We start from the raw sequence: 72,089 nt of genomic DNA on the forward strand, positions 1-72,089 counted from the left end.
ATCAAAACATCAGGTAAACAACCTCAGAATGGAATTCTAACGAATCTATCAGTTTTGGAATGGTCATTTTAGGCTAGTAACATGGTCGGCACGAGTCCCCCAGACTTTTGGTGTGAGTTTGGACCATTGTCATTTTAGCTTTTAAGATTTGGTATAAATTTGACGTTGATCAACATTCTAGGAAAATGCGCTCAGATAAAAATTTCATCATCACAATTAGCTCTAAAATGTTGAGTTTGTTCTAGAATAGCCTTTCATGTGCTTCTTGAGGCTTTTGGTATAATCTCGAGGCCCCTTATAGAATTGGCTAAAAATGGCACTTAAGTATGGGACCCACTTTTTATCAAGATGAGATCAAATGGAAATTTAACTGTGATATTGAGCCTGAAACGTTGAATTTTATTGGATAGCATAATTTGTTTGTGCACACGGGGTTTCAAATGAATTTTGAGCACCCCGTTGGAGACTTGATCATGCCAAAACTCAGCTGATGCAGCTGTTGCTGGTACGTCACTTTTGCTACACTAGTTTCACTTTAGTGACCCCTTCTTAAGAAACTAGGGTATCTTTTAAGCGAGGCAGGCCAACTAGGAGTGTGTCGCTTTAGGGCCTTGGCATCGCTAAAGTGGCCCTTGCTTTAGCGGCCAGGGTCTCTCTTTAGGGAGGTCCATCTCTTAGGGGGTAGTGCTTTAGAGACATCTTTGGTCATTTTTACAACGCCTGGGGTTTCTTTTTAGAACTATATTTCAGCTCGAAGCTCATAACTTTAAAGAGCAATTTCTCCCTCATTTTAAGTTTGAATTAGATGATTCAAAGGATGGAGTGTTGGGCATTATTGTGGGAACGTATTGGAGTGCTTGGAAAGTGTCGATGGATCTTTATTTAAGGTAATTATCACATTTATCTTCTTTCCCAATGGTTCTTTTAGGTTTGATAGTGATTTTATTGCATGTTGTGTTGTAGGTTGTTCCAAGCTCCGCATTATGTTCCATTTTGGGACAAAAGTTTGGGGAACTAATTAGGACATGTTCGCGAAGTCAATTCTGAATTTTCTGGCCCATTTTTTATTATTGTAATTTTAATGTCTAAATGACCGTATTGACGTTGTAAAACTACTTTTGATAGGGTGACAGCATTCAGAGATCATTTGAAAAAGGGAAAATCTTTGGCAACTTGATTTGGAGCGAGCGCGATCGGCTTAAAGGTAGGCTACGGGTTCCTTCTCATTAGATTGAGCATGAATATGTAAATATATTTTGAATTGTGTGAATTTGGGGATGACTTAGTAGTTAATCATGCTTAGTTCATAGAATTTATGTGTTAGATCTTTTTTGGGTATTTCGGGCAGTGAAAGCATGTTGATTGTGTTAATTGATCATCTTTACCTTGTGGTGTGCTTTAATTGTGGCTTGTATTTATTATTGGAAACATGTTTGACCTTAGTCTAGGCTTAGACTAGTGATTGCCATAGACTTGCGTATGTTTTTGGAGCCGTTATGTCACGACCCAACTCTATAGGCCATGACTGGTGCCCAATTTAGGCCCCCATACGTACCCTTAGCCCCACTGAGTATGTTAGCAGAATAAACAAATTAGGAAATCAAAATAGATCGCAAGAGAGTGCACGAAAATAAATGTGGCACACGAAGGCTATTAAGGCTGTCACTGAACATAAGCCCAAAACATATATACATACCCCACATCACAAGTCTACAGACCTCTACAGAATGATACCTAGTCATATGACGGGACAGGGCCTCGTCGTACCATTAACCAACATGTACAAATGTACAACAGAAAAGTTAGTACCAAAATAGGGATCTAGACAAAGGACCACTGCCAACCAACAGGGTGGATCTCCTAGGCGAGCGGATCACCAAACCAAGCATCTGTACTTGCGGGCATGAAACGCAGCCCCCCGAAGAAAGAGGGTCAGTACGGAAAATGTACCGAGTATGTAAAACATGGACTGTAATAAGTAAAGTCATTACTAGAGTAGAATGTGCAAAAATGAGCAAAGTATCTAGAAATATCAAAATGCTTATCATAACCAAAGATAATGTATGCACAAAAATATATGCTATATCCGGCCCCATTATGGGATTCGGTGAACAAATCGTGGTCGCCGCCGAGTTACTGGCACCACAACACATCATAACTCCAGAGTAGGGAATATCTCTGTAACAGATCATATCATATCAGATGGTCATATCAGATCATATCATATCATATATGTAAATGACACATCATAACTCCACAAATCCCATGTACAGGTCGTAGCTGCCGCCACACGCTGGGGCATGGCGGACAACGCAAAGAAGTACGCATGATAACAAATCTTAGCCCGGGCTCAGTGAAGGAAGCATTGAGGCATCCACGGGTGGAGTAGTGAGAAACTATATGCAATTTAAAATACAAGACATTTCCATAGACTCGAGAGCATAACTCCGATGACAAGTCATATAAGAGAAATTGAGCGATAATCATAGTGCATGTCTTTCAGATGTCATGACGGTCTATGTCAAAATAGTCTTCCTGAAATGGTTCCCATATTTCAAAATATATTATAGGGCTCAGTGGAATAATTAAAATAACAGTCATTTAATATTTGGAAGTGTAGAAAAAAGTTTCTTTTGCATTCTACTCAACATAAGTCCAATGGAATAATTAAAATGAGCTATAATTCAAAATCAAGACGAGAGTCATATCAAGTACCTTTTGAAAGTCACTATGGATTACATCAAAATAGAACTTCTGGGATTATATACTCGTATCAAAGCGTAATAAAATGTCTTTTGGGAAATCAGGAAATTAGCCATCCTAGTGGCTCTAGGAATAGGAACTTCCTTGGAACCATATAAAATTCATATATTTGTTTCCATGCCAAAAGAAAGATTAGCTTTTCATATTTATGTCAAAACATGGCAAGAGAAGGAATAAGATTTACATAATTATGCCAAAAACATGCCAAAAGAAGGAAACGTTAGCTTTACATACCTCTTACGGATTACTCTTAATATGTTCGCCTCGTCCTCTCTTGAACCTATTTAACATTAAAGTAATTATAAGGTTAGTGACATTCGACTTCCCAGCTTGTAATTCTACCACCCCTTACCTATAGGAACCAATTCCTTATCCATTTCCTTAGACTAGTTCATTACTAGTTCCTTGGTTAGTTAAGGAGTTAACAGAAATTAGGCAGCACCTCCCCTATAACATGCCCTATTCGAACTTACAATTACATCCCTAATTACTACAGACAACCAAAAACAACAACCTTCAGCACATATATAAGTAATTCACTTCAACTTACAAGATACAAACTCCAAACAACTCGCTCAAAACTACGATACCAAAATAAGGTGTTTAGTCTCTATTTCGTAAAATCTTTAACCCTACAAAATGGAGGGTCGTCTGGCTGCAACCAGTAGAATCTACACCCCTTTTAGAACAATTTTCATCCCTGAAACCCACAATCAAACCACCTTCAAGCACAGCTCAACAACCACAACACACTATTCGACTACGGTTTAACTATAACGACCTTAATTTAGTTTGTTTCTAATGTAAAGCATACTTATACAATTGTTATACTTCCAGCCACATATAAGATGTGTAATACACCCCATAAATACACCATAAACTCCAAATGGAAAGGAAAACCCTTACCAAAATTTGCCTCAGAAGTTCTTCTAGCGCGGCTGAAACGTCGTGGCTGTTTGTTGTCCGCTTGGTGCTGATTAAAAACTTAAATTTAAATTATTAATACCATAATAACATGTCCAAAACCTTACCAAAACATGGGAATAGAGAACCAACCCATACCTTAACAAACGGCTTCCCAAACTTGCTGAAAATTAACTTCGGAAACTCCTTTAAGAGGCTGAGCTTTGGTGGCTGTTTGCAGCCCTATCTTTCTGCCCCAAATAGTTAATTAACACTTCCACTTAGTCAAAAAATACCTTAGATAATTAATTGATGGAATGAAATTGGGGCTTACCTTTCACTTTGGCCAAAGTCGTCGCCCCTCCCTCTTAACCTCTTAGGGTTTCTCTTTTTGTTTCTTTTGTTCTAAGTGCTGAAATAAGATATGTACAACATGTAGTACATATATACACCTCCTTAAGAGGTGACACATGGCATCCCCATAGGGGTGACATGTGGCATCCCCTAGGACGCCACTTCAATTTTCCATCCAATCCAAAGTTGCCACATGGCAGCGTAGGGCCCACCTTAAGTAGGTGTGTCACCTACTTGGTCCATGTAGGTGCATCACCTATTTAGTACAAGTAGGTGCATCACCTGCTTGCTTTCGAGTAGGTGCTACACCTTCTTCTGTCTCTTCTGTGGGTTTGCAATCTCATCTCATTTTAAGAGCCTATGTATTCCCTGCTACTTAAGCTCGACGTGTACTCAAGTAGCTTAAGTACGTAAGACATCCAAGTTGGTAGCTTATGCAAGTAAGTCGAGTCCCACAACTAGTTATTTTGCCCCCCTCCCCCAACTCGTTTCAAATCCTTATAGCCCTATTTCCAATCTTCTCTCTCATGGAGTATCTCCTTCTCCTTTACTTAGGATTATTTGATAGTGTTATAGATTATCCGACTCACATGACGACTTCTAAGAAACTTAAGAGCCTTCTCAGAAACTTAAGAAGCTTAAGAAGCATTCTAAGGTACCAAGTACAGGGTGTAACATCCTTCCCCTCTTTAGAACTTTCGTCCTCAAATGTGAACCCAAACCTTCCTTCGAATCTTATATCGACTTTATGGAGTGTTCCTCTATCCCGTTGCCATAACATATACTTTCATCGAGCAATCAATATCAAAGTTCCAAAGGTTAGGATTACTTGTAGACGTAGGGAATAGGTACGGATACTTGTGTTTCATTTCCTCTTTTACTTCTCAGGGGGGCACCCATCCTAGTACTACTCTCACCCAAGAACGCTTAACTTTGGAGTTTTGATGAGATTCGGTGCGTTAGTGCTGGTATGATCGCATCTATCCCTTAAGGTCTCCACCAATGGTTCCTCACACGGTCTCAGATACCACGGCTTCTATCTAGTTATTTCTAGTCGTTCCTTATACGGTCTCAGATACCGTGGCTTCTATCTATTTATTGATGCCTCGAGATCCATTCATTCCTTATGGGATCTTATTTGAAGTTTAAGCGTTCCTATTTACATATGATAGCGTCAGTTGATTTTCCCTTATGCTTGTACTTCTTTTATCCACTTCCCCCCTTTTAGGGTGTACCCATGTCATCCTCTATTTATTTTCAACTATTCATGCGCAAATGATTTTATTCCAACATATTTAACATGCTGCACTATGTCTACACCCTCTGTTAGATCATCCATACTTTAAGTTGCCCCTATAAGAAACCCTAGTACAACTATAGGGTGCTTAGTATTCTCGATAGATAGTACATAATTTAGTCCAAAGTACTGGTACTTGTGTCATACAACTTAATGTAGTAGTTTAGCCAAAGCCACATTTTATTCATCCCAATTAGTACGTCACTAGTGCTTATAATCGTGTCTGATTCTCCATTCGGGGCACTTATACTCTGATGACACGTGTTTCACGTTTTGTTATCACCTTTTTTTCCCAAAGGATACCACTTGTGCCTTTGATAATTTCCTAGTGCCTCAGTTGTTTCGCAATTTCTATTCCCTATTCTCGAGGGATCCACTATTTTCTAAGGTGGAGGTACATATACACAATACCCCTTTCTATTTCATGAGCTTCCATATTTATCGTTACCGTGGATACGATCTTTCAAGATATATTATAACTTTATATCTCATTCTCTTTCTATTTCCAAAAAACAAAATCGGCAGAGTTTCCTCTATATTCCTTACTATCCCAAACCTGCACTCAGGAAATACCAATAATGCCTCACAGGCCAACATATATTCATTCATATCATAGCCACATAGGGCTTTCAATATCAATAACCGTATGAAAATAATGGACTTACCTCATATGTCCAACTCAAACTGCATTTGTTACACTTTCCTGTCTACTTTCCTTTCACCTTTCAACCTTACATGTCAATCGTATTTCCATACCTCACCTGATATATCTCCTTCGTGCTTTTGCTTATTTGCATGCCCTGTAACCTCCAATATCATCAATTACTTTCTTCTATCGATGTTGTCCTTCAGCTGAAATCACAAGTTAGTATGAGGAATTTCATTCCCTATGACTTGGCTCTATCGCACAATCTTAGATATGAAAGAAAGGTAACATTCTAAATATCCTGTAGCCTCCTGTTTATAGGTGTGGTGCACAATACACCGATAAATAAGACTCTACTAGACACGGTTTGTAGACACTCCAAGGATGAACTACTCTGATACCACTTTTGTCATAACCCAACTCCGTAGACCATGACTGGTGCCCAATTTGGGCCCCCATACGTACCCTTAGCCCTACTGAGTATGTTAGCAGAATAAACAAATGAGGAAATCAAAATAGATCGCTAGAGAGCGCACAAAAATAAATGTGGCACACGAAGGCTGTTAAGGTCGTCACTGAACACAAGCCTAAAACATATATATATATATATATATATATATATATATACCCCATATCACAAGTCTAAAGACCTCTACAGAATGATAGACTAGTCATATGAAGGGATAGGGCCCTGTTGTACCCTTAACCAACATGTATAAATGTTCAACAGAAAAGTTAGTACCAAAATAGAGCTCTGAACAAAGGACCACTGCCAACCAACAGGGTGGATGTCCTAGACAAGTGGATCCGCAAACCGAGCATTTGTACCTACGGGCATGAAATGCATCCCCCCTAAGAAAGGGAGTCAGTACGGAAAATGTACCGAGTATGTAAAACATGGACTGTAATAACTAAAGTCATTACTAGAGCAGAATGTGCAAAAATGAGCAAAGTATCCAAAAATATCAAAAATTTTATCATAACCACAGATAATGTATGCAGAAAAACATATGCCATATCTGGCCCCATTATGGGACTCGGTGAACAAATCGTGGTCGCCGCCCCATCACTAGCGCCACAGCACATCATAACTCCAAAGTAGGAAATATCTGCGTAACATATCATATCATATCAGATGGTCATATCATATCATATCATATCATATGTGTATATGGAATATTATAACTCCACAAATCCCATGTATAGGTCATACCTGCCCCCACATGCCAGGGCACGGCGGACAATGCAGAGAAGTACACATGATAACAAATCTTGGTCTGGGCTCAGTGAAGGAAGCATTGAGGCATCCACGAGTGGAGTAGTGAGAAACTATATGCAATTTAAAATACAAGACATTTCCAGAGACTAAAGAGCATAACTCCGATGACAAGTCATATAAGAGAAATTGAGCGATAATCATAGTGCATGTCTTTCAGATGTCACGACGGTCTATGTCAAAATAGTCTTCCTGAAATCATTCTCATATTTCAAAATATATTATAGAGCTCAGTGGAATAATTAAAATAACAGTCGTTTAATATTTGGAAGCGTAGAAAAAAGTTTCCTTTGCATTCTACTCAACATAAGTCCAATGGAATAATTAAAATGAGCTATCGTTCAAAATCAAGACGAAAGTCATATCAAGTATCTTTTGAAAGTCACTATGGATTACATCAAAATAGAACTTCTGGGATTATATACTCGTATCAAAGCATAATAAAATGTCTTTTGTGAAATCAGGAAATTGGCCATCCTAGTGGCTCTAAGTATAGGAACTTCTTTGGAACCATATAAAATTCATATATTTGTTTCCATGCCAAAAGAAAGATTATCTTTTCATACTTATGTCAAAACATGCCAAGAGAAGGAATAAGATTTACATACTTATGCCAAAAATATGCCAAAAGAAGGAAACGTTAGCTTTACATACCTCTTACGGATTACTCTTAATACGTTCGCCTTGTTGTCTCTTGAACCTATTTAACATGAAAGTAATTCTAAGGTTAGTGACATTCGATTCCCAGCTTGTAATTCTACCACCCCTTACCTATAGGAACCAATCCCTTATCCATTTCCTGAGACTAGTTCATTACTAGTTCCTTGGTTAGTTAAGGAGTTAACGGAAATTAGGTAGCACCTCCCCTATAAAATGCCCTATCCGAACTTCCAATTACATCCCTAATTAACACAGCCAACCAACAACAACAACCTGCAGCACATATATAAGTAATTCACTTCAACATTACAAGATACAAACTCCAAATAACTCATTCAAAACTACGATACCAAAATAGGGTGTTTAGTCTCTATTTCATAAAACCTTTAACCCTACGAAATAGAGGGTCATGTGGATGAAACAAGAAGAATCTACACCCATTTTAGAACACTTTCCATCCCTGCAACCCACAATCAAACCACCTGCAAGCACAGCATAACAACCACAACACACTATTCGACTACGGTTTAACTATAACGACCTTAATTTAGTTTGTTTCTAATGTCAAACATCCTTGTGCAATTGTTATACTTACAACCACATATAATACGTGTAATACACCCCATAACCATACCATAAACTCCAAATTGAAACTAAAACCCTTACCTTACCTGAAATTGGTCAAAGCTTGCCAAAACTTGCCTCGGAAGTTCTTCTAGCGCGGCTGAAACATTGTGTCTGTTTGTTATCCGCTTGGTGATGATTAAAACCTTAATTTAAAATTATTAACACCATAATAACATGTCCAAACCCTTACCAAAATGTGGTATAAGATAACCAAGTCATACCTTAACAAACGGCTTCCCAAACTTGCTGAAAATTAACTTTGGAAACTCCTTTACGCGGCTGAGCTTTGGTGGCTGTTTGAAGCCCTATATTGCTTCCCCAAATAGTTAATTTACGTCATTAACACCTCCACTTATTCGAGGAATACCTTAGATAATTAATTGATAGAACAAAATCGAGGCTTACCTTTCACTTTGGCCAAAGTCGTCGCTCCTCCCTCTTAACCTCTTAGGGTTTCTCTTTTTATTTCTTTTGTTCTAAGTGCTGAAATAAGATATGTACAGCATGTAGTACATATATACACCTCCTTAAGAGGTGACACGAGGCATCCCCATAGGGGTGACATGTGGCAGCCCCTAGGGCGCCACCTCAATCATGCATCCAATCTAAAGCTGCCATGTGGCAGCGTGGGCCCCACCTTAAGTAGGTGTATCACCTTCTTTCTTCCGAGTAGGTGCTACACCTTCTTTCATCTCTTCCGTGGGTTTGCAATCTCATCTCATTTTAAGAGCCTATGTATTCCTTGATACTTAAGCTCGACGTGTACTCAAGTAGCTTAAGTACGTAAGAAATCCAAGTTGGTAGCTTATGCAAATAAGTCTAGTCCCACGACTTGTTATTTTGCCCCCTCAACTCATTCCAAATCCTTATAACCCTATTTCTAATCTTCTCTCTCATGGAGTATCTCCTTCTCCTTTCCTTAGGATTATTTGATAGCATTATAGATTACCTAACTCACATGACGACTTTTAAGAAACTTAAGAGCCTTCTCAGAAACTTAAGAAGCTTAAGAAACATTCCAAGGTACTAAAGTATGGGGTGTAACATGTTAGGCCTTTGAATATCTTAGACGTTGCTTCGAACGGCTTAGCTCCCTGTAGACTTCTATAGAAGACTTGAGTCTAACAGTTTGAGCCTTAGTTAGGTAGTAACTAATCTCTTGGAACCTTATATCCATAATTCCCTCATTTTGTTGGTTCTGATGTACTTGGTTCTTTGTTCGGAAGCCACTCATCGATTTTGGTTGGATTTGGTTTGGACTTGGAGTGATTTATTGATGGCAGTCAATTTGGGGTTCTTCCTTTGATGCTTGTTTGGTTACTAATCCTAAATCTAACTGACTCACCTCTATTTGTGGTTCAAGTCCCTGATTTACTCCACCGGGTGTGATTCAAGTCTATGCCTCGGTATCTTCAGCCTTGGTTAGAGTCCTTAGCTATCCTTAGTCATGGTAGAATCTACTATTATTGGTAGTTGTGGTAGAGTCCATTGTTATCTGGATCTTTGGTTCGATTCCATCGATACCTTTAGCCTTTGGTAGAGTTCTTGGACACTTATAGACTTGATTCGAGTCCATGACAATCCTTAGCCATGGTTTGAGTTTGTGCCTATTCCAATCTTAGTTAAAGTCCTCTGCTCCTCCTTCACTTTGGTTTAAGTCCATAACTTCTTTCCATATGGTTGAAGTTTTGGGTACTCAGTTGGTTCGGTTCAAGTCTATAAAAGGTCGTGTAATCATGGAAGTATTTTCAGATTCTCTTTGTGGATCTTAACTCTTTTGTGCACCACTTAGGCTTATGTAGGTCTATTTGGGTTTTTTTAAACTTGCGTACGAGTGTACCCTCCAGGCTTATGGGGTCCGGTTGGATTTAATTATTTGTTTTCTCTTTATACATGTTTTAGTACTCTTGTGTGTATTTCCTGATAGATTTCCGCCCTTTGTTTCCTGTTGTGTTTAAATTCTAACACTTCATGTTACTTTTACTCTTCTTACTCAGTCGATTTATGATGCCAACTGGGTATCTATTATCTTGGTACACATACTACACTCTGCATCTATTTTTATGATGCAGATTCGAGTATCAGCTATCGATATTTATATCGAGCCTACAACAGACTGATCTAGAGACTAGGGTGAGCACATGCCGTCCTGGATTTACCCATCTCCTTTTGTTTATATTATGCTAGTCTTTTTCTTTTTAAGACAAGTCTTATTTCTATGGATTAAAGTATTATGCCCTCTGTTTTTAATTTATATAGGTATGTTGTTTAGTCTAACGGACCAAGTTTAAAAAGAAATAATGAGTTTTGACATTTATAATTTTAATATCCATTACTTTTATGTGGTTATAATTTTTTTAAATCTTATGACTTTTAATATATTAATATATATAATATTGTTTTGACTATAAAACTTGTTATTATAAAATAGGATGTTTAGGTCAACACAATTTTAGATTTAAAAATGTACTATTCCTTTAAGTCGAAGTATTAAGGAAATAGTATAATATAAGAAAAAATTACTTATCTACACATCCTTATTTATCTTATTTTCTATTATTCCTGTAATGACCCTCCAGGTCATTTCTTTCATTTTCTGACCTTTTCAGCTTTTAGATCTTTCCTGTAGTGATCCCAAGTTATTTATGACTTGCTGGCATTGACTATTCGGTCGCCTAGTCGTTTATTTGGGTTTTAGGCCTATTTCCCTGATTTGGAGAATTTATAACTTGAAAAGTTGTCTTCGAGCATAACTTCAGGTAAAATACCTTAGAATGGAATTCTGATAGTTCCATCAGCTCCGAAATGGCAAAATTAGGTTGGTGGCATACTCAGCGCGAGTATTGAGGTGATTAGTGCAAGGTTGAGGACATTTGGCGATTTAGACTTTGAAATTTGTCTTAAGGTTGACTCAACATTCTTGGTAAACACACTCAAATTGAAATTTCGTCAGTGCAGTTAGCTCTAAAATATCGAGTTTGGTCTAGAATGACCCTTCGTTTGCTCCCCGAGGCTTCTGGTCTAATCTTAAGGCTCGTTGGAGAATTAGGCTCAAAATGGCACTTGAATGTTGGACCCACTTTCAGTCATAACAACCTCGTATAGAAATTTTGACTGCGCCATTGAGCTCGAAACTTAGAATTTTGTGGGGTAGCATATCTTGTTTATGTGCACGGGATTTCAAATGAATTCTGAGCACCTTGTTGGGATTTTGAACTTGCCAAAACATGATGCATCACCTTGCAGGTGCAGGGGTATTTTACCCTTCGCGTTCGTGAGCATAGGGCAGCGTTCGTGGGTGCTAGGTGAACTGGTCAACACATTCGTAAACCCTGCTACATTTGCAGGTTTCAACGAAGCAAGTATCTGAGTTCATAGGGTAAGGTCCACATTCGCGGATTTTTATTTCCTTTCCCTCCGCGTTCATGTGAGACTTCCCACATCCGCAGAGGTCTTTCCCTTTTCCTTCTGCGATCGCAGGCCACTAAGGCCGCATTCGCGAAGGTTGGATCCTTGATCTTTTAATGAGAGACCAAGAATAGACCCAGCCATAGTTGGCATTTTAAAACCTTGATTTCTCCTTTGATTCTCAATCAAATTTGGCTATTCAAGAGAATTTTGTGGGGAATCTATTAAGCTTAGAGTCTTGAGGGAAGGCTTTATGTGTGGTTAAATCTTAAATTTAGTTATTCTTCTTAACATTTTCGAGTTAAGATTTCAATACAATTTGGTGTTCGATTTTGTGATTGCTTTAACTCCCTTTTCAGCGATTCTTAGGGATAAGTTGTGAGGTTTTTCACAAGGAACGCTGTGGTGTGATTAGTTTCATCCAATGAAGTGTCGTTTGAGGTAAATTCAGTCCCTATGGGACTGCCCTCCTTGAATTATCCTCTAATAGTGAGATTATGCATAGGCTAATTTTTGTACTTTTTGAGCATCGAATTGTGCTATAAGTTTGACCACAAGTTTATTAAGAACAAATGTACCTTTTCATGGCGATGAATTTGGGATTCCCATTCATGGTCCCACAACCCTATTTTAGACTCGATTTTGGATCCATCTATAAAAAAATATAAATTTGATGTCAAAACGTTCGTATTTATGAGGTGATTACTATTTTTTAGGCATTTGGAGGAGATTCAGAGGTCAAGATCTTCATTTTGGTAGATTCATAGCGCACGCATTTGGCTTTGAGGTAGGCTACGGTCTCCTCTTTTGACTAAGTTCTATTATATATCACTTAGTTTATGTGATTTAGGTTGGTATTTTCTGGGTTTAGGGATTTTCTCCTTTTATCTGATTACCTTGACTCCGATTGAACCATGAACTAGTGTAGTCTCTCGAGACCCTTATTCTAGGTTTGTGGTTTTCGATTACATTATCGTTTGGGTGAAATTATACTTCTTAGGATCAGTATTGATGACCTTAGGCTAGGTTTGAGCCTTAGATGCTTTAGTTTGTATTCCAGTGCCTTTATACCTAGGCGTAGCTTTTAGTAGGGCGTGTGATGGTTGGTGTAAATTGGTACTAGTGTCGAGGACCTCTAGGGATCGTTGTTGCCATAGGTTAGGCTTAGTTGTGCTCGTTGGGAGAGGAGATAGTATATTTTGGGGTGAGACATCATTTCTAGAGATATTTTTCCCCTATCTGATTCTAAGCCATGTCTATATTGTTTCACTTTTGTTTAGCAATAGGCTTATGAGGCCTGTTTATCTATTATTCATTATTGGACCCGAGATCATATTATTCATTATTGGCCCCGAGATCGTATTCGAGGAGCGATTGGACCCCAGGTTAGTTCTTTTGCCTTGTTAGTATGGTATGAATTGATATACTATTCAGACTGCATGTACCTTATTTGAATACTAGTGATTCCATGCTTACATTGATTGAGCATATTCACTTATTTTGTGGTATGATCCCAGATTCTTTATGGATTTTCACTATTATTTTGAGAGGACATTATCACACTTTTAGTACTTTTAAACTAGGCTTTACTGAGAGCCGTACCACATGGGTTACTTGATCACTGGTTTTAAAAATTACGAGGCATAAGGGATATACTCCATTTTCTACTTGAGGCATCTGGATGTTCTCAATTTTACTTGGATATTGGGTGTGTTGATGCCATTTCTTGAATCACTGATACCCCGTGTTTACTTTTTCTAGCTGGGCCATGCCCCTAAGAGTTTACTTACTAGCTAGGTGGCCTTTTTTAAGGGTGCTCACAGTTAGAGGGTACTGGTTTACTGATATCTGGCGTGTCTTCTCCCTTTCTACATCGATGTGGATGCTCCTTTTTGGTACCAATACGGGGATACTTTATGTCTATGTAATACCTGGTTCAGGCCCACGTAGAATATACTAACTTCCTGCATCCTCTATAGGCCCCTCTGGACAGTGCACTACTGAACTGGATGAGGGAGCCGAATGGGTCCCAACTACCAGGCCGGAGGCCAGGGTGGGTCTATACACCTATTGTTATTGATTGCTGAGAGCCACTGATAAGGTCACTGGTTTTTACTACAGACTTACATTCATCAGCATCGTTAGTAAACTTGTATGTTGTTTGTTCCCCCAATTTTATAGGGGTCGGGGGTATGTTTGTCATTGTTTATACCTTTAAGGGGTATAAGCATTCTATTGAATATAATTTGATCTTACTTGTACTTATCTTTGGTTGTATTGGTAATTGGTCTACGTGGAATTTGAGTTTGATTATGGTTGGTACTTCTTGCTAGGTTCAGTCAAAATAGTTCATAGCTGATTACGTGATTTGCATTGCTTGTTAGCACTATATTTTCATTAGTAGACTCGTATGATGCATTATTCCTGTTAATAGGTTGTTGAATTGTGTCTCAGATAAGTTCTTTGACTCTGCTCCTTTATCTATATCTCCAATTTCCTTGTCTTATTTCATGTTATTATTGTGATAATTCATTATTAGTTACTTATGTAGTATTTATCTGATTATATGTTATTTATACTTGCTTTATCTGTGAAGCTCAGCCGACCTATGCCTACTTGCTATCATTTGTTTAGTACTCATACTATAGTTCTCCCACTGCAGATAATTATACGGGTTATCGCGGTTGATTTGGACCGGTGTAAAACAACTTCTGATTTGAAGATTTGGTGAGCTCCTGGAGTTTGCAGTTTTCAATTTCCATTCATGCTGGATCAAGACTAGTCTTTACTTTCTTTTGAAGATTGTTTGTACTTATATTATATTTGTAAAATCCTTGTACTCGTATTTTGATTTAGATGCTCGATTACTGACTGATGTCAGGTCTTGGGGTGGTTTCTTATAGTTGTTTTAACTGTTCTCTTTCTTCTATTATTATTTACCTTCTACTTTATTGTTCATCTTTCGCTTGATAGCCCACTGCCTCTGGTTCTAGGCTAAGGGTTAAGAGTTAGACTTACCTACAGGTGGGTATTAGCAAGTGCCATCACGGCCTGTGAAACTGGATCGTGATAAGATGGTATTAGAGTTTTAGATTGACCGACATTGTTAGTATGAGGGCAATGTCTTGTAGAGTCCTGCGTATCGGTGCGAAGACGTCCATATCCTATCTTTGGGAGGCTATAGGGCAATTTTAGGGAATTATGTTCTTGACTCCTTATCGTGTTTCTATGCTTTGATTCACCTCTAAACTGATCATTTGGAATGCATTCTTTCTTAGATGGATAGCATAAGGTTTTTGGTAGACATGGTCGAAGCATCAGCAGGTTCTACCAGAGCTTCGACAAATGGTTCTCAGGCTAGAGATAGGTTGGTGGTTCCCCAGTAGGGTTCATCCTCAGTATTAGCGTATGTTATGGAATTTCTTGAGTGGGATAGGAATAACCCCACATCATCCCCTATGGATCTGGATATGATTCAGGAATTCATTAAGGGATTGTCTTTGCCACTCCGATTGGCTTCAGAGTGGTTGATAGAGGCTAGGTCTACCTTTTCTCAGGTGTTCGATCATGCGAGAACCATGGAGAAGGCATGTCTTGGGGCATACATTGACAGTGGAAAAGGCATCTCCATCAGCACCGTGGTGACATGCATCGAGGTGGTTCTCTGGGCATTAGAGATGGACCATATTTTGTTAGTGGTCGCCAGAATATTTAACCATGTTCTTCACGCCGGGCTGCAGACTTTAGAGGTTGCTATGATTGTTGTGTCGTTCCATGTTAGATAAGTGGCTAGACCAGTTTTGTTTAGTTTTGGGAGTTGTGGTGCTAGTGGATTTTGTTGGATTAGAAGATTGCATTAGTTTCTGGTTGTTCCGATGGGTTAGTTGTTGGTTGGCATTTTTTTCCATTGTTCATAAATAGCTTTGTTTTGATTAGTAATCCTTATCTTCTCTTTGGGATTTTCTTGGCTTAGATGGTTGTCCCCATTGCTTTGCATCATTGGTTCGTAGATGAAAGCTTGGTTGTTGAAGTAGTATTTAATGGAGGTGTCGCATCTTTGGAGTTATGGTAGCTTCTACACGTCGATTCTTCCTTATGATTTATTGGTATTTTCATTCTTTAGGTGGTGCAGCTGAGGTTTTCTCATTTTTGCATACCTGGTTGGCTTCTTTATGGAATTCTTAGTGCTTGGGTTTATCGGTATGTAGGAGAAGTGTGGCTGTTGGAGTTGTGAGAAAGGTTATATTGCCTTCAGTAGTATTATGATAATCTTAGTTACCCATCCTTTCCCTTCCACCTCTGTTTTACTCTCGGATGTGTTATGGTGCTTTATTCATTCAATCTTTAGAGATCCTCTCAGTTGGGATTTTTGGTGCCAGTTTTGACTAGTTGGGATTTGGAAAGTGATATCTTGTTGCACTCTCTATAAACCTTGATGACCATCTTGATGGTCCTGACTTTGGCCTCCGCCTCTAGCTGGAGGTGCTTTTATTGGGGTTCGTCGTGTTGCCTATGGAACTGATGCATCCACCCTACACAAGGGGAACTTTTTAGACTAGTAATGAAGCTCACAAAAATCATAACATCCTTATGAAGGTCTGCTCGCAAGATAAGAATGTCCACCATGGCCTAAAGTACCCGATTGTGAACTACCTCTACCCTAACTCGAGTCACCACTAGAACCACTCTATGTGTACTCATCACCCTCTAAGGCAAGAAGTGTCTCCTAAATAAGCTGGCTAGACTGAACCTACTGCAACTGTTAGCAAGGCCTATCATAAGAGTCCCTATCCCTTAACTAGGGCCCACTATTATAGCCCTAGTGTAAAGCCCTATTATCGCTTCCCCCTTGGGAGTTGGGACAGAGATGCTTCAAAGAACAGGCATAGCCAATAACCTTTAAGAGTGAGCATCTCGCTGTAATTATAGGCTTAGTCTCCATCCTTAACTAAAACCTCAAACCATGAGAAAAATATTAGATCCTCTCCTACTCGATAGGTAATATCATTATAGCATGGTGTGAAACCTCAGGAAACTTAGTCACGTACTTAGATACAATCATGGGCCCTTCTCCAACCTAGAAAATTGATCACATCTTAATACTACATGGAATAAACCTGGATAGAAAGCATCTAAGAACTCATCCTAAGAAAATGGAGGTGACCCAACTAGTTTGGTCTCTAGGTACGAGCGCCAACACTGCTTGGCTAGCCCGCGGAACTGATGAGCGGTGAAGTCATCTATTCTTGACTTCTCACAACTAAAAGACTAAAGATGCTCACAATAGTTAGCCAAAAGCTCGTAGGCATCCTCTCTAATAGCTATAAAAAATAGTGGAGTAGATAGCCTCAAGAATATCTCGAGCTTCGTCTACTCCTCTAATGGCATAAACTCAGGCGCTGTAATTAGATGGATGGCAATACGTGCTGGTAGCGGCTGAACCTTAGGTACCTATCACAACCCAAACTAGGGCCAAGATATGAAATAGATATTAGGATGTAAGGGACCTCAACCAAGCTATCTTAGCAATATTGCATTCATAAGGTAAAGAAACATATTGAAATAAGTGGAAGTAATCAACTGAAGGGAATAGGACTAAGGGATAAAAACTCAAAGATTTCCAATCGGACTACATTATATAACGTCTAAACATGCCTCTAGTCTAGTCTTTGATGGGGTGTTAGGACAAGATCCTATCTCAACCGAACAATAAGAAGAAGTTAAATAATAGAAATAAGAAACAAAGTCATTTTTATCAATAAGATGAGGACTCACCAACTTTACCCATGAATAAGATGGTCGTAAGTGTCATTCGCCCCTACATTATTAGACAATGTAGGAAAAATATGTGTTTGTATGTTTGAATATGCTAAGTATGTGAGGTATGCATGCACAAGTAAAGGAACATAAACAATATCCCATAAGATGCATGACCAATCATAATGAACATGAGTAAGGCTTAAAACATTTGAAAACATATGAAACTCATGGTCAATGCATATCATAAAACTCATAACTTGACATTTTTTGTAACATAGGACCTTTAATCGACATCTCAGACCATGCAAGCTATAATATGGAATTCGATGGAACCCTCATTGAGAAAGAAGAGGCTATCATGCCAGGGTATACTCCGTCATGGTACTCATCTAAACTCAACTCAACTGTGCTATATGTGAATCTACTAGCTAGTCCATAAAGGCAGTCCTACGCGGGCAACATAGTTTTGGACTTTAGATTGCTACTAGTATTCCCTTTGGGTAATTAACTACGTTACCAGACCGAACCCCACCTAGAAGTCCTCTCGGTGCTTAGTCAATATCCCAATGGAAACTCATAAAACATAATCATAACATAATAGGGAAGATAGTAACTAGCTATCAATCCATCTTTATAAAACATATTAGGAAATAGCTCATTAACTTAGTGATTCATAAGAATCCATAACTTCAGTGAGAATTGTACTTATCACCATCTTTAACATGAATGTGTGAGAACTGGACTTATCACACCATAATAATCTCTTTGATCATAACATGATCATCATCATAACTTCATCACTAAAATCATAATCTCAACTTTAAATCATAGAACTTTCACTAAAAATCATTGAACTCATAATCAACTCATGAAAATTATCTTTAACTTCATAATCATAACTTGGAAATAACTTTATGCATGGGCATTCATAATTCAACTTAAAATTATACAACTCATATGAGAACATGCTAATAATTATCATTGATAACATCTAAAAATAGAATTTAATCAACCCAATTCAATTCACCAAAACTAGGGTTCATACTCAATTGAAAACTTAAAAGAAACTTTGAGAAAACTTTAGGACTTCATGGGTGAAAGGAACCCATGAATCAATTTTCATATACCTTGATTGAATTTACTAAGAATTGAAGAAGAAACCTTGAAGAAATCTGAAACCCTAGCTTGAGCTTGGAGAGAAACCTTGAGAAAATTGAGTTTCTTGCCTTAGAGAATTTTGGGAGAGTGATTTAGAATAAGAGAATTTTGAAACAAATGGGTAGAAACAGGGTTGAACTTGGCCCTAATTGTGTCTAGGTTCATTGAACTGTACTTGGGAAAAGACATAATTACCCTTCATTAAATCCAAACTTTTGATCCTATAGATCGACTTTACGAGTCATAGAAGAGAGGACAAGTCATTAAGATGACTCATCTTGTAGGTCTACAAAAGGGAATGATTTTCAAGTCACTGAAGTTTGCAAACGGGTCGTGTCTATGACTCATAAACTTGTCTACGATTCATAACATGGACTCATCCTGCAGGCCTCAAACCTTCCAAACTTGAGAGCCTTAGGACTTTGGTTATGAGTCATTTCTACTACTCATAATAGTTCTTAGGAGTTTTCCTGTCAAGTCGTGGACTTGGATTTGAGGGACCTCTAGAATATGGCCTCTGATGCTGGGTTACAACTGGTTATTACGATCCGTACATACGTCTATGACTCATTCTATTGAGTCTAGGGTGTCACCTAAGGTTGGTTCTGAATGAACCCTTGGGACTCACTCTATGACTTAATCCTATGAGTCATGGAAGTCCCTAAAATGCGTAGAGGGACTCATAAACATGAGATATTTTGAATGTTTTAATAATTTTCTCTTTGGCTCCAACTTTTCGACTTTTGGGGTCTTACACTACCGCTGATGTAGGCTGACCCTACGGTACTGGTGCCACTGGAGCTAGATCTTGATTCATACCCTAATACTGCCAATATATAAGTGAACATCAACTGAAGGTATTGAGCTTCAACTGGTATGGGTGGTGTCTATGCTAGTCCTGACCCTACTAGTTGTGGAGGCACATAAAATAGATAACGTTCTGCCAAGCTTCGGAGTCCTCACTCTATCTCAGGCTGGTGTTTTATACCTCGCACAACCTTAGGGTTGACCTTTCCCCCTATTTTTTGCTCTATATACAGGCTTGGGTGAACCACCCGTCCCCCAAGTTATTATACCACGCTTGTGAGATATTTATGAAAGAAAGTTACAAGTATGATTCCATGAAATCAATAAACCATGCATTATACAAAAGAGATACAAAAGAGAGAATCTTCCTAACGACATCATGTAGCCTCCTGAAGAGAGAATCTACGCGGTGATCTACAGGACTCTACTAGACATTAGCTATGTAAAAGTGCCCGATGAACCTAGGGTTCTAATACCAACATGTCATGACCCAAATTCTTAAATCATTATGGCACCTACTATAACCCACCAATAGGTATACCTACCCGTATCTCAAAACAACAAGTAATGGGACTATGGGTAGAAATTAAACAAGGATAAATAATTTACCAAACTAATAGAAGATTCAAGGCATAAGCAAATCAAAACATATTTTATAATAAAATATCTTACCCAAAACCTCGAAGTCACATGTAAAAAGCTACTACAAAACGAGTTCAAATCCCAAAAGTGTACCACAACAATAAAGACATGTCTTGAAATGCAAAAGACTTGCTAGAACCTTTTTCAGTCTATACCTCCATTGGTGAGTCAATTTTGGATAAAATAGTCTATAGAAATTGTCTAGTGTCAGTTTTTCACAGAGTTACTTCATGTTATCTAATAGAGCTTGATATGATTGATTTTGATGTTATCCTTGGTCTGAATTGTCTTCATGCATGTTATGCTTCCATATGTTGTAGAACCTATATGGAAAGGTTTTAGTTTTCTAATAAGCCAGTCCTAGAATGGAAGGGTAATAATTCCATGATTTAAGGTAAGTTTATCTCGTGCCTTAAAGCTAGGAAAGTTATTTCTAAAGGCTGCATTTATCATCTAGCAGGTTAGGGATACAAATTCTGAAACTCCTACTCTTGAGTCAATTTCAATTGTTAATGAGTTTCCGTAAGTATTTTCCGATAATCTTCCAAGTATCCCTCTGAAAAGAGAGATAGACTTAGGTATAGATTTTCTCCTCAATAGCCAATCTATTTCTATTTCTCCTTACCGAATGGCTCCGATAGAACTGAAGGAGTTAAAAAATTAGTTAAAAGATTTGTTGGATAAAGGCTTCACTAGATCGAGTATCTCTCCATGGTTGCTCCGATTTTCTTTGTTAGAAAGAAGGATGTTTCTCTCCATATGTGTATTGACTAATAATAATTGAACAAGGTCACAATTAAGAATAAGTACCCCATTCAAGAATTAATGACTTGTTTGATTAACTTTAAGGTGCAAGCTACTTTTCAAAGATTGATTTTCGCTCGGGTTATCATCAACTTCGAGTAAGGGAATGTGACATTCCGAAGACAGCTTTTAGACCTCAGTATAGTCACTTTGAATTTTTGGTTAGTTGTTTTGGACTAACGAATGACCCTGCAACTTTTATGGATTTGATAAATATAGTGTTCAAGCAATACTTGGATGCGTTTGTTGTTGTATTCTTTGATAATATATTGATTTATTCTAGGAGTGAGGACGAGCATGCTGATCATTTAAGGATTGTCTTGCAAATGCTCAAAGACCATCAATTATTTGCTATTAAAAAATATGAGTTTTGGTTGAGGTCGGTTGCTTTTCTTGGATATATTATGTCCGATGAAGGGATTATGGTTGATCCTAAGAAAATTAAAGTAGAAAAGAATAGGCCTAGACCTTTGTCTCCTTATGATATTCGAAGTTTCTTGGGCCTAGCTGGTTATTATAGAAGGTTTATCAAAAGATTCTCTTCCATTTCATCTCCCTTGACTACTTTGACTGAGAAAAAACTGAAATTTCAATGGTCTGAGATATATGAGAAAAGCTTCCAAGAGTTGAAAGATAGACTCATTTCCACTTCAGTGTTGACTCTGTCAAAAGGGTTCAACGAATTTGTTGTGTATTATGATGCTTCAAGGGTTGGTCTTGGTTGTGTTTTGTTGAAAAATAGTAAAGTAATAGCCTATGCTTCTAGGAAACTTAAGATGAATGAAAAGAACTATCCGACTCATGACTTGGAGTTAGCAGCAGTTGTGTTTCCTTTGAAGATTTGGAGACACCAATCATAAGGGTTTGCAATATGTGTTCAATCAAAAGGACTAGAGCCTTCGGAGATGGATTGAGTTGTTGAAGGACTATGATATGAGTGTGTTATACCATTTGGGTAAAGCAAATATGGTTGCTGATGCTTTTGGTAGATTTTCCATGAATAGTATTATCCATGTTGAGGATGAAAAGAAGGAGTTGATCTGTGCTCATTGACTAGCTCGTTTAGGTGTTCACTTGGTTGATCCATAGGATGATGGAATTGTTGTCCAAAATGGTTCTAAATTGTCTTTTGTGATAGATGTGAAGGCAAAGAAAGATAATGAAGCCAAGTCTGGTTGAGTTAAAGAAAGTGGTTTCCAAAAAAGCCATTGACACTTTCTCCCAAGAGGGAGATGATGTGCTTATATATCAAGGTCAATTGTGTGTTCTTAATGTTTATGGATTGAGGGGAATAATACTTTCCAAAGCTTATAGTTTGCGGTATTCTATTCATCCAGGTTACAAAAAAATGTATTGAGATTTGAGGGAAGTGTATTGGTGGAATGACATGAAGAAGAATATTGCGGAGTTCGTGGTTAAATGTCCTAATTGTCAACAAGTGAAGGTTGAGAATCAAAAACAAGAGGTTTATCTCAAGACATTGTGATTCCTACTTGGAAATGGAAAGACTTAAATATGAACTTTATTAGCGGTTTGCCTTGTAGTCAAAGTCAACATGATTCAATTTGGGTGGTTGTTGATTGAACGACTAAGTCAACACATTTCCTTCCCGTTAAGACTTTTTATTCGGCAGAGGATTATGATAGAATTTACATTTGTGAGTTGGTTAAGCTTCATGGTGTTCTGTTATCTATCATTTCGGACCGAGGTACTCAATTTACATCTTAGTTTTGAAGGTCATATTAAAAGGGTCTTGGTACTCAAGTTAAGTTGAGCACAACTTTTCACCCTCAAACTAACGGCCAAGCCGAGTGTACTATTCAGACTTTGTAAGATATGTTGAGAGCTTATGTAATTGACTTTAAAGTCTATTAGGATTATCACTTTGTATTGATCGAGTTTGCTTATAACAATAACTAGCATTCAAGTATTCAAATGGCTCAATTTCAGGCCTTATATGGTAGGAGATGTGGGTCTCCTATTGGTTGGTTTAAAGTTGGTGAAGTTGCCTTGATAGGATCTGAGTTGGTGCATGAGTCTATGGAGAAGGTTAGACAAATTAAGGAAGGACTAAAGACTGCCCAAAGTCGACAAATGTCCTTTTGGATGTGAGAAGAAGGGAACTTCAGTTTGAGGTCTATGATTGGGTTTACTTGAAAATCTCACACATGAATGATGTGATGCCTATTTGCAAGAAGGGGAAGCCTAGTCCCCGATACATAGGCCCATTCCAAATTTTGAGGTGGTTTGACAAGGTGACATATGAGTTGGACTTACCTTCGGTGTTGGCATCGATATATCTGGTGTTTCATATTTCATTGTGTAAGAAGTGTGTGGGTGATCCTAGATCAATTGTGCCTCTAGTGAGCATTGGTATGAAGGAGAGTTTATCCTATTATGAAGTTCCAGTTGAGATTCTAGACCGGCAAGTTTGAAAGTTAACGAACAAAGAAGTTGCATTTGTTAAAGTGTTGTGAAGGAAACTAGAAATTGAAGGTGCTACATGGGAGGCCGAAGACAATATGATATCTCGATATCCTCATCTCTTTCCTTCTATTCCATGTTGACATATTAAGTTTATTCATGACTCACTATCGCGAATTCCTAAGTATTAGCTTTTCCTTGTCTTTCATATGCTTGTAGGTTCATGAAATTGATTTCTAAGTCATGTTTTAGCTTGGGATTGAATATTCCATGTTTTTTGCATTTGACTATGTTATTGCATTCATGTTGGACTGCTATGTCTCTCTTCTTACCCTGTTCATGCTAGTTGAGTCTCATTCAAGGACAAATGTTACCAAAGGGGAGATATTGTGAGGCCCTGAAAGTTGAAAAGTTGGAATTTTGAAATTAAAGAGGGAAAAACTTAGAAAAATAAGACTGATGCTTGCCAAAATGTACTCACTGACTCACTGAGAGGGTTGGGAGATTCACCTAAGGGCTCAAGAGCTCGTCCAATTGTTCTAAACATTTGGCTCAATAGACAAGGACTTTGGCAAGAAGAGAGGAAAATTAACGTCTCACCAAGTTGGATAGAAGAGCAAGGGGACATCACCAAAAGATACTGGAAGTATTGCTCAAAAAGTAGGAAAGATGGAGAGAAGGAAATAGTTTGGTGATTCAGAAAATGTGATTGGCGAGCTGAGTATCCTCGCCAAAAGGTTCAATGTATTTGGAAGGAATGGGGAGAGTTTGGAATGGGAATTGCCACTTCGGTGAGCAAGCACGAATTTGCCAACTATTTAGAGACTTTTTTGTCAAAACTCAAGGCAAGTTGGCGAGTAATCTAGGAGATCGGCGACTCGTTGACCAGGATGGTGAGCTCGATCAATCTCGCGAAATAGACTTCGTCAGTCATTCAATGAGGGCAATTTTATCCTTTCTAACTCATTTAATTCCTAAGCTATGTCGTTTTGGACATATTTCTAAATCTATTACTATCCAAAACCTTTGAAATCCCCTTATTCCCTCTCCAATCACTTTATGCAATAATTCTCTCACTAAAAACCCCTCCCAAGAAATTTCTTCTCTTTCAAGCTAAGGATTCTCAAGGTCAAGTTCAAGTCTCCTAATTTCAATATCTAGGGATTTGATTAATCGAGTATGTAGGAATTCATCTATGGATTCTTTTCAACCACGGAGTCCCAAAGAGTTCTCCCTATTTCCCATAAATTTCAATTCAATAATTCTAGGGTTTTGATTAATTTACATTGGGTCGATTTAATTATGATTTATTTTAATGAATTAATTATGCATGATTCAAGTTTAATTGTATGTTTTCGATAGAGTTTTCATGGACCCATGCATTATGCTATTTTCAGAGTATGAATTTGTGAAAGTTGATCATGAATTGATAACAGGTTTACGAATGATTCACAAATGATTCATGAAAGTAATGAATGGTGCTTCCAAGGATGTTTCAAGTAAGTATAAATGGTTGTAAATGTATTTCTCACACATTCATGCAAGGGTGAAAGTTTGCCTCACCTACACACAGATTTATAAAGATGAATGGTTTTCTCGTACTAGTATGAATCATGATGTTAATGAGCTACTCTTGTAACTATTTTATGATGTGGATTGGTACGTATTCTTTCCTTTTCTAATATTATTAATTACTATAATTTATGAATTTTGTTTGGATATTAACTAAGTACCGAGAGAACTTTGAGGTGGAGTTGCAGTCAGGAAGCTCAAGTAGCAACCTAAGGAAACTCTAGTAGCAGCCTCTAGTCCCTAACTACGTGGCCCTATAGGTTTGCCTTAATTGGCATAACTAGTGGATCCATAAATAGTTCAATGTTAAATGATATTTTCACGGAGTCTACCTTGGCAAATAGCCCTCTCTTTTCGGTGTTGGAGTAACATTGAATTCCATTTTTTAGCTTGCATAGTCTTAAATGACGGTTAAAGGCTATATCCCATAAATGAACTTTGTTTTCTTCTTATGTGTCCTTATGATGATCTCAAATGATATATTGACACATGTTTTGACTTATGATTTCAAATCTCATGCTTTTAAATGATTATTGGTATTGCATCACATGTTTTATGCTCATCATGGTATCATGGATACATTATGCATATTTATTACATACTTAGTACATTCCACGTACTAACACATATTTTTTACCTACATTGTATCATAATGTAAGGCTCGATGATCATCACACTCACCCTACTCGTGGCTAGCTATTGAGTTACTATTTTATTGTTGGTGAGTCCTCATGTTTCGAGGATGCAACACTTATGATTTTTCCTATGTTTCCATTACTTTTATTCTTTTTATTTTGGTTAGCCAGGAATTTGTCCTAATCCCTATCTAGTCAAAGTAGAGGCATGATTATATGGTCATGAGAATGTTCTCCCCTTATTTTGAGATTTTTCTTTTTGAGACTTATCTTCCGCACTATGATCTTATCGATGTCTTTACTTATCTTATGTATGCGATGTATGCTAAGAGGATTGGTTGGAGTCCCTTGAGATTCTAATCATCATGTCACATCTAGGGCCTAGCTTTTTTCATGACACTAGAGGCACAACTGGAGCTGGGGCCTATTGCATACCCTCTAGCACTGTCAAAAGCTGCATAATGGCCGCTTGTAGCTCTGGTGCCTGATGTATCATGGGTTTATGGTACTTTTAATACTTTAAGCATGAGAGATTTCATGTCTTTTATGTATTTGTTAGTAAATTTGATGTCGTTTGTGTTTGTTTTGAAGGAAGTTAAGTCGGAGTATTAAACGAAGAAACACAGTACTGATTGTAGTTATTTTGGAGTCTATAAGGCCAACCTACGAGTCTTAGTAACTTCTACGAGTCATAGGTGGTTGTAATCAAAATATTATTGAGGAATAAAGGAAAGTTAGAGTTATGATTCAAGTCTACGACTTGTCCAAATATCTATGACTCGTAAAGACATTCGTAGAAGAGACCACAATAGTTAAAAGCCACGACTTGATCTAAGAATAAAATACATGATTCATTTTGAAGATTAAGAGTCGTAGAAGTCGTCCGTGGAGAAGAAAAGTTCATCGGTGCTAAGGGATGTGTTACAATTTGGGTCTACGACTCATCAACCTGAAGATGACCCGTAGAAACGGTCATAGAACCCAACCAACTTAAAGTTTCTTGTTTTTTTCGTGTTCATATTTAAATAGGATTAGTTGTCTATAAATACATTTCTTTGGTTTATTTTGCATTATGCGCGTTTTGAGTTTGAGAATAAAGCTTGAACTACTTTTGGACTTTAATTCTTGAATTCTCGGTTTTTGTTATGAACGATTACGTTTGGATTTTATTTGACGATTTTGGATTCTCACATTCCAAATATTATTGATTGTGATCACCTAGTTGTGAGTAGCTAATTAAACAACTAGGGTTGTGGAAACCATGAAGAATTAATGGCGTAGACTTAATAAAAAGTAATGCTTGAATAGTGTGCATACATGTATTATTTTTTTCTTTGCTTTGATTGCTTTTTAACGATGGCCGACGTTAGAACTCGCCTTATTCTTACTTTCCGGATCAAGAACAAATAGGAAAAGGGATTAAACAACAAGATTTAGGGATAATCATACTCATCTAATTAGCTTGAGCGGATCAAGGAATAGCTAAATTTGAGATCATTGGCAAGGGTTAGTAAAGCATACACCCGTAGACTGATCAAGTTGCATGGTTATATTCACTTATTTTCTAGATTAAGGACTTAAGTGAACTTAATTTACCGATTCTACATGTAACATACTATAAAAGAATTACTAATAAAAAAGGTCTACATAGTTAAGGATTCGTGGGGAACACGTACACCCTAGGTTTATTTCATATTGATTTAAAACCATATTAAATAGTTGATTTGTTACTGGATACTTGCTATTAGATTTGTTAATTACTTTTACTTAAAAAACACCTTTCTTTACATAAATAATATGATTACCAAAAAAAATAATAAGCGATTAACCTAAGTCTAAACCATATTCTTCGTGGTCGACCCTAACCTCTGTTAGGTTGTATATTTGATCAACAACCACTTTATACTTCATTAGGGAGGTGTAATTTGGACGTATCAGTGCATAACTGGTGTGGGTGGTGGATGGACTAGCCCTTGGCCAACTGGCAGAGGATGAACTAGAGCTACCTGAGGCTCCTCTACTAGCTCCGGAGTTATCTCTCTATCACAGGATGGTGCTGCAGTACTCGTGCAACCTCGAGGTTGGCCTTTACCCCTAGCTGGGGCTCTATCTGCAAGCTCGGGTGGATCACCACTCACTGTGGTACCACGCGTGGGAGACATCTTGTAAAAGATTAAACCAAGTGAGATTTCATGAAATTGATAAGACACACAGTACACGAAAGCGATACAAAAGAGGAAATCTTCCTAACGACATATTATAACCTCCTAAAGATAGGTTACAGATGTCTCCGCACAGATCCACAGGACTCTAAAAGATGTTATCTCTATATAAGTGAGCACGGTGAACCTAGGGTCTAATATCAACTTTTTTCAACCCAATTTCTCAAGCCATGATGACACCTACTATAACCCACTAGTAGGTAAGCTGACCCATATCTCAGAACTGTACATAATGGGATTAAGGGTAAAAACTAAACTAGAAATTAAACAATAACAACAATTTTAGTAGAATAAGCAGAAGGAAACCAAAAATGTACTTAACAAAAAATCCCTCATATGAAAGTCACAAGTACAAAACTGCTATAAAATAGATACAAGTTTCAAAAGTGGACCAAGAAAACACAGTGTTGTTTCAAAAAGCAAAAGACTAGTTAGCTATATATAAATGAAGACAGGTAAATTTAGAACAAAATATGCTCACCCTCACCTCCGTGTAGACTGGGATTGGCTCGAATCAGCATTGGTAACTGGTAGTCAGACTTGCATCATGAAACAGATGCAGAGTGTAGTATTAGTACCAAAACAACAAGTACACAGTAGACATCATAGACCGACTTAACTTGAAAAGTAAAAGCAATATGAAAAGAAAGAATCTAGAAACAGTAGAAACCAAAAGGAATGTAAAGGAGATGCACATGAGTATACTAAGATTTAGAAGAAAACTAAGTATAGCTAACTAAAACTAATTGAACCCCCATAAGTCAAGAAGGTACACTCATGCCCAAATTTAAATAAAAATTTGAGCAGACCCCATAAGCCCGACGGGTGCACAGAATTACTAAAACTACTAGGAATACATAACAGTGAGTCCAGAGTGGAAAGAGCATAGACCGGATATCAAACCACTAATAGCCTCCAAGTAGCCAATGAATGCCAACTAGCAAATGAGCACAGAGCCTGTACATCAAACCGCAGAAGAATCTCGAAGTAGTCAATGTTAGTCTCCAAGTAACCAACAGTAGCAGCCTAACTAAGAATTACAAAGCCTGTACCTCGAATCGGGGATGAGTTTCAAAGGGGAAACCGATCGTAGCCAAAATGTATCGACTCCGTAGAGGATAAAAGAGCATCATGACCAGACCTTGTATCTGCAACGATAATGGCTGCCAAATGATATTATGTCAACTCAGCATCGTCAATGTAACACTCCGAGTGTTTACAGTTGTCCTTTGTATAATATTAAAGGCTTAAGAATTAAAATTTGAGATTTGTTATTGTAACATTGCTTGTGTTCGAAAACAACTATTTTTAAATTTAAATTTGCTAAGAATATATTTTAAAGTTTATTTCTAAAACGTCTTTAATATTTATTAAAATTAGTTAGTTACAACATAATGGTGTATGTATTTATTTTTATAAAAGTTTTATAAGTTATTAATATTTTAACGCATATAAAATTTTCTTATGCCAAAAAAATTATTATATATTGGATAATGTTTATCCAAAATAGATTCCATTAATTCTTTCAATAAATACATAACAACTAATATATATTATTTTATATATGAGAATAAGAATTGAAAGAATAGACATAATATTATTTATATTATTTATATATATAATTATCCTTCAGTTGCATTAAATATAGTGGAGGATCTAATTAATGTGGTAGAAAATATGTAGTAACATCTCCTATTCAGTTATCATCGCCTCCACCGCCACCACATAGACCAATAAACATATATATATATATTCCTACCTCTATTGTTCATCTTCATTTTTGGAAATAAGAAAATACTAACAATATTCAAAGTAGTTATTCTTTGAGCCTCGTAGAAATTGCACGTTGGGCAATTTTTTGTGTTGTTATCTTATTTTGTAGATTTGTTCTTAGTAATACGTGAACGGATTAAAAGCGAGGTATGTTAAGGTGAAATTCTCTTTTTTATATTGCACGAATTTTAAAAATTTTAAATTATCGAATAAGTCATTTTTACTATTCTGTTGTTAGGAAGACTCTTGTGAAAGACATTGGGATATCAGCTGATCTTAATTATTGATTTTATTATATCATTATCGTGCTTATAAATTTGTCAAGTATATTTGATGGTTTAAGCTATTTTTCGTCGAGTTTCTTATTCACTATGTCTATTAGCGAGCTGTATTCCTAAGAATAAAGCTGGAATGTTCAGCTCAGGTAGTTATAGCATATTGCCGCCAGAAGCAGAACCCCGTATTTCTTCTAGAGAATCTCCTAGTTGTTCCAGAGCAAGTTTTTACATTCTTTAACTATTACAACAAGTGACAATGAATATTATTTAATGGGAAATTTACATAAATGTACTACATTAAGAAAATATTTACCATTTATAGTAATAATATTTTTTTTCACTGAACACTTATAATATCATTATAATACAATTTTAATATATATTAGCGAGAATAATTTATAAAACTCATATAATACAAATTTTATTTATGAATAATATATTTATCACATACTTTAATACACTTAGAATACATTGTGTCAATTTCTTACCAAACAAGTATAATATATTTTAAAACATTTATAATACATTTATATTGCATGCATAATTCACTTTTAATACATAGTAGATATATCATAATATTGCTATGTATTATTACAAATGGTAATAAATAAAAAGTATCTCTAAAATCAGTAATTGTTTTAAATTAAAACGTGTTTTTCCTAGTAATTTTACCCTCTAATATAATTAAATTAAACATGTAACTTTAAGAATAGGTGCTATTGGTTGATACTATCCTCTCAAGTACTATTTTGACAATTTAAGGTAAATATGGCTAAATATAAATAAAATTTGTTATTTCAATAGGACGTTTTGGTGGTGTGTGATGTTCCCATGGAATGATGCAAGGTTTCCCTTTTCACCACCATCACATTTTCTTATGATCTTACCCACTAACACTGGAAAATTGTTATGTTACAGGTAAGGGAGTTGTTAATCCTTTCTTTCTCATCAAAAACTATTTGAATCATCAATTTAAATAGTTTGATCATTTTTTGTAATTATTTTATTTTAAAGTATAAATATTTTGAAATTCATCAATTTAAAAATCATGCTTTAAATAATCCATCATGAATTTCAAAAACATTTAAAGGGCTAAGTAGAGAAAATACATGCACACTATCAATCCATACATATGAAATAATTTTGCATCAAAATAGACCTACAATCATTAGTTTAACCATGAATCATGCTATTAAGTAGAAATAAGAATTACCAATTAAAAAATCTTACTTGAAATCAAAAGATTTAGTTGAAAGAGTTTTGGACTCTATGGGTGGAAGAATCTATAGATAAACACCCACATACCTTAGAGTAAAGTTTGAAGAGAATTGGATAAATAAACGCAATTTATCATATAATCAAAATACTTTATGCATGAGAGTGGAAGGAATACTCTCATTGAAGTCTTACATACCTGGAATCCGACGCTTTACTGAAAATCAAAGAACTCAATGAACACTCTTGAACCTTAGCCTTTTCTCCTCACCGGAGCGTTTTATGTACTACCCGGAGTATATGAATCACCGGAATAATATTTATACACTACTAAAAACTAAAAATATATTTGAGAATGAGTAAACAATTGTATAAAGAGAGGAGTTGTTTGAGAAAGCTTGATGAACAAAATGAGGAACTAAGGTGGGTATTAATAGATGTGAAGGAGGGACCTAACAATAAATAAAATAATTACAAAGAATGATCTTAAAAATTCAATGGAGGATTGTGATGTTATAGATGATGTCAATGGTGAATTATTATGTCTTGGGTGATGTCAAATGAAGGATTTTGATGTCATGGGTCAAGATCTTCCATGGTTGGTGAGATAAATCTTCTTTTTATGAAATACCCCTTATTAGAGCTACGTTTGAACAAGATAACTTCCTATTTAGGATTTGGTGTCTCATATGAATTTTAGATATAGAAGTATCCTTTCATGTCGTTCAAGAATCAATCGAATTGGATTAATCTACAATGAGATATGAATTTTCTTCTACAAATACTCAATTTTGTCACAACACCAGGTCTCGCAAAAATTAATTTATTTGACCTACTTAGCCTCCGAATCTTAAGCTATGGTCTACAAAAGTTGTAGAGAATGATGTCTGGGTTCTTTAGCAACTTGAAGCACCTAATTTAGTCTATCCTAGGAAGTGTTATTCCCAAACTATCGTAGCGGTATCATTTTCATCGAGAATTGGAATACCACATACAACATTTTTTAGGGGGTGTTACAATATCTATCCCTTGGGAACATTCGTTCTCGAGTGAGACAAGACTTAGCTTGAGTTGAATAGAGAGTAAACCAACAACCCATTGTTAATTCAATAGTGCAATTTAAAACATCATTCAAAATATATTTCATAATTATGCATGTATATGACAAGAAAAGTTGAAATGCAAAGATTTCAAGTAATTGAGCAAGGACAACTTAATGCCTTAGGATTGAGTAGAGGAAAAAAGATGAGGGTATCGCTTCATCATATCCACTTCCTATGTAGTACTTTAGACTTGTTTATCCCTCCCAAGGGCTTTGACGGATGCAACTTCCTTGTTCCTCAAACTCTTGACTTGTCGGTCCAAAATCTCAACCGGAGACCTTCTCATAAGTCAAGTTTTCTTCAACATTCACTACTTCTAAAGGCACAATGAAACTTAGATCACCTACACTTAGACCCATGAAATACTGGATGAACCGAGGCTAACTCCAATGAAAAATTATGTTCATAGGCCACCTTACCAAAAGGCCTTAGGGCCCTATACATCTATACGAAACTTTATTCCAAAAGTAATACCCCTTACTACCATATTCAACAAACCACGAGACCTAATAAAGAAACACCCAATACATCGTACATTCACCCACATGCCATCAATACCAAATTTAAGCCTAGTTCTATAACCATTCTAATACACTCATTTGAAACCCTTAACAAGAAGTCATCAATAGCCTACTAAAATCACTCAAATATCTATAACAACACATTCAAACCTACCATTTTAACCACTTTATGGTTCCATTGAAGTCAATATCACTTAAGAATTTTCATTCCTACCTTAGCCTCTATATATCCACATTTGCATTAACTTCTACCAAGGGCACACCAATATACTCTTACCTATCTAATGCACACAACAAGATCCATCTAGCTCTTTTTCCATGTTTATAACCTTAAATGGAATAAGCATGCCACCATCATTAAGATACAGAATACCCACTCTCTCTCTCTGACTCATCTAATAGCATTAACTTTAGAACACACAACCATCCATGATAACTAGGTACTCCATCTCCCCCTTATGAGAGAACTTCAATCTTCTTATCAACCATCAATTTCTTTAATTGAACTAAGGTTGGAACCATGTCTTGCCTTGCTTTTTACATCCTCTAGAAATGATGATTTCAAACTATTTTGAACAAGAATACCACCCTCATTAATACCAATCCCTCTTTGGATTAGAGCTCTTCTTGAAGGCATCTTCTGAAAGTCGCAAAGAACAATTGTTAGGGGGAAAGAGACCTAGAGTATGCTCTATCGCACGACATGGATCATGAAAAAAGGAAAACTTTCCTAAAAACCTCATAGTCTCCTATTCATAATTGTGGCGTGCTTTACAACAATGAACAAGACCTTATTGGATGCAGTATTTTGGACTCCGAGGATCATTCAAAACCTCGGGCTCTAATACTAATTTTGTCACGACCCGAGCCTAGGGCCTAGACGTGATACGATGAATGAGGAACCCAAAAGTAACTGAAGCAAGACTCTTAGCATTTATTTAGCCTTTCATAGGTAATGGAAATAAATAAACAAGGGAAAACCATAATAGTAAATCTTCAACTTATATATGCCTAACAATACCTCTAACTTTTAGATTTAGTAAGGGCTAAGACAAGTCTCTGGCTCATCCTTAATCAAAATAGAATGAAATGCCATTGTAAGTATCTTGTCACTACCCAACCCCATAGGCCGTGATGGGTCACCGAACTGGACACTCGCATATACCTCTACAAACTATAAGTAAACCTGTCCCTTGTTTAAGTGGTAATGCAATAATAGGCACGATAACATATAAGCCGATGAGGCTATTGTAACATATAGGAACAACTGTATACACATACATATACCACCCATATACATGTTCACCGACCTCTAAGAGTAAGAACAGTAACATAAGGCGGGATGGGCCCCCACCGTACCCATAAACAGATAAACATATATATCGAGGGTTAGTACCCAAAATCTAGGCTCCGGCATAATGGAGTGCTTATGAACTGCTGAGTGGGACTCCTATGTTGGCAAATCCCCAAAGTATGTATCTATACCTGTGCGCATGAAACACAGCCCCTCGAAGAGAAGGGGGTTAGTACGACATATGTACTGAGTATACAAAGCATAACTGAAAACATATCTGAAATAAAGAGACTCAGGGGATAAATATGTTACTTAAGAAAACACTGTAACTGTACTTTGTGAATCATAAAAATATGCATGCTCATATTATACAATATAGCTGGCCCCTTTAGGGACTCGGTGAAACATATATCTATAGGACCATCATAGGGACCAGCACCATCATCACAATATCACATCACATCACATCATCACATATATATACATACGTTTCTGGCCCTCTAGTGAGGGACTCAGTGAGTTGTTCATGTCATTTCATTATCATTTCCTCATATAGCATACCTGGCCCTTTAGTGAGGAACTTGGTGGATAATGCAGTGAACTGCGCACAATTATGTTCCCAGCCCGGGACTCGGTGAAAGAAGGGTTACGGTATACACGAGTAAAGTAGTGAGTAACCATATGCAATTTTAACCATAATTGGAGACTTGTGGAAATAATCAAAGTGAACTATCATTCAAAAATTAAGACAATAGCCATAACAAGAACCTTTGGAGTGTCATTATTGTTTGCATCAAAGTAGCTCTCTTGGAACTATCTACTCGTATCAAGGTGTACTAAAATATCTTTTGGAAGTACAGAAAATGGCCATCTTAGTGGCTTTGAGAATGGGGACTTCCTTGGGATCACATATACTTCGTCTATTCATTTTATAAAGTTCATGCCAAAAAAAGAAGAAGATTAACTTTACCTACTTACTACTTCTCAAGGTATAGAAAAACTTGAGAAGCCATAGTTCCATTATTGAAAGAGTTCTAGCTTAAAGGAGTGAATAAGAGTCATGATTTATACCAAAACATAAATTATACCAACTTAGGATGGTTGGAAACTTTCACATGAATTGAGGCAAAAGGACATTAGTTCTAGGAAATTAAAACGTTAGCCGTTGTAGTGTACTTAAGAATAAGAGCTTTTTGTAGACTTCGTGCATTCTTTGTCTGTTGACTTTCTTTGGGTCATGCCAAAAGAAGGAAGAGAATAAGCTTTACATACCCTCTACTTTCCCTCATAGCGTCATTATATACATATACCTTACCCGGCCCATCATGAGCTCGGTATCATAACTTTTTCATTGCTTTACCCTACCATCATATAACGTACTCAACCCATGATGGGACTCGGTGAGTAATCATAGCATTACAACATCGTACTTATGCCAAAGATATATCAAGAGGGAAGAAGGGTAGTTTTACATGTGCCAAAAACATGCCAAGAAGAAGCTTCACATACTTATGCCAAAAAAACATGCCAAGAGAAAGAAGGACTTCACATACCTCTTTAGGGATTAATCTTAACCTAGCTTGCCTCGATATCTCCTTAACCTATTTAACATGAAAGTAATACTAAGATTAATAACCTTTCATTTTCCAATTTCCAACTCTACACCCACGTATTCATAAGAATCATTCCCTTGACTAGTTTATTACTAGTTCCAAAGTTATCAAAAATTGGGCAGCATCTCCCCTATAACTTGCCCTATCCAACTAGCTCGAAACTACGATACCAAAATAAAGTTTTTAGCCTTTCTTTCATAAAATCTTTTACCATAAGAAATGGAGGGTCGTGTGGCTGAAACTATCAGCACCCATACCCTTTTTTGAGTACTTTACAGCCCTGTAACATGCAATTAAACCACCCCCAACCTGCAGCACCACAACAATAATGCACTACTCGACTCTGATTTACATACTATGACTTCAATTTAGTTTGTTCCTAACGTCAAATATTCTTATGCAATTTCTCCACTTCCAACCCTATTTAAGACATGTAATATACCTCACAACCACATCATAGTTTCCAATTTGAAAAGAGAAACCCTTACCTTGCCCGGAACTTATCAAACTCATCGAAACTTGCCTCGAAAGTTCTTCTAGCGCGAGTGAAACTTCATGGCTGTTTGCTAATATTTTGGGGCTGATCCAAACCATAAATTTATATTACTAACACATTCATACCTTTGTAGTATACCGTAGATAATTAATTCACAGAATGAAATCGGAGAAGTCACCTTTTTTTCTCCCCAAATCTGAAGCTTTCTCTCCCTTTCTCTCTAGAGTTTCTCTTCTCTTCTTTTCTAGAAGTTTTTGGATGAAGATGAAATTAAAGGATAAGAATGAAGCTTAAAAGTCATAAAATATGTATATATGCCACTTTAAAAGGGTGACACGTGTCAAGCCCTCATAGGGCCAACACAGCACCTCCTCCACTTAGGGGCTGCCACATGGCATGTGGGGGCCCACCCCCTTGCTGTAGTTGCTATCACGTGGCACTCCCTCATGCTTCCATGTGGCACTCTCTCATGGGATGCCACATATTGCTTTCTTTTCCTCCTCGTGGGTTCATAATATCATTTTATTTTATGAACCTATATAATCCTTGCTACATAAGCTTGGTATGAACTCAAGTAGCTTAAGAATGTAAGATTTTCAAGTTGGTAGCTTAAGTAGGTAAGTCGAGTTCTATGACTCATTGTTTGGTCTCCAACTTCTTCCGGATTCTTATGACCCTATTTCCAATCTTCTCCATTATAGGGTATCTCATTCTCCTTTCCTTAAAGTTACTTGATAGAGTTATACTTTATCCGACTTACATGGTAACTTCTAAGAAGCTTAAGAACTTTTCAAGAACTTAAGAAGCTTCAAAAGCTTAAGATTAAGAAATTTGAGAACCTTCCAAGGTACAAAAGTACGGGGTATAGCATCCTTCCCCCCTTTAGAACATTCTTCCTTGAATGTTAAAAAAACCTTCTTCTAAATCTTACGCAGACTATAGGAAAAATTCCTTTCTATTGCAATAACACATACTTTCATCACCTTGAGGGTTTCAGAAGTTAGAATTGTCTGTAGACATAGGGAATAGGTATGTATACTTGTGTTGCATTTCCTCTTCAGCTTTCTAGGTCATTTCTTCGCGATTCTCATTTTGCCATAACACCTTGACGGAAGCTACATCCTTAGTCCGCAATCTTCTAATCTGCCGATCCAGGATGGTGATAAGTTGCTCCTCGTAGGATAACTCCTCTGTGACTTGGGTATTATCTATGGGATGTACCCGGGATAGATTATCAACGCACTTGCGATGTATTGATACATGGAGGGCTAGATGTACTGTTTCTAGATCCGTCGGTAGGTCTAGCTCATAGGCAACCTTGCCTATTCGGCGCAAGATCTGGTAAGGGTCCATATATCTCAGACTCAACTTCCCTTTCTTGCTAAACCTCATTACTCCTTTCATGGGAGACACCTTCAAAAACACCCAATCGCTCACTTGAAATTTCAAAGATCGACATCGATTGTCTGCATATAGCTTCTATCGACTTTGGGCAACTAATAATCTCTCCAGAGTAGGCTTTACCTTCTCCATAACTTATTGGACCATGTCTGGTCCTATTAGTTGTATTTTGCCAACATCAGACTAACCAATGACGACCTACACTTTCTGTCATACAAAGTCTTATACGGGGCCATCTTGAGACTGGAATGATAGTTAATATCGTAAGTAATCTTGATAGGTAGTAGACAATTGTCCAAGCTACCTTTGGAGTTAACCGTATAGGCCCGCAATATATCTCCTAGCATTTAGCTAGTAAGCTTAGTCTGTCCATTGGTCTGAGGGTACAATAGTGTACGAAGACCTGTGTGCATTCCCAATCTCTTTGTGAGCTGATCTTCAGTAGTTAGCTGTAAATCAGGCTCCTTCATCCGAGACAATAGCTATGGGAACTCCATAAAATCTCACCATTCTCTTGATATATAATTTCACATAAGCTCGGTTGAACAAGTAGTCCTTGAATGATGCCACAAGGAAGGATCACTATCCTGTACCATTTATTGACCAAATGCTTGAAAAGTTAGCAGGCCAAGAGTATTATTATTCCTTCGATGAGTATTCAGGGTACAATGAGATTACTATTTGTCCAGAGGATTAGGGAAAGATAATTTTCACATGCCCGATTGGGACATATGCGTTTAAGCGTATACCATTTGGTCTTTGTAATGCTACCACCACTTTTCAGAGGTGCATGGTTGCTATATTTCATGATATGGTGGAAGAGTTTGTAGAGATTGTTATGGATGACTTTTCACTTTTTAGAGAGTCTTTTGATCTTTATTTGCAAAATCTAGAGAAAGTACTAGCAAGGTGTGAAGAAATAAATATTGTCTTAAATTGGGAGAAATGTCATTTCTTGGTAAAGGAGGGTATTGTGTTGGGGCACAAACTTTCAAAAGATGGTTTGGTAGTTGAAAAAGATAAAATTGAAGTGCTTGAGAACCTTTTACCACCAATTTCAGTGAAAGGTATCTGTAGTTTTCTAAGTCATGCTGGATTCTATCGGCGATTCATTATAGATTTTTAAAAGATTGCAAGACCCATGTGAAACTTGTTTGAAAAGGCAGAAATTTTGTTTTTAATGATAAATGTTTGCAGGCCTTTGAACTCTTAAAGAAGAAGTTGATCGAAGTCCCCATCCTAGTAGCTCCTGATTGGGAGCTACCTTTTGTGCTGATGTGCGATGTAAGTGACACAACAATGGGAGCAGTTCTTGGACAGAGAAATGAGAAGATCTTACACTCCATTTATTATGCAAGTAAGACTCTTGAATCTGCATAGGCAAACTACACAGTCACCAAGAAGGAGATGGTAGTGCTGGTTTATGCATTCGACAAGTTCAGATCCTATCTAGTAGGTACTAAAGTAATTGTTTACACTGACCATGAAGGTCTTAGGTACCTATTCAACAAGAAGGATGCAAATCCATGACTTATAAGATAGATCCTGTTGCTCTAAGAATTTGACATCGAAATCAAAGATCATAAGGGTTGTGAAAATTAAGTTGTCGATCACCTTTCTAGGATAGAGAGTTCGACACATATTGGGTAGCAGATGCAGATCAAAGAAGAATTCCCTGATGATCAACTTTTAGGTTTCGAGTTGACTAAAGTTCCATGGTACGCTGATATAGTCAATAACCTGGTGAGTGGGGTGTTTCCCCTAGATGCAACCTCACAAAAGAAGAAAAAGATGATGCATGAGGCTCGATTCTACATATGGGAAGAGCCTTACTTATTCAAGTAGAGATTAGACCAAATAGTAAGAAGGTGTTTGTTATAAATTGAGGTGCGCCAAGTGTTAGATAATTTCCACTCATCACCATATAGTGGTTATCATAGAGGAAAGCATAATGGTATTTCAATCTGGTTTCTTTTGGCCTACATTATTTAAAGATGTTGTAGGGTATATGAAGAACTGTGACCAATGTCAATGAACGTGCACCATCTCAAGAAGACACAAAATGCCATTGAGATACATCTTGGGAATTAAAATTTTTGTTGTATGAGGCATAGAATTCATGGTTCAATTTCCATCATCTTATGGAAACCAATATATCTTAGTGGCAGTAGATTATGTGTCCAAGTGGGTTGAGGCAATAGCTCTTCCCACTAATGACTTGAAGGTGGTGACTAAGTTTCTCATGAAGCACATCTTCACTTGATTTGGCACTCCTAGAGCAATTATCAGTGATGGAGGATCACACTTCATAAATCAAAAAGTGAAGAATCTCTTGGCTAATTATAGGGTGAGGCATAAAGTAGCTATAACATTTCATCCATAAACCAGCGGACAGGTCGAGGTATCCAACAGAGAGGTGAAGTAGATAGTACAAAAGACTGTGAATGCACAAAGGAAAGATTGGTTAGAGAAGTTAGATAAAGCACTTTGGGCATATCAAATGACATACAAAACACCCATTGGGACCTCTCCATATCATATGGTATTTGGTAAAGCATGTCACTTGCCGGTTGAGTTAGAGCACCAAGCCTATTGGGAAATCAAAAAGCTGAATCTTAATCTAGATTTAGCAGGGAGAAAGAAGTTGGACCAATTCCATGAGTTGGAGGAGTTTAGGCTCTGGGCCTCTGAAAATGCCAAGCTTTACAAGGAGAAAATAAAGCGATGGCAGGATAAGAACATCATCACTTGCACTTTCGAACTAGGGAAAAAGGTACTTCTTTTTAACTCTAGAATAAAACTTTTTCTAGGGAAGTTAAGATCCAAGTGGAGTGGCCCTTTTGAAGTTATGTATGACACCTTATGGAGCTGTGTAATTCCTCAAAAATGTCCACGTTTCTAGTTAATGAGCAAAGGGTGAAGCACAACTTTGGTAATGATGTGGACCATGAAGAGGAAGCTGTAGAGCTTGAGGACGAAAGATGAAGGCACTAAGTCATGCCAGGAAGGTAAATAAGGCGTTGTGCGGGAGGCAACCCGTGAGGTAATGTAACATGTTTTTAATTCAAAATTATAATGGATTTTATTTGGGTTTGCTAAAATTTCATTTTGTTCTAATGTATAAGTTAGTTTATAAAATAAAAAGAAAATTTGGATGAAGCTTGTACAGAGAGGTCTGCGACAAGTTCGTGTCGCGGACCTATTCTATTTTAGTTCAAATTTCACCATGTATGTTTTCGAACAAATTTTTGGTGAAATAAGTTCCAAGTAAAGTGTGTGCCAGGTCTGCGTCACGGACCTGGCTTATTTCAGTACAAAATGAAACTTGGAACTTTGTCCTTAAAAATAGTAAGGTCCGCTACAATTCCGCATTACGGCCCTAGGATAAGTTTTTGGATATTTCATTAAAAAGACGGGTTTAACCCATTTTAATGGGTATACCCGACAAAATCAGTCTTTAAACCCCAAAATTTACCCTTTACAACTTCATCTTTTTCAACATTGAACTATTTTTTCTCTCTTCTACACCCACAACTCCTCTCTTCTAAACCAAATCTGCGATGCACTCTTCCAATTCAAGCAAAATAGTTTGTTGAATTTCTAAATAACAACAACAACGTATGTATTCTTGAACTAGTTTTATGCTATAAATAGTTGAAATATAAATAAGTAAGTTCTTGGGCCTTGAGTTTTAACTCAATATAATTGATTTTCATTGCTCTTAAATTGAAATACTTATGGGTGTGTGAAATTGCTTGAGAATTGGTTATTGTGGTTAAATTATTATGTGTTAAGTTCTTGAAATCTAACCCTACCATTGATGATTAGAAGAAATTGGATGTTGTGATTGTTATGGATAATGTGTGTTGAATTCTTGAGTAAACAAAAAACAGTAATGTGTTGAAGTTGGTTTCATTTTTGAAAAAGGGGGAGGGGGGTGAAATTTTCTATTATTCCAAATCTTGGCTTGAAAACATTCTTATAGTAGGGGTGATTATGTATGTACATTTCTGCTTGAACTTAAATACTATGTTGAGTTAATCATAAGTTTATCTGTATGCTCTGAAGAAGGGGTTGAAATGGCTTGCAGTATTGAATCATGTATGTTGATTTTTGGGGGATATGCTAAAGGAGGCTATTTTGAATTCATGTAGTATTGGACGCACCATGTGGATTATTTTAAGTGTTGGTTGGTTTGTTAGTTTATATGTCCATATTACTCAAATGAAGGTAAGTCTAATCACCTTCATATTACTTGCATGCAAATGAAATGCTTAAGTGTGGGGTATGGGCCTTAAGTTCGAATGTTGTTGTTTTTGGGTGACTTATTTGCAGCAAAAAAAATGTCATCCAGCAGAAGGTCAGGAAAGGAACTAGTAGCTCCTAGAATCATGAAAAGAGAAAAAGGGGGCACCCTCTATACCACCTGCCCCACCCATGCCTAAAGGCTAATTTTGTCAATTTGGCATAAAAATGGTACATCCACTTGGGAAAAACTGGTACAAGTAACACACTGAGTCTCGTTATCTCCCAAATATGCCAATAGACGAGTAGAAATTGGCCAGAGATTACCCCCAAATAATGTGGAGAATAGAGGAACTAAATATGCATTTCTTGTTTACTGATCCAAAGCAGTGCAATTTGCACATGGTAAGGGAATTCTATGCAAACTATCAACCTGATCAACACACAGATTACATCACAGTTCGAGGGGTTGATGTTCTATCTCTTATGGTAATAAATGAGATATTAAGAATGCCAACCACCGTCTTGACAAATTTGAAATTCAACCACCATATAGGGATGTCCGACATACTTTGTGTTGGCCTAGGTCAATTGAAAAGTGGGTACGCCATGGGATTTTGGGCTACCACAACATATTCCCATACGCTCATCTCAACAAAGAAGCACATCTGTGGGTAAAACTTGTCATGTATAACCTTATTCCAGGCCTCCCTATACTGAATTAATGTGGGATAGAGTGTGTTTGGTCTATGCACTTATGAATGGGATAAATATGAATGTTAGTGCTGTTATCAAATCCACTATCCAAAAGTGTAGAGTTCATCGAGGTAGGGGATTAACATTCGGAGGACTCATCACAAAGATATGTCGAAGGGTTGGGGTCTCCAAAGAATAACATGATTATATGGCGCCCCTTCCCTCAGATTCTTATGACATCACAAATATCAAGGGGAGTGACTACACTCATGGACAAGTCCTCACTACCTAGAAGCGCGCGAAGTGTGATGATATGATCACAGCCCGCATGTTTGGCTTGGAAATGCGTTGATATCGCACTGGAGGGCGAGCTTCAACTGAAAGGGAACTCCGTGAGGTAGAGAGACAGTATCCACTAAACGAGCATACGATGGATTTCTTCAGACTAGGACCTGATTTATATGAGCCTACTAAAGACGACATCCCCATAGACAAGGATAGAAGGAGGACCAACTCAGATGTAGAGTCATATTTAGAGGTCATAGAGTTGGACACCCTAGTGGTGGAAGATCCTGATGCTGGTGGACAAATGGATGAGTAGACAGGGAAGTATACTAACTTATGCTACTGAGGACAGTCCCTACTAAGTATGGGGTAGAGTTTGTTTAATTAAACCATATATTTTTAGTTTTGTTAATCTTGGTATTTTGTTTTATCTGGATTGCTAATTGTGGTTACTTTTCTTAGATTGATGTTGTAGTTTATTTGGATTGGTACTTGTTTATTTTGAATGTTGTTTTGTTTAATCTTAATTGCTTGATGTCGTTTAAATTTTTATTTTTCTGACTTTGGGTTTCATGGCATTTATTTTCGATTCTTCGTCCATGGATAGTCCCTTTGAACTGTATAGAATAAAATATAATGTATATAAAGTTTTTTTCCAAACTATCAGATTGCATAGGTAGCAAATGAAATGATTGACAGACATAAAAAATGTTGACAAACTTGAGACACCTAAGACTCTGTGAGATTTTGGATAATGTTGAATTCATGTGATTATGATTGAAATTTTTGAAGAATTGTCGTTCTGAAATTAAACATGTGAAGTTTGAGTAAGGTTAATTATATAATTCTGGTTGCTTTTGATTGATAAAACATTCCCTGTGTGTATTAGTAGTGAAAATAAAAGAAGTTTAGAATTTAGGGAAAGGATCTAGGCAATATTTTGGTAACCCATTTCTAAAACCACTTGTTGTACCCACATTAATGTAATCCATAGTTAGCCCTTTTGAGCCTTTGACTTGATTCTTTTGCAGCCTAGTTTGAAGCCTATTCTTATTTTTCTTTCTGAGACCATATCTTTGATCCAAGAAGCCAAGTGCTTTGGAATAGAAAAAGTAGAGAAATGGGGGGTTAACAACCTAGGGTTACTAAGAATAAAACCATTGGTGCAATTAATTGAAATAAAATCTTGTGTTAGGGAAGACAAGCTTGTGGAAAAATTAAAAAGAACGCCAACCACATTTTGGTTGAAGTTAGAAAAGAAAATACAAAATTCCTCTATATAGGTAATGAAGTGAAAGGTTAAGCTAGCGAAATAACAAAGTGGTAAGAATAAGGTTATGAAGTACTTGAAAGGAATTAAAGAATGTAATGTGTTGAAAGCGCTTGGGAACCAAGTCACTATACATGCATTTCTACCTACCCATCCCCTAGCCCACATTACAACTTGAAAATTTCCTAAGTGATCCTTAAGTCTTAGCTGCATAAGAGAGCTATTTGATACACTAAGGGAAAGCCTATGGTTCATCTTGAGCAACTTATGATTTTATTTGAGAGAGCGAGCAAAATTTTGTCTAAATACCCATTAATGTAACTATGAGAGTATGGGAAAATTCTTTCTTAGTGAGGGCACATGTTTAATGAAGAAATGGTAATTATGCAAAAAATTTAATTTAACAAACCATGTGAGTTGTTTCATTACAGAGTCAACTCTCGAATCTATGCGGTGTTGAGTAGTAAGTTGCTTAAAACAGAAATGTGACATGTGTTTGTAAGATAAGCTAATTGTGCAATCACTGTGGTTTGGTAGAATTGCTTTGTATATCATGGATTTGTTATTTTAAGAATAAAAATTAGAGTTTGTTCGAGTACTAACAAAGTTATAAGTGTGGGGTGGTGATCTTTGGTACATTTATGTTCCCAATAACAAATAAAACCCATAATTCATTGATCAAGTTGATATTAAATTCCTAGAATTTAGTTCATACTATTGTATTTTTGTATTGTTGTAACCAACCAATGTGATTAGACACTTTCAGGGCTGATTGGGAAAGAATAAACATTCAAAACATGATCGGATATAAAGTGGAGCTCAAAGGAGAAGTTGGAAACACAATATGAAGAAAATACACTATAAAGAAGTGTGTCCGCATCGCACACTTGGCTTCTGAGATTTAATTCCAAAACTTGGAATTTATTTGATGAAATAGTGTGGTGTGCGCCAGGTCCGCGACGCGGACCTGGCTCTGGATAGCACAAATTCTTGCCGACATAGGAAATAAAAAAATGCACTAAACTGAACCAAGTCCACATCGCGCACTTTAGTGTGCCTACTTTTATTCCACACTTTTGGTTCTATAAATAGCACCTTTATATATTTTATTAAAAAGTATATCAGATTGTCGGGTTTAGAGTTGAAAAAGATGAAGGAAGAGCTACTTTTGGTGATATTTTCTTCTTTAATTTTACTTTGCATTCAAGTTGGATGGCATTAATGATTTATGTAAACATCTTATACATTATGAGTGGCTAAATTCCTTAGTTCTTGGGTCGTAGCCAAAAGATGAAGATTTGAACTTGTTTGCTTTGGTTAAAAATGGGTTTTTGTATGTGATTACTCTTATATTCTTATTTTGATTGTTTTAATGCTTGATCACCATTAGAACAAATATGTTGTGCACCTGGAACTTGGAAGACGGAATGGGGATAGAACACTAGAATATAAGGAGCATGTTTTTCCTACAATTATCTAGAATAATTCATGTATAGAATGACCGTGACATATATCTATACACCATGTTTGGTTATTAAATAGGATAATAGGATCTATGCATTTTTGTTGGTTCATGCTTACCCCCACTCAATGATCTAGTTAAGCTGTCAACAAAAGTAGGCAATTAAAGGTTGGAAGATCAGAATTGTATAATCAACCCTGTAAATCAGTAATAGAAAAACCCATTGGATACCAAAGTAAAGAATTTTAGACTGGAAATCTTTGAGTGCTACTACCCAGGGACTCGTCTTTACATTGATACCATTTCTCAAATAGCTTTGATTCATTTCTCGTATCGTATTGTTATAATTATTTTGATATATATAAATGAACTAAACTCTTTGAAAACACAGATGAATAATTTGATTTATTGAAAATCTAACTCACACCTAATTGCATTTCCCTGTGGGTTTGATATCCGGCTCTGAAAAAGGGTCACTATATTACTTTTGAGACCACATACACTTGCGTGTGCATTTAGACGCAATATGTATGGTCTACCACCTGTCCAATGTCGCAAAATCTCTAGTCAATGCATGCTAGCCATGATCTTCTTATCCCGCTTTGCCTTCTCTATTGAGGTGACGATAGGCCCCAAATTGGTGTCAGGCCCCTTGGTCTTAGTGATGTCGAAAGGCTCAGATATAATCTAGGGGCTCCTTAGGTATGCCAACTCGTCGGCACAGTTGTGCGATCAAGTCCTCAAAGGCATAGTCCCTGCCCCTATGAACCCTAGACTTCCAAATAGTGAACTTTATAACCACACACACATTAATCTCCAATCCCTTCATAAGGGTGTAAACCGAGCAGACCCTATCCCACGTGACCACAGTATAATGTAGACAAGGTATAAGGCTGTGCATAATAATTTTCACCCAGACACGAGCCTCGCTTTTCACATGTGCATATGGGTAGGATAGGTGGAAATCTCTATGGCCATGAATAACCTATTCACATCTGATCTGGGCCCACCTAAAGTGTGCCATATATCCTATATGGAAGATGGATGCTCGGCTTTGTTAAAATAGCAGGAGGCATCTTCGGGATCCCCAAGATCTTGTTGAGTGTTGTAGGATATAAAGGTATATCTACACCCCGTATAATGAGATTGTGGGTGCGTGTATTTGGTAGGAAGTTAGCATAAAATTCCCTCACCATGTACGGATTGCATGGCTGTAGGTACGCAAATAGGAAGCTCATGTTGAGCTCCATCAACCTCTTTATGATCCGAGGGAATTCCTTGGCTAAGCTCTCGTCGTCAATCAAAATGTACGGGAAGTACTTGGACTCAACATATCTTTTATAAAAATTCTTCCCCACCGAAAGTACTACTTTTAGGCCGTACCTACGGGTTTGTCCCCGTGGGACATCAGGGGCAGGTGGTACAGAGGGCATATCTCTCTCTATTTTATGGATACCTATGGCCTTTTCCTTTCAATTTCTATGATAGACGACATGATAACCTACATTAAACACAAAACAACACATAAGCCTCCTTAAATTTGAACCTAAAACATAGGGCAACCACCACAAAACAGCTACCCCACACTTAAACGTTATCATCAAATACACATCGCATTAAGGTGCTCAGACATCCCTTATTTTAACAATTTGGTCATATATGCATTCTCAAACTTCAATAACAACCACAATAAATTAGTGTACGCATTCCACAGTCCTAACTTCAAGGCTTAAACAAATGTCATGTTTCAATAATCCCAAACTATGTTAGCACGCTACACAAGAATTCATATAGCTATTCAAATTAACACAATCATAATCAATCTCCCGAATTTAAACATATATGCAACCAAAAAAATCCCAATATAAGAAAAATTCCATAAATTTTTGGAATTCTACATGCATGCTACTCACTATTTCACAAAACATATTAATAAACCATCAACTTAAAACCTTTTTCATAGTTTTCAACCTAGGGTTTCATACAATAACTTCCCCTAATAGAATTAACCCACAAAAATAAATTTCATATCATACTCTTCTTACCTACAACAATTAACTACCCATAATAAGCCAAAAAAATAAGAACACCAAAATTCATAGCCCATAGGCACACCCATACCAATTTCATCTCTTTAATCAAAGTAAAGTTCAAAAACACATACCTTGGCAAAATTGTAGAAGAGAAACTAGGATGAAAACTAGTTGAATCCCAAAGGGTGTCATGGATTTGATAGAGAAGAAGAGAGTTTGAGAGGGGGGGAGGGTTTTGATTAGTCAAAGTAAAGAAAAAGTGGGATTTATGGGCCAATTTAGGGTTAAAATGGGAAGGGGTGGGTTTAATTAACACCATCGGGTTGCCTCCCATGTAGCACTTGATTTATTGTAGCAGCATGACTCAGCTCCTTTATTACTCAGTCTCGAGCTCTATTTCTTTCTCTTCATGGTCCACATCCTTTCCAAAATAATGCTTCACACATTATCCGTTTACCACAAAGGTGGTCATTTTTGTAGTGTTCCATAATTCCACGGCTCCATGCAAGGAAATTCTCACCATTTCAAAAGGCCCGCTCTACTAAGATATGAGCTTACTTTGAAAGAGATGCAAACAATAGTTAGAGAGAAGTTATTTTTGTCCATGCTCGAATATGTGTGCAACGATGTGCTTATCATTCCATCTCTTTGTCGTCTTCTTATAGAGTTTAGTGTTTTCATAGGTTTGGATCCCAAATTCTGCTAACTTGTGGAGCTGATCCATGCACTTCCTTTCTTCCAGTTCCGAATCCAGATTTAACTTTTTTATAGCATAGTAGGAATGATGCTCTAGCTCAACTGGCAGGTGACATGCTTTTTCAAACACCATATGATATGGAGAGTTTCTAATGGGTGTCTTGTACGCAGTCCTATAAGCCCAAAGCACATCATCCAATTTAATGAACCAATCTTTTCTAGTGGTATTTATAGTATTCTAAAGCAGTTTCTTTACTTCTCGATTAGATAATTTGACCTGCCCACTTGTTTGAGGGTGATATGATGTCGCCACCTTGTGCCTAATACTGAACTTAGCTAAAATATTTTTTTATATTATGATTAATGAAATGCTTACCCCCATAGATAATGATGGCTCTTAGAGTGTCAAAACTTGTGAAGATATACTTCTAGAGAAAGCGCTTACCACTTTCGAATCATTGGTTGGAAAGGTTATCACTTCAACTCATTTGGACACGTATTCTACTGCCACTAGGATATATTGATTTCCATATGAAAGTAGGAAGGGAACCATGAAATCCATACCCTACACATCAAAGATCTCTACTTCCAAGATATTATTTAAAGGAATTTCATGCCTTTTTGATATCGTGCCCATCCTTTGGCATTGGCCGCATTTATAGACAAAACCTATAGCATCTTTAAATAAAGTGGGCAAAAAGAAACCAAATTGTAGTACCTTGTGAGCAGTGTGCTCCCCTCTATGATATCATTTATAAGTAGATGAACAGAAACTTTGTAGCACTTGTTTCACCTTAGTCTCAGACACACACCTTGTAATCATTCTGTCAGCATACTGTTTGAACAGGTAAGGTTCATCACATACATAAAACTTTGTCTCGTACATCAACCTCTTCTTTTGTTGGGAGGTTTATTTTGGGAAAAACTCTACTCATGATGTAGTTGATGATATCGATATACCATGGTAGCTCAGTCATTTCCAAAGCTAATAGCTGCTCATCTGAAAATTTTTCTTTTATCTACATCTATTCACCCATATGCTATGAGTCGTGCAATTTGGAAAAATGATCTACTATTTGATTCTCACATCCTTTTCGATCCATGATTTCTATATCAAACGCTTAAAATAGAAGGATCCATATGATTAGCCTTGGCTTGGCATCCTTCTTGCTGAATAAGTACTAGAAAGTGCATGGTCAGTATAAACAATAACTTTTCAACCTACCTGGTTTGACCAGAATTTGTCAAATGCATAGACTAGTGCAAGCATTGCCTTTTCTGTAATAGTTTAGTTTGCTTAGGTTGAATTGAGAGTCGTTCTAGGCATAGTAGATAGAGTGAAAGACCTTCTTCCTTCTTTACCCTATAATAACTCCCACTACTATATCACTAGCATCATACATGGGCTCAAAGTGTAACTCCTAGTCAGAAATAATCAAGATTGGGGCTTTAGTTACCCTCATCTTTATGAGCTCGAACGATTGTAAACACTTTTTATCAAACAAAAATTTTACCACTTTTTCTAGCAAGATGTACATGGGCTTGGCAATATTTTAAAAGTCTTTGATGAACCTTTAATAAAAACTGGCATGCCCCAAGAAGCTGCAAGCACCCTTAACCAAATTTGGCGGTGGTAGCTTTTCAATCACTTCAATTTTTTCTTTTTCCCCACTTTAGGACAAGATTTGTTTCCTCACATCTCTCGCTAATACCTTGTCCAAGTTTTTCAAACAAAGATCAAAACACTCCCTAAAGACTGAGAAGTCATCCATAAAGATTTCTATAAAATCCTCAACCATATCATGGAAGATAGTCATCATGCATCTCTAGAAGGTGGCAGGAGTATTTCATAGTCCAAATGGTATACGCTTGAAGGCATATGTCCCATAAGGGCATGTAAAATTATTCTTTTCTTGTTCCTCTGGTCCAATGGTGATCTAGTTATAGACTGAATACACATCTAGGAAATAATAGTACTTTGGTCCAGCCAACCTAGCTAACATTCAATCAATGAATGGCATGGGTAGTGGTATTTTCTTATGGCATCATTCAATTTCTTATAGTCCATGCATATGCGCTATCTAGTGACTTTTCTGGTAGGGATTAACTCATTTTTTCATTCTTCACTACAGTCATCCCATCCTTCTTTAGCATATACTAGACTGGGCTTACCCACTTACTATCTTAAATAGGGTAAATAATTCTTGCATCTAGACACTTGACTATATTTTTTCTTACTACATCCTTTATGACAGGATTTATTCTGTGTTGTGGTTGTGCACTTGACTTATGCCTCTCTTTCATGAAGATCCTATGCATGCACAAACTTAGGCTAATACCATGTAGATCAACTATTTGCCATCCTATTGCCGTTTTTCACCTTTTAAGCACCTTTAGGGCTGCTGTGACCTGCACTTCAGATAAAGAAGAGAAAGAATTATAGGTAAAATATCATTGGTACAAGAAAAGCATACCTGAGATGGGCTAGAAGTGGCTTCAACTCCAACTTAGGAGATTTTTCTAAAGACAGTTTGGGTGAAGGACCCAATATTCTGTCTAATGGTTGCACATTCTTCTTCCACATATTCACATTTGGAATGTCTAACATGTTGGCTAGCTCAATCACTTTGGTGTCACCTTTAATATATTGACCCAATAATACTCTTTCCAAGGGGTATTTCTCTAATATAAATACCACTTCCTCATCAATGACAGTTCTGGAAGATAATTTCTCATAAACCATAAGCAGTTCCAATTCTTGATATACATCAAATACCTTAACCTTGTCTTGTGCCCTCATGGTTAATCTACCTGCAGCTACATCAATTAGTTCTCCTCTTGTTGGTATGAATGGATGTCTCAAGATGAAAAAGACCTTAGGATCAGACTCAAAATCTAAAACAACAAAGTCCAAAAGCAAAATAAGGGATTCCACTTTGACTAAAACATCCTCAATGATACCATCTATCCTAGAAACATAACGATCAGTCAATTATAATAAAAGGGTAGTTGGTTTAGGTTCTCCCAGGCCTAATTTCTTAAGGATAAATATGGGCATCAAGTTTATACTTGCACCTGAATCAGAAAGATCTCTCGCATTACTGCACATACCAATGGTTACTTGTATTGTGAAACTCCCAGGATATTTCTGCTTCGCCGGGAGCTTTACTTTATTAAGAATTCTTGAACTACAATCTTTTGTGAGTGCCACCGTCTCACATTCTGCCAACTTGCTCTTGTTGGCCACTATGTCTTTGAAATACTTAGCATATTTTGGAATACCCTGCAAAAGATCAATTAAAGGTAATTTAATTTATACCTATTTTAACATGTCTATGAACTTTTCAAAATACTCCACCTACTTCATCCTTTTGAACTTTTGTGAAAATGGAAAAGGTGTTTTTGCCTTTGGTTCCTCAACAACTCTTCGCAAGCTAGGTTCACCAGCTTCAACATTCATCTCTTTACTTTTACCATCACTAACTTTGCTTTATGGACCAAACTCAGCTAATGGGTGTCCACTTCAAGTACTTACAACTTTTACCTTCTTCGGGTTTGGGTAAGTGTTACCTTGCAAACTACCTTGCTGGCATGAGTTTTGAGCACTGGATAATTGTCCGACCTACTTCTCTATATTCTGAGTTGTGATCTAGTATTTATCAGCCTCAGCGGCTAACTTAGCTTGGTCAGCCATGAGTTTCTTAAACATGTCTTCCACACTTACTTTTACAGAACTTCCTACTTTCTAGCTGCTTTGGCCTTCTTGATTATAGTGTTGTCCTCCTCTTTACGATCTGTATTCAGCTTGTACTTTATGCTGATTTTGCTGATTTCCACCCTAAGAGAGGTTTGGATGGTTCCTCTAAATGGGTTATAACTGTTGCCATACTTTTGCTGGCCTCCACCTCTATGTGCATTACCTACAAAATTGACCGATTCTAGATTTGATCCACAATATTTTAACATATGCTCACTTCCACCACACATCCTGCACCAAGATGTATGTTGTTGTACTATATTTACCGGAGCTTGTTGCTGCCCCAATGCTAAGTTGTTCAATGGCGTGTTCATTATATTATGCATTGCTGCAATCTGAGTTGGTAAGACTATCACTGCATCAACTTTAAGCCTCCCTACCTATTTTTGGACCACGAGTCCAGATCTCCCTCCATTCCACTCAGGATTTCCCTGAGATATGCGATTGAGAAGGGCATATAGCTCATCATAGGTCTTTTCCAAAGCCTGCCTACCTACAATAAAGTCAAGAAGAATTTTAGTTTTGGGTTCTAACCTTTTAATGAAGGAATGAACCAACACCTCATTAGCTTGATTATGGTAAGTAAAACTAATAAGTAAAGATTTAAACCTATCCCAGGCTTGGAATAAATTCTCTCCAACATTCTGTTTCAAACTCAAGATTTCACTCCTTAGCTTAGCTGTCTTCCCTGATGAAAAGATTCTAATTAGAAATTGCAGGATAAATTATTCCAAGCAGTGATTGAGTTTGGTGGATCCATCTTCAGCAACCTCCTTGCTTCCACCAATAAAGAAAATGGAGGCAAAGTTAGTCTTACATAGTCCGGTGACACTCTAGTTGGTCTATAGGTGTCATTGATCTCCAGAAAATTCTTCAAATGAACTTGGGTATCCTAATGTTGCAATCCAGTGAACTGGCCATTAGTGTGCAAGAGTTACATCATATTTTACTTTAGTTCAAATATAGCTCCAGTAAGTAGTTTCTGGATGCTATTAGTAACATTTGTAGTTTGAGGGATTGCCACATCCCTAACCGTTCTTGCTGCCATATTTGTAGCAGCCACTTTCCTTCTTTGTTGATGTAAAAATATTTCAGGCTCAACTAACGACTCTATAATTTCTCCACTCCTTTCCAGTATGCTTATTTAAGGATACCTACAAGAAATCACAACTAAGATCAAGTTATTAACACCAATATAAATAATAAAGAAACTTCGAAAAGAAACAATTGTCAAATTTAAAGTCCCCGGTAATGGCGCCAAACATTTGTTTCTACCAAATTACACAAAAGTGTACATGGTCTCACAAGTAGTAAAGTGACTCTTTTTAGAGCCGAATTCTTGAATCCAAAGGACTTTATTTAGGCACTTTCTAGCTTCTCAAAGTACTAAATTACTCATGTGTGTTGTAAAAAGCTGAGATTTCCTATGTCTAATTTTAACCTATTGAAAAATATAATTTAAAGTGATTCAATAATTACTAAGAGTTTCATCAAATTATGAATGAATTCCAGGGTTGTAGTACGTCTAGATTTTAGGCCTAATACTCTCTACTTTGGTATCCAATGGGTCTTCTAACTACTGATTTACAATGTTAATATTGCAATCATGGTCTCCCAACCTCTAATTTCCTACTTTGTTGACAACCTAACTATAGCATTGAGCAAAGATAAGCATGAACCAATAAAAGTACATTAATCATATTATCCTATCTAATAACCAAACAGGGTATATAAGTATGTGTCACGAACATTCCATACACAAATTACCTTAGTAAATTATAGAACAAACATGTTCCCTATATTCTAGTGCTCTAGCGCTTATCTATCTTTCGAGTTTCAGGTAGACAACAAATGCATTCTAATGGTGATCAAGCATTAAAATAGTAAAAGCAAGAATATAGGATTAATCATATACAAGAACCCATTTTTAACCAAAGAATACCATATTAAACCATAATCTTATGGCTACAACACTAGAATAAGTGAATTTAGCTACTCATAGTCTTCATTAAAATCATATAAATAATTGATGACATTAAAGAGTAGATTAGAATGAAAGAGATAGATTAGAATGAAAGAGACAAAGAAAACTAACCATAGAGAAGTTCTTCCTTTTCTCACCTTCATCAAAACTTCAAAATAAACTGAATGAATAACAAAAAGTACAAGTGTGCTATCTATAGCCTCGAAAAAAGTGAAGTTTAATTAAGTGTACTAAAGTCTATGGTGCGGACTTATTTCTACACTGTGTGACTTCTGATTTTTCTCTTCTCGGTAAATCTGGTGTGGACTCATATACCTCATCAAATAAGTAATTCCAAGTCCAAACATTAATTCATCAAGCAATATGTTCAATACGGAGAAGCTTCTTCACTGTACATTTTCTTCACTTGCGATCCCAACTTTATCCTCAAGCTCCACTTTTATCACAATACCCTTTTTAAGGTCCATTTCTCTTTGTTTATCTCTGAAAGTGTCTAATAACTTTAGTTATCTACATAACACACATATACTCTAAAAATGAATTAATGTTTAAGAATTCATTGTCAAACTTTACTGCAAACATGAATTATGTTGGCTATTGGGCGCAAAATGTATCGAAGATTAGTCATCAAGTAAAGGATTGTAGAGGTAGTGGTCGAATCCAAGCTCAGACTCATTCTATAAGTCTTCTAGTTTAGCAGGGTACTACTGTGGATTCCGATGACGGTCAATTCAAAAACCAATTCTATGCTCTGCAGACTAGGCATAATTTAGAGGAGTCTCCAAATGTTGTGACAGATATATTGAAAGTCTTTGTCTTTGATGTTTATGCTTTATTAAATCAGGGTGCTACTCTATAGTTAGTTACTCCTTATCTTTCTATGAGGTTTGTTTTCAATCCCGAAATCATGATAGAGCCTTTTTTGGTTTATACCCCAATTGGTGATTTAATTATGTCTACGAGAGTCAGTAGAGTTTGTGTAGTCTTAGTTATTCTTAATGTTACTTTATATGATCTCGTAGAACTTGATATGATTGATTTTTATGTTATCCTCGATATAGATTGGCTTTATACATGTTATACTTCGATATATGGTAGGACCTATGTGGTCAAGTTTTAGCTTCCTAATTAGCCAGCCCTAGAATGGAAAGATAGTAATTCCGCGTTTAAAGGTCAAGTCGTCTCATTCCCTAATGCTCAAAAAATTATTTCCAAAGGTTACATTTATCATCTAGTCTGGGTTAGGGATACAAAGAACAAAGTTCCAACTCTTGAGTCAGTTTTTTTTGTCAATGCGTTTCTAAATTTTTTTAATGGTGATCTCCCAGGTATCCCTCCAGAAAGAGAAATAGACTTTTGTTTTGATCTTCTTCCCGATACCTAACCTATCTCTATTCTTCCTTACCAAATGCCTTGACAAAATTGAAAGAGTTAAATGATCAGTTGAAGAATTTGTTGGATAAGGGTTTTTATTAGACTGAGTATCTCTTCATGGGGTGCTACGGTTCTCTTTGTTAGGAAGAAGGATGATTCTCTTCAAATGTGTATTGACATAAAATTGAACAAGGTCACAATTAAGAATAATTATTCTATTTCAAGGATTGATGACTTGTTTGATCAACTTCAAGGATTAGGCTACTTTTCAAAGATTGATTGTAATACCCCCTAAAAACGTTGTATATGATGTTCCAATTCTTGATAAAAATGATATAGCTTCTGTATTTTGGACAAATATTTTTATAGGATGGTCCAAATTAAGTGATTCAAATTTCTTAATAATCCCAACATCATTACCTACAATTTTTTTGTTACGTTTCGAAGGTTAACTAGGTCAAATAAATTAATTATTGTAAGACATGGTGTTGTGACAAAATGGAGTATTTGTAGAAGAAAAATCATATCTCACTGTAGAATGATCTAAATCAGTTAATTCTTAAATGAAATGAAAGTAGAATTCTAAAGAAACAATTCATATGAAGACACCAAATCCTAATGAGGAAGTTATCTTGTTCAAACGCAGCTCCAAAAAGAGTATTTTATTAAAAAAAGGTTCATCTCACTAACCATGGAAAGATCTATTTGACATCAATAGTCCTCTATTTGACATCACCTATGACATCACAATCTTCCATTAAATTTGTAAAAATTTTTTATAATTATTTTAATTATTGTTAGGTCCCTCCTTCACACCTATAAATACCCATCTTATTTCATCATTTTGTTCATCAAGCTTTATCAAGCAACACTTCTCTCTATACACTCCATTAATCATTCTCAAAATATAGTTTTAGTTCTTAGTAGTGTAGAAATACTATTCCGGTGATTCATATACTCCGGGTAGTACACAAAATGCTCCGATGAGGAGAAAAGGTTAGGATTCAAGAATGCTCATTAAGTCCTTCGATTCTGAGTAACACTTCGGATTCCAGGTATGTAAGGCTTCAATAAGTGTATTCCTTCCACTCTCATGCCTAAAATAAGTTAATTATATGATAAATTATGTTTATTTTCTTTAATCTTTACTCTGAGTTATGTAGGTGTTTATCCATGGCTTCTTCCACCCATATAGTCCCAAAAAACTCTTTCAATTAAATCTTTTGATTTCAAGTAATATTTTCTTATGGGTAATTCTTATTTATTCTTAATAGCATGAATCATGGTTAACTAATGATTATTGGTCTATTTTGATGCAACCTGATTTCATATATATAAATTGATGGATTGCAAGTAATTTATCTATTTATCTCTTTAAAGGTTTTTGAAATTCATGGTGGGTTGGTTAAAGCATGATTTCTAATTAATGGATTACAAAGTATTTATGCATATTTATTTACATACATGTTTGCAAGTTGAAGTGATTTGAACCCACCTAGTTTTACTATATGTTCAATGAAGTTTGACTTAATCTATCGAATATGATGTTTTGAATTCTCAAGCTATATGCTATGACTATTTTGAAGTATTAAACTATTCCGTGAGATTGACTTAGCACTGAATGGATCATTGAGGTAGGATTCGGTAAGGGAATCCTAGTAGCAACCCCTTGTCTCATTAACTATATGCCAACATAGGAGCCCTTGTAGGCTTAGACTAATGGATACATGAAAGCCCTTAAAGTTAAAGTTAAAGAAATAAATAAAATTAACGGAGTTCTACCCGGATAGTAGTCTCCCCGGCCAACGTAGGAGGTTATGTGGGATTTCATATAATAGCTCGCATGGTCTTAGATATCGGTTATGGTCATCTTCCCACAAATGAATGTTTTAAAGGATATCTTTATGATTGATTATGCATGCATTGCATTATGTTTCATATTACATATATGTTTTAATGTTTCCTCAATGTTCATGCATACTTATTTACTTAATATATTCAAAGTACTAATGCATACTATTTTGCCTACATGATATCACCATGTAGGGACTAATGCTTCTCTTCGTTCTCCTCAACGTGGCTAGTTGAGATCTCGTTTGAGGACTACTTTTGGTGAGTTCCCATGTTTTGGGAACAATATTCCTTTATCTTTCTATCTTATGATATGTTAAGATCTTTAGATACTTACTATGGTATATCTTTCTATTAATATTGAGGGTGAGCTAGGGACTTGTCTTAGCCCCGTTAAATCTAAAAGTTAGAGGTATTGTTGGACATATGTAAGTTGAATATTTTTTATTATGATTTTCTCTTATTTATTTATTGTCCTTATCTACGAAAGGCTAAACCAATGCTAAGAGGCTTGTTTGAGGTACTTTCGGATTCCTCATTCGCTATGTCACGTTAAGGCCCTAGGCTTGGGTCATTCCAAACTTGGTATTAGAGCCTAAGGTTTTGAATGGTCCTCAGAGTCTAACATACCACATCAAATAGGATCTTGTTCATGGTTGTGAAGTGCGGCATAACTATGAATAAGAGACTATTGGACGTTTAGAAACGTTTTCACTTCTTTCAAATTCATATCGTGCCTTAGAGTATCCTAAGCTTTCTTTTAACTAATGACCCATTTCATATTCTCTAGATAATGACTAATGGAAGAGCACCTCCAAGAACAAGGGTTGATGATAAGGACCAAGCTCCTCCGGTTCCCAATGCCTTACATCATGAAGAAGGGGTATCCCATGCCAAATTTCACAATATCATTATGTTATTGGCTCAAGTCATAGCCAACCAAGTGAATCAAGGTGTTCCTCCTCCCCAAATGCAAAATCCAGCCTCTAGAATTCAGGATTTCCAAAGGATGAATCTGCCTGAGTTCGATGGTTCTAAACTAGATGAGGACCCTATAGAGTTTATTGATGAGGTGTATCGGATTGTGGCTATCATGGGTGTGCTACCGAATAAGAAGGATGAGCTAGTAGCCTATCAACTCAAAGGTGTGGATCAAGTGTGGTACGAATAATGGGTTATTAAAAGAGATGAAGAGATGGGGCCGATAGGATGGGAAGAGTTTAAAGGTGCCTTTCTAGACCGTTTCTTCCTATTGGATCTAAGGGAGGTAAAAATCCAAGATTTCATCAACCTTCGTCAAGGGAGTATGAGCATGAAGGAGTATGCTCTCAAATTCACTAAATTGTCAAAGTATGCTCCCTTTATGGTCTCCGATCCAAGAGCTAGGATGATCAAGTTTATTTCTGGTGTCTCAAGTTTGGTTTCCAAGGATTTCAAAATGGCCATGTTGATCAAGAAGATAGATATCTCTCGGCTAATGACTTACGAAGAACAAATTGAAGAAGAAAAGCTGAGAGAGAGATCAAAGAGGTTCAAAAAGGCTAGAGTGGATGGTGAAGAGTTTAAACCTCAAAGGTTCGGTTATGGTAACCATGACAAAGGCCAAGGTGGGCAACAATTTATGGGAAAGGGTTCCACCAAAACTCCCCCTCTAAGGTTCAACAAGGACAAGGGTGGTAAACTAATGGTTCCAAGAGATAATGTTGCTTCTCAAACTTTCTCTGCTTGCAAGAAGTATGGAAGGACTCACAAAGGGGAATGCTTAGCCAACTCCAATGCATGCTTTAAGTGTGGAAAGCTGGGCCACCATTCTAGGGATTGTAGAGATGGTGGTGGTAAGCCTCAAGGAAAAATTGCTCATGGTCAACAAGCCCAATGAGGTGTCCAATGCACCAACTGCTTTTACGCCTTGCATGGGAGATGAGTGGTTGAAGACTCACCCAATGTCATTACCGGTATGTTAAAGGTCTTTGCTTTTGATGTGTATGCACTATTTTATCCGGGTGCAAATTTATCATTTGTTACTCCATTCCTTGCTAATAGGTTTGATGTGTCACCCAAAATGTTATTAGAGCCCTATTTGGTGTCTACCCCCGTGGGTGAATCAGTTATTGCTAGGAAGGTGTATAGGGGTTTTCCCGTGTCTATCTTGAATAAAGTTATTCCGTGTGATATCATTTTGCTTGACATGTTAGACTTCGATGTCATTCTTTGGATGGATTGGTTACATGCATCTTATGCTTCTATAGATTGTAGGACTCACCGAGTCAAGTTCCAATTTCCAAATGAGTCTGTTATTGAATAGGAGGGTCATGATTTGGTGGTGAAGGGTAAGTTCATTTCTTATCTTAAGGCTCGAAAAATGATTTCTAAGGGTTGTATTTGTTACACGCCACACTCTTGAGCTTGGAATGTCTCTTAAGCTTCTTAGAAGTTACTATGTTAGTTGGATAGTCTATAATGCTATTAAACAACTCCAAGGGAGGGAGAATGTTATACCCCATAGTAGGGAATGTTGGAAATAGGGTTATGAGAAGTCGGAAGGAGTTGGAGGCCATGTAAAGAAGTCGTAGGAATCGACTTACCTACGTGAGCTACTAACTTAGAAGTCCTACACACTTAAGCTACTTGAGTACACATCAAGCTTAAGTAGCAAGGAGTGCATACGCTCTTGAAGTAAGATGGGATTACGAGCTCACGAAAGAGAAATAAGTAAACGACATTCCTACTCAAAGCAAGTAGGTGATGCACCTACTTAGGGTCAAGTAGGTGATGCAGCAGCTTGGGGTGGACCCCACTGCCACATGGCAGCATATGATTGGCCAAATAAGTTGAGGTGGCACCCTAGGAGGCTGCCACGTGTCACCCTAGGGGGTTGCCACATGGAACCTTCTAAAGAGGTGTATATATATGTATTATGTGACTCTTAACTCTTTCATTATCCAAAAATCAGCCAAGAACATAGAGAGAAAAACGTGAAGAAAGAAAGGAACAAGGCAGCCATGGTTTTGAGAAATTAAAGGTAAGTTCTTCAATTTTTCTTCGTGAATTAATTATCTAAGGTATTAATCGGACATGTGGGGTGTATATATGTATATTACAATGTCTACGGAACCATAACTTCAGCTTTACACTTGGAACAAACAAGAGAAAGCTGAAGGAAAACGTTGGAGACAAGGAAAGGAGGGCTACGGGTTTGGGGGCTGCCAAGGTAAGACTTCGAGTTTCATTTTTTGAATTAATTATTTAAGGTGTTACACGGTTATATAATAGTGTTTTATAACCAAAAATTCCAACTTTGTTGCATCGGAGAAGGGACATAAACAGCCCGCTTAATTTCAGCACGTTTGGAGAAGTTCCGAGTTGCAATTGGGCAGTGTTGGCCAAATTCGGGTAAGGTAAGGTTTCTCCTTTCAAATTTTACTTTATGGTGTTGTTATGGAGTGTATTATAGGCCTTTTTTGTGGCTTTAAACATGAAAATGGTATAGGAATGCTTGGCGTTGGAGACAATCCAAATTATAGTCGTTATAGTTGATTTGTCGTCGAAGTAAAGTGTTGTTCTTGGGAGGTGTTGCTTCAAGGGTGTGGTGTGTTGTTGCAGGGACTAAATGTGTTCTAAAATGGGTAGGGGTGCTGCTGGTTGAACCCACACGACCCCTCGTTTCGTATAAGTAAAGGTTCTACAAAATAAAGGCCAGACACCCTATTTTGGTATTGTAGCTCTGAATGAGTCGTTTGGAGTTTATGTTGTATATTGTTGATATGAACTGCTTAAACATATATTGCAGGTTGTTGTTAGTTGGATGTAGGTATTAGAAGTGGAATTGGAAATTTAAATAGGGCATATTATAGGGGAGGTACTGCCCGATTATCTTAAACTCTTTAACTAGTTAAGAAAACTAGCCGAGAAATCAAGCGAAGGGTTGACTTCTATGAATACTTATGTGTAGCCTAAGGTGATGGAAAACCAAGGGTTTTTAACACTTGTATTGCTTTTATGTTAGGTTTAAAGGATGACGAGGCGAACGGGATAAAGAGTAACCCATAAGAGGTATGTGAAGCTTCTCTTGGTATGTTTTTGACATAGGTATATAAAGCCTATCTTTTCTCTTTCTTTTGACATGTCTTAGATGTAGGCTATGGATGATGAAAGCTTCGGGGCAACTTCACTCTTAGGTTCTGAATATGATTTCAGGACTCTAAATCACTTCCGGATGTTAAGACTTTTAAAGTAGTTAAACTCCTGCTCCTCGAGTCTCCTATATAGTTGTATAACGATTGATCTGACTAAGCTTTTTTTCGTAAAAATAAAGGCTCTGAGATAACCAATGATCAAACTGCTATAAGATATTTCATACTGGTATAAGTCTAAGATTTACAAAACTCTCTTTTACATAGTCCTTAGTGATATTTAGAGGGTATACATCAGATACTTTCTGCCCTAATATCCAGGGATGATTCACCTGACGACTTCATTGAGTCTCTATAATTGATTTAAACTGTGTTTTGTTTCTCACTACTCTACTCGTGCATACTGTAATACTTATTTCGTCGGCCCCAGGGCCGGGAATAGTTATCATGCACAGTTCCACTAAATTATTCATCGAGCCCTCACTAGAGGGCTCGGTACATATATATATATATGATGATATGATAATGTGTTGTAATAAAGAGGTGATGTTACTACAATTATGATTCACCGAATCCCTGATAGGGCCGGCTATATTAAAAATGTGAGCATGCATGATTTTACTTTTCCAGGTACAGGTTTCTGATTTGATATTTTATCCCCTGCTTATCTATTTCATATGTGCCTCTAGTCGTATTATATTATATTTTACATACTCAGTATATATGTCGTACTGACCCCTCTTTTCTCGGGAGGGGGGCTGCATTTTATGCCCACAGGTACAGGTACAGGTTTTGGGAGTCCGTCATCTTAGGATCCTGCTCAGCTCAGCTAGAAGAGACTCTATTGTATAGGAGCCTAGTTTTTAGCATTGGCCATTGATGTATAGTATTGTTTTGTTATTTCAGGGTATGGCGGGGGCCCTATCCCACCATATGTTGTCATTGATATTGTTAGAGGTCTATAGACATGTATATGTGGGTTGTGTATATCAGTTTGATTCAGCTGGGTCTACATGATGTATGGTATATGTTATTATGTTATGGAAGCCTTGTTGGCTTGCATTCCCTTTTATGTTACGACACAAACAAAAAGGGATACAGGTTTATGAAATTGTTATCGCCCAATGGGGCTCTGTTACATGATATTGTTTTATTTATAGTTCAATTTAACCACAACTGATAGTTAGGTATACAGGGGGTCAAGGTCAGACCCCAGTCGTGGCCTATGGGGTTGGGTCGTGATAGTATTTACCATATTATGAGGGTTAGGGATGTTGAATCCGAAAGTCCTTTTCTTGAGTCAGTTTCCATAGTCAATGAGTTCCACGATGTCTTTCCCGATGACCTTCCTGGTGTCCCTCCCAAAAGGGAAGTTGATTTTGGTATCGATCTCCTCTCCGCTACCCAACCTATATTTATTCCTCCTTACCGGATGGCCCCGACAGAATTGAAAGAGTTGAAGGAACAATTAAAGGACTTCTTAGAAAAGGGGTTCATAAGACCAAGTATTTCACCATGGGGTGCTCCCATGTTATTTATGAGAAAGAAGGATGAGTCGCTTCGAATATTCATAGAATATCGATAATTAAATAAGATGACCATTAAGAATAAGTAACCACTCCCTATAATAGATGACTTATTTGATCAATTGCAATGGGAAAGCCACTTCTCCAAGATCAACCTTGGGTCCGGCTATCACCAACTATGGGTGAGGGAGTGTGACATTCCCAAATCATCCTTCCGAACAAGGTATGGTCACTTTGAGTTTATGGTGATGAGTTTTGGGTTGACGAATATACCAGAGGTATTCATAGACTTGATGAATAGGTTGTTCAAACCTTACCTTGATACTTTCGTGGTGGTCTTCATTGATGATATTTAGATTTACTCTCGAGGTGAGGAAGCACACTAGAATAATTTGAAAGTTGTGCTTCAAACATTGAGGGATAGTCAATTGTTTGCAAAATTTAGTAAGTGTGAATTTTGGTTGAAGGAGGTGATATTTCTTGGTCACGTAGTGTCCGGTGATGGGATCAAAGTTGATCCTAAGAAAATAGAGGTAGTCAAGAATTGTCCTAAACCATTGTCTCCTTCAGATATTATAGAGCTTCTTGGGTCTAGCCGGATACTATAAAATGTTTGTCGTAGGTTTTTCTTCCATCTCATCTCCTATGATAAAATTGACCCAAAAGAAAGACAAATTCGTATGGACGGATGAGTGTGAGAAGAGTTTCCAAACTTTGAAAGATCGACTTACCTTCAATACTATTTTGACTCTCCTAGAAGGATTAGAAGGGTTTGTAGTTTATTGCGATGCTTCAAAGATTGGTTTAGGTTGTGTCTTAATGCAAAATGATAAGTTCATAGCCTATGCTTCTAGGTAATTAAAGGTGCATGAGCGTAACTACCCTACCCATGACCTTGAATTGGCAGCCGTTATTTTTGCTTTGAAAATTTGGAGCCATTACCTCTATGGAGTGCATGTGGATATGTATACCGATCATAAAAGTCTTCAATATGTTTTCACCCAAAAGGACCTTAATCTAAGGCAAATGAGGTGGCTAGAACTCTTTAAGGACTATGACATGAGTGTGCACTATCATCCGGGTAAAGTCAATGTAGTTGCCGATGCACTTTGTAGAGTGTCTATAGGGAGTATGCCCATGTGGATGAAGGGAAGAGGGAGTTGGTGAAAGATGTTCACCGGTTGGATAGATTAGGGGTGAAGTTGTGTGGTACTTATGATGGTGGTATGGTTGTTCAAAATAGGTCCAAATCCTCTTTAGTTGTGGATGTTAAATCAAAGAAATATCTTGACCTAATATTTATCGAGTTAAAGAAGTTAGTGAAGGAAAAGAAGATAGAGGTCTTTTCCCAAGGGGGGCGATGGGGTACTATACTACCAAGGTCGGCTATGTGTTTCGGATATTGATGGCCTAAGGAGTTTGATCTTGATAAAGGCTCATAATTCTACATACTCCATTCTTCAAGGTTCGACAAAAATGTATCGAGACTTAAAAGAGTTCTATTAGTGGGGTAGCATGAAGAAGGACATAGAAAGGTTCGTGTTCGGATGTCCAAATTATCAATAGGTGAAGGCCAAACATCAAAGGTCGGGTGGCCAATCCCAAGACATTGAAATCCCTACTTAGAAGTGGAAAGATGTGAATATGGATTTTATAGTGGGTTTGACTCATACTCAAAAATGTCATGATTCGATTTGGGTAATTGTTGATAGAATGACTAAGTCAGCTCACTTTCTACTAGTTAAGACTTCCTATAGTGCAGAAGACTATGCCAAGTTATATATATGGGAGTTGATGAGGTTGCATGGTATGCCATTATCTATTATTTCGGATCATGGTACCCAATTCACTTCTCACTTTTGGAGGTCATTTCAAAAGGGCCTTGGTACTAAGGTAAAATTGAGCACCATATTCCATCATCAAATGGATGGGCAAGCCAAAAAGACGATTTAAACACTAGAGGATATGTTATGGGCCTGTGTGTTAAAGTTTAAAGGAAATTGGGATGATTATCTACCACTTATTGAGTTGGCCTATAATAATAGTTACCACTCAAGTATTGAGATGGAACCATTTGAGCCTTTGTATGGGAGAAGATGTAGATCACAGGTTGGTTGGTTCGAAGTTGGGGATATGACCTTGTTGGGCCCCAATTTGGTACTTGATGCTTTAGAGAAGGTGAAGATCATCAGAGAAAGGTTGAAGATAGCTCAAAGTCATCAAAAGTCCTATTCCGACACTAGAAGAAGGGATCTTGAGTTTAATGTGGATGATTAGGTTTTTTTGAAGGTTTCACCTATGAAAGGTGTGGTTCGGTTTGGTAAGAAAGGAAAATTGAGCCCTAGGTATGTATGGCCTTATAGAATCGTGAGACATGTTGGCAAGGTTGCATATGAGTTGGAGTTGCAATTGGAAATGACCATGGTTCATCTGGTATTCCATGTGTCTATGTTGAGAAAATGTGTGGGTGATGCTAGTTCCATTGTACCTTTAGGAATAGTGAATATTGAAGAAAAGTTGACCTATGAAGAAGTTCCAGTTGAAATTTTGGATCGGCAAGTTAAGAGATTGAGGAACAAAGAAGTTGTATCTGTTAAAGTCCTTTGGAGGAATCAAAAAATCGAAAGTGCTACATGAGAAGCGGAAACGGATATGATTAATTGATACCCTCATCTTTTTTCCTCTACCCAAACTAAAGGTATTAAGTTGTCCTTGCTCAATTACTTGAAATCCTTGCATCTCAACTTTTGCTTTCATATGCTTGCAAAATTATGAAATATGTTTGGAAAGATGTTTCAAATTGCACTATTACATTAATGATGGGTTGTTAGGTTACACTCTACTCTACTCAAGCTAAGTCTTTCCTCATTTGAGGAAGAATGTTCCCAAGGGGGAGATAATATAACACCCCCTAAAAACGTTGTATATGATGTTCCAATTCTTGATCAAAATTATATTACTTCAGTATTTTGGGTATAAATTTTCATAGGATGGTCCACATTAGGTGATTAAAATTTCTGAATAACCCCAACATCATTATCAACAACTTTTGTGCGGACTATATTTTATGTTTCGGAGGTTAAGAAGGTCAAATAAATAAATTATTGTAAGACAGGGTGCTGTGACGAAATGAAGTGTTTGTAGATGAAAAGTCATATTTCACTGTAGGTACTCCAAATCGGTTGGTTCTTGAATGAAAGAAAAGTAGACTTTTAGAGAAAAAATTCATACGAAGATACCAAATCCTAATGAGGAAGTTATCTTATTCAAACGCAGCTTCAAAAAGGGTATTCTATTAAAAGAAGGTTCATCTCACCAACAATGGAAAGATCTATTTGACATCATCGATGACATCAATAGTCCTCCATTTGACATCACCCATGACATCACAATCTTACATTAAATGTTCAGATTTTTCTTTATAATTATTTTAATTATTGTTAGGTTCCTCCTTCACACCTATAAATACCCACCTTATTTTATCATTTTGTTCATAAAGCTTTCTCAAGCAACTCTTCTCTCTATACACTCATTTACTCTTTCTCAAAATATAGTTTTAGTTCTTAGTAGTGTAGAAATACTATTCCGGTGATTCATATACTCCGGGTAGTACACAAAATGCTCCGATGAGGAGAAAAGGTTAGGATTCAAGAATGCTCATTAAGTCCTTCGATTCTGAGTAACACTTCAGATTCCAGGTATGTAAGGCTTCAATAAGTGTATTCCTTCCACTCTCATGCCTAAAATAAGTTAATTATATAATAAATTATGTTTATTTTCTTTAATCTTTACTCTGAGTTATGTAGGTGTTTATCCATGGCTTCTTCCACCCATATAGTCCCAAAAAAACTCTTTCAATTAAATCTTTTGATTTCAAGTAATATTTTCTTATGGGTAATTCTTATTTATTCTTAATAGCATGAATTAAACTAATGATTATTGGTCTATTTTGATGCAACATGATTTCATATGTATGAATTGATGGATTACAAGTAATTTATCTATTTATCTCTCTAAAGGTTCTTGAAATTCATAGTGGGTTGGGTAAAGCATGATTTCTAATTAATGGATTTCAAAGTATTTATGCATATTTATTTACATACTTGTTTGCAAGTTGAAGTGATTTGAACCCACCTAGTTTTACTATGTTTTCAATGATGTTTGACTTAAAAGCTTTGAGTCCAAATGAATGTTTATGAAAGTAATGTATATGATAAAAAGGGAGTGTTATAAAATTAAAAAATAATGAAGTGCTATGAATGATGGATTCTTTATTCTATAAAGATAATTATTGCATATTTGAATTACCAAATGTTTTAATGAGCTATTCTATCGAATATGTTGTTTTGAATTCTCAAGCTATATGTTATGACTATTTTGAAGTATTAAACTATTCTGTGGGATTGACTTAGCACCGAATGGGTCATTGAGGTGGGATTTGGTAAGGGAATTCTAGTAGCAACCCCTTGTCTCATTAACTATATGCCAATATAGGAGCCCTTGTAGGCTTAGGCTAATGGATTCATGAAAGCCCTTAAAGTTAAAGTTAAAGAAATAAATGAAGTTGACGGTGTTCTACCCGGCTAGTAGTCTCCCTGGCTAACGTAGGGGGTTATGTTGGATTTCATGTAATAGCTCGCATGGTCTTAGATGTCGGTTATGGTCATCTTCAAAGGATATCTTTATGATTGATTATGCATGCATTGCATTATGTTTCATATTACATAAATGTTTTAATGTTTCCTCAATGTTCATGTATGGTTACATACTTAGTATATTAAAAGTACTAATGCATACTCTTTTATCTACATGATATATCCATGTAGGGACCAGTACTTCTCCTCGTTCTCCTTCATGTGACTAGTTGAGATATCGTTTGAAGACTACTTTTGGTGAGTTACCATGTTCCGAGAACAATACTCCTTTATCTTTCTAGCTTATGATATGTTGAGATCTTTAGACACTTACTATGATATTTCTTTCTATTATGATTGAGGGTGAGCTAAGGACTTGTCTTAGCCCCATTAAATCTAAAAGTTAGAGGTATTGTTAGACATATGTAAGTTGAAGATTTTCTATTATGATTTTCGCTTGTTTATTTATTGTCATTACCTATGAAAGGCTAAAATAATGCTAAGAGGCTTGTTTGAGGTACTTTCGGGTTCCTCCTTCGCTATGTCATGTCTTGGCCCTAGGATTGGGTCATGACATTGATCTTCGATTAGGTTATCACACACTCTAAGTAAGGGAATGTGATAGTCAACAGATGACATTTAGAACTCTATATGGTCATTTTTGAATTCTTGGTTGTATCTTTTGGACTAACACATTCTTCTATAGCTTTTATGGGCTTGATGAACATTTTGTTCTAGAAATATTTGGATATGTTTTTTATTATGTTTATTGATGACATTTTGGTCTATTCCCTGAGTGAGAAAGAGCATGTCGATCATTTGAGGATTATGTTGCAAGTTCTCAAGGACCGTCAATTGTTTGCTAAGTTTAGCAGGTGTAAGTTATGGTTGAGGTCTTACTTTCCTTGGACATATTTTCTCCGATGAAGGTATTATAGTTGATCCTAAGAAAACCAAAGTGGTTAAGAACTAGCCTATACCTTTATTTCCTTCCAATATTTGGAGTTTCTTAGGATTAGCCAGTTATTATAGATGATTTTTGGAAGGTTTTTATTCCATTGCATTGCCCTTGACTACTTTGACTCAAAACAAGGAGAAATTCCAATGGTCTGACGTATGTGAGAAAAGTTTCCAAGAGTTAAAATATAGGTTTACTTCCGCTGTGGTATTGACTTTATCGGAAGGGTCTGACGGTTTTTTTGTTTATTATGATGCTTTAGGGTTTGATCATAGTTGCATTTTGATGAAAAATAGTAAGATTGTAGCCTATGCTTCTAGGCAACTTAAGATGCATGAGAAGAATTATCTGACTTATGACTTAGAGTTAGAGGTGGTGGTGTTTGCTTTGGATATTTGGAGACACTATCTCTATGGTGTCCATCTTGATGTATTCATCGACTGTAAGAACATAAAATACGTGTTTAACTAAAAGTATTTTAACCTTCGACAAAAGAGATAGCTTGAGTCGTTAAAGGACTATTATATGAGTATGTTGTACCATCTGGGTTAGGTGAATTTAGTTGCTGATGCTCTAAATAGATTTTCCATGAATAGTAATGCCCATGTTGAGGATGAAAAGAAGGAGTTAGTTCGTGATGTTTATAGACTAGCTTGTTTAGGTGTTCACTTGGGGGATTCGGAGGACCGTGGTGTTGTCATTCAAAATATTATGAATCATCCCTTGTGATGGATGTTAAGGAAGAGCAAGATAGTGATACTACCTTGGTTGAATTGAAAAAATGGTTTCGAAGAAAGCCATTGAGGCTTTCTTTCAAGGGGGAGTTCGTGTATTGAGATATCAAGGTTGTTTGTCTGTTTCTAATATTGATGGGTTGAGAGAAATGATATTATCTAAAGCTCAGAATTTGCAGTATTTTATTTATTCGGGTTCCACAAATATGTATAGAGATTTGAGGAAAGTGTATTGGTAGAATGGCATGAAAAGGGATATCATAGAGATCGTGGCCAAATATCCTAATTGTCAACAAGTGAAGCTTGAGCATAAAAAACTGGGAGGTTTAGCTCAAGATATTGAGATTCTTACTTTGAAGTTGGAAGATTTAAATATGGAATTTATTACAAGGTTGCCTCATACCCGTAGGTAACATGATTCTATTTGGGTGGTTGTTGACCGAATGACTAAGTCGGCTGATTGTTTCCCTATTAAGACATCCTATTCAGCTGAAGATTATGCTAAACATTATATTTGGGAGTTGGTTAAGGTTCATGGTATTCGATTTTCTATCATTTCGGACCAATGTACTCAATTTACATCTCAGTTTTGAAGGTCTTTCCAAGGTCTTGGAACTTAAGTTAAGCTTAGCACGACTTTTCACCCACAAATAGATGGTCAAGCTGAATGTACTATTCAAATAATGGAGGACATGTTGAGAGCTTTTTCAATCGATTTCAAGGGTAATTGGGATGATCACTTTCCTTTGATTGAGTTTGCCTATAATAATGGCTACCATTCTAGTATCCAAATCGCTCTGTTTGAATCTTTGTATGGTAGGAGGTGTAGATCGCCTATTGGATGGTTTGAAGTGGGTGAAGTTACTTTGATAGATCTCGAGTTGGTGTATGAGGCGGTGAAGAAGATTAGACTCATTAGGGATAGATTGATGACCATTCGAAGTCATTTTTTTTATTTGAATAGAAGGAGAAGGGAGCTTGCATTTGAAGTGAAGGATTGGGTTTACGAGAAAATTTTACCCATGAAGGGTGTGATACGTTTTGCGAAGAAAAGGAAGCTTAGTCCCTGGTATGTAGTTCATTTCCAAATTTTGAGGAAGTTTAGAAAGGTGGCATATGAGTTGGATTTTCCTTCTGAGTTGGCATAGATGCATTCGGTGTTTTGTATGTCATTGTTGTAGAAATATGTTGGTGATCCTATCTCAATTATGCCTTTGGATAGTGTGGGTATGAAGGAAAGTTTGTCCTATAAGGAAGTTTTGGTTGAGATTCTAGATCCGCAAGTTCGAAAGTTGAGGAACAAAGAAGTTGTATTTGTTAAGGTGTTATGGAGGAACCAAGAGGTTGAAGGTACTATATGGAAGGCCAAAGCCGATATGATGTCACGATATTCTCTTCTCTTTCCTTCCATTTCTAGTTGAGGTATTTAGTTCTTTCATAGTCACCCCTAAGAAATCATGTCTCTCATTCATTCTCATGCCCTGCTTGCTCATGAAAGTGGTTTTAGCTATGATTTCTGTTGAATCAAAATTTTCATGGTTTATGCATTCCAAATATGTTATTGCATTCAGGTTGGGCTGCTACGTATATTTTCCTACTCCTTTCATATTTGTTCAGTCTCATTCAAGGATGAATGTTCCCAAGGTTGAGATATTGTGAGGTCTTGAAACTTGAAAAGTTGAGTACTTAAGTTAAATAGGGAAAACAGTGAAAACCTTAGTCTAAATCTTGCCAAATGGCACTTGGCGAATCACCATAGGGGTTGGGTGACTCGCCCAATACCTCACGAGCTCACTAAGTTAGCCAGGAAAGGAGGTGTAGTAGTTAGGAAAGTTGGGAAAGAATAGGGTGGGTTTGGCGACCAATCAAATTGAAAAGGTGAGCAAGGTCTTCTGGCACAAAACTTCAGAGAATTTAGCAGAGGAGGAAACCACTAGGCGAGGGAGAGGACCTGATCGGCGACTCGCCGACTAGGTAGGCAAGCTAGGATGAGCTCACCAAAATATTTAGAGATATTTCCCTCAGAATTAGGAAGGTCAATGAGAAAGAAGGATAAACTGGCGACACATCAACTAGATCGGCAAGCATGGCCTATCTCGCCCAACAGTCCTCCACCAGTCTTAAGTAAGGGTGTATTAGTCACTTCTGACACATTAAACCCCAAGACTATGTCATTTTGAGCCCAAATCCTATGACTATAACCACCCAATCCCTTCAAATTTCCCATTCATTCCCCAATCACTAGTCCTAATATATCTCTGTAAAACACTCTCCCAAGTATTTCATATTCAAGAAGAGTTAGGATCCAAGGATTCCAAGATTTCAAGTCTCTATATTCACTAAATTTAAGGCTTAATTAATAAAGGTTTGTGGGAATTCATCTGTAGGTCCTTTCATCCATGGAGTCCTAAGGCTTTCTCTAAATTTCTACAATATGAATTCTACTTCAAAAAGCCCTAATTCTTACAAAATAGCATTAGATCAATTCAATTATAGTTTCTTTCAGTGTCATTGGTTTAACTATGCATAAATTGAGTTGAATTGCATGATATCAATTTATTTTCAAGTATTTAACTATGAATTATGCTCATCAATTGACTAATTTTTTTAATGGAAATCTATGATTATGAAGAACTATGATTTATAATGAAGTTTCAAGCAAGTACTTGTAGTAGGAAAGGCAATTCTCACACATTCATGTTAAAGAGGTGAACGGTTTTCTTACCTAAGAAAGGATTCATAAGGATTGAAAGGTTTTCTCATTCTTATATGAATCAATCATGTTATGAGCTATTCTTG

The sequence above is a fragment of the Solanum dulcamara genome, chromosome 6 (genome assembly GCF_947179165.1).
Source record: "Solanum dulcamara chromosome 6, daSolDulc1.2, whole genome shotgun sequence".
In the NCBI taxonomy this organism is placed as follows: Eukaryota; Viridiplantae; Streptophyta; class Magnoliopsida; order Solanales; family Solanaceae; genus Solanum; species Solanum dulcamara.